Source organism: Euphorbia lathyris, chromosome 9, assembly GCF_963576675.1.
Source record: "Euphorbia lathyris chromosome 9, ddEupLath1.1, whole genome shotgun sequence".
Taxonomy (NCBI): Eukaryota; Viridiplantae; Streptophyta; class Magnoliopsida; order Malpighiales; family Euphorbiaceae; genus Euphorbia; species Euphorbia lathyris.
This window is the reverse complement of record NC_088918.1, coordinates 55,780,859-55,852,947: the sequence shown is the minus strand read 5'-3', so window position 1 is coordinate 55,852,947 and position 72,089 is coordinate 55,780,859. Positions and strand designations below refer to the sequence as shown.

Sequence of the window (72,089 nt, the reverse complement as noted above, 5' to 3'; positions counted from 1 at the left end):
AGATACGGCCGGCTACTACCAAAATGTAAACTAATATGAACAAATCTAAACGCTACTGTGTTTGTAATTATTTAATAAACAATGTGTGTACATCATATTACTTTTTACAGAATCGAACTTCTAACTCTGAATCGCTTGACTCAGAATTTCTGCATAAATTCTATGTTGGGGTTTGGTGTCCTATAGACAATTGTTCTAGGATACAAACTTAATGTAAATGAATTGTTCTTTATATCATTTGTTTTAATGAGATATATGTTTTATAACTATATAAAGGCAATCCCTTTTAAGCACTAAATAAAGTCTAATAAAAGGAAATCCGTAAGTTTGTTTAAAGTGATTATAAAGTGTTCATACAAGCATGAAGTGAGACAAAACTTTATAATAAACTAATAAACTTAAAACCACCCCAAGTCAAGTGATATGTTTAGGATTGATATATCACTGTTGAGACTTGTATGTAACAATGTCTTCTGTCCGACAGAAAGCTGATCTCACGAGCTTCATATATATAGATATCTGGACAGTTACACAGATCCGATGAAACGTTGTTCATTAGGATTGGGGATCCGATTTGAGATAACAGGATGGGTAGATTCATCCTTGTCACCTGTTCATCTCATTGGTATTAATAGGTATAACTAATCCTCAGACTCAAAGGAATGTTAATTGGTCATCCTGAATTACTGAATGTGAGACTTTGATCCTGCGGTCCCACGATCCTTAACAGAGATGACTCTGGGGTGTGAACTGCAAAGGTTGGGTGTCACAGGAGGTAATGTCAGGGTAGTTATACATTGGATTGAGCATTTATCACTCCCGATTAATGGGAGATACGTCCATGGATCACTTGTGGAAGACTCGACTCTAAATCCTTGCAAGGTGATAGCTTAAGACTTGAAATGCGGATTTCACTTAACCTATCTATTTGAGTTGACTCGGCCTGTACAAGAAAAACGAACGTCTCGCTATATGTGACTTGACATCATCCATAGTCATAAGATTCAGTTCAAGGATGTAGTTGATAAAGGATCGAATTATATTGTAACTAATACGGAAAGGTTAACGACGGAATCAACCTGTCTTCTTAACGGACTCTGGGGGAATGATTACAGACTTGCCAATAACATACTCAGTACATCATTCCGTTATGCAAAGATTAAATATAATTCTTGAAGAAATTAATTTAATAGTTGCATACGGCCAGAAGTAGTAAGAACCTAATGGATCACACATAAGACTTGGAACCAAAAGAGAGATGGATGTTGTTAATTGATGGAAGGCCAATTGAGCCCAGTAAGGCCCATTTATTTAAGGGGGGCCGAAATTTATATGTAATTGGTAAGGAATTATTTTAATTCCATTAATCCTAATTTGATTAGGAATATGAATTAAATTAATTAAGAGATAATTAAGTTAGGAGTTTTAATTAGATTAATATACTCCTATTATTATCCGATAAGGTTATTTATTATTATCCTAGATATATTAGATATATAGTGAGATAATAATTAGGAATTCTATTCCGAATTGAATTCCTATTAAGTAACCTATTCCTATCTAACTAGGTTTTAGATACAAGAGATTATATATACCCCCTTACTACATGAATTTCGACTAAGCTCTTACCCTCCCCTCTATGTGTTTTTCGAAACCTACATCTAGAGAGAGAAAGAGAATTTGACTCCCCTAGTTCGTGGACGAGAATTAATACGGCTTTCATCGTTTGATTAATTTCATTCATCTTCTTTTCTCTTTGATCTTGTGTTGATTAATTAGAGGCAATCTATTTTGGTTGCATCTCATACGGTTGATTCTAACTTAATCTCACTGTGTTTTACTTTGTGCTTGGGAACTCGGAGAAGAGTTGTGGGCACTTCATTAACAACGGTAGATTGTTCATCATAAGGTATTTCTTCTTATCCCTCTTTATATGAAATAACGATTAACGGATCCTATGGTTAAAAGGAAGTAGGCTAAAATTTTTATATTTCCGCTGCTATACCTTAGCCTAATTTCCAACAGTGGTATCAGAGCCATCGTTAAATCCGTTATTTCATATATGAAAATTTAGAAGTTTTTCAATAGGATTGAATAAATATTTATGGTTAGGTTAATTGATAAATAAGTTTTGATTAATTAATCCTAAGGATAAATAAGTTTTAATTAATTGTTAATTAAAATTGATTATGCATATGTTCCTAATTATTTCGGTTGATAATCATTATAACAGAATCTATTAGTTTTATAGTTAGGTTAATAAAATCAGTTTTATTAAATCTAAAGATAAAACAGAAACCTATTGTAGTTTTTCCTATTTCTGAAAATCGTTTTTAAAATCTGATATATATATATATATTTATAAAAAAACAAAAAAAAAAAATAACGCGACAGCGGGCCGAGTCGCGCCTCGCGGCACGACTGGCCGCTGTCGCGCGCGGCTGCTGCCTCGCGGCAGCAACTGCGTGTGGCGTTGGGGCGCCGCTGCCGCAAGGCAGCGGCGTCCCGCGCGCCCTAAGGGCCGCTGCCAATCGGCAGCGGCCCACTCTCGGGCCCGGCCCGATACCCACTTGATTTTAAATGGTTTAAAATCGTTTTATATTTGAATATATATATATATATCAGAAATTGATAGTTTTTCTGTTTTTTATTATCGAATGAAAATTTGTTTAAAAGTTTGTTTTACCAATTTGTAAATCAAAATGTTAAATGAATTAAAATCTAAATAATTGGAACATACATAATTAAAGTTTTGTATAGTTATATTAACCTAAAAGTTTAATATAAAATGATACGAAACTATTAGAAGTAAAATTGGATGAAAGTTAATTTGATAAGTTAATGTGATTAACATAAATATTACATAAGATAGTTATGTAATCAACCAATTAAATTTATTTAATTGAGTCTATGCATGTTTGGAGTTATGGACATATTTGGACTCTCTCTTTAGTCTTTTGGTATTTTTGAAATAGGGCCTGCGAGTCCTGCCTATCTACTATCTATTGTAATTTCTCCTCTCATCTAATTCCCTTCAATTCAGTTGAAGTTTTCTTTAGTAGTATAGAAATTAATATGTAATTTCAAGGCGCCATGGAGAAGACAGAGGACCTAAAGAGAAATATGTAATAGTTAGTATTTCCTTAGGTTTGCCCTTTTATTCCGTCTCTGTCTCGACGGAATAATTTAGATGATATGTCCATAACGCCAATGTATGTGAATGTATGTGTCTGATGTATGCTAAAGCAATAAAGATTCGATCTTTTATTTTTCAGGAATATCACAAAATGGATTTATGTGTTGGATGACAAAACTCATGTTTTTGCAATTGATACCAAAAGACATAAGATAGATAATTCAACTTACTTGTGGCATTGTCGTTTAGGCCATATAAACAAGAGACGCATGCTAAAGCTACATTCAAATGGGCTTATAGATCCAATCGATCATGAATCATTGGAAACATGCGAATCATGTTTAAAAGGTAAAATGACAAAGACACCCTTTAGCAATAAAGGTGAGCGTGTATCAGACACTCTAGGACTTATTCATTCAGATGTATGCGGTCCTATGTCAGTCCAAGCAAGAGGAGGATTTAGATACTTCATAAGCTTCATAGATGACCATACCCGATATGGTTACGTCTACTTGATGAAGCACAAATCAGAAGCTTTTGAGAAATTCAAATGCTTCAAGAATGAAGTGGAAAATCAACTAGAAAGGAAAATAAAGACGCTTCGATCTGATCGAGGTGGCGAATATCTTTCAGATGATTTTCTGAATTATCTAACTGAATGTGGGATATGCTCACAATGGACATCTCCCTATACACCACAACACAATGGTGTATCCGAGAGGAGAAACCGTACCCTACTAGATATGGTACGATCCATGATGAGCATGGCCTTACTTCCAAAGACGTTCTGGGGCTATGCCTTAGAAACTGCCCTCTTCACCCTAAATCGAGTACCAACTAAATCTGCTAGTTCCACACCATATGAATTGTTCGTTGGTAGGAAACCCGTGTTCTCATTCATGAGAGTATGGGGTTGTTCAGCGTTTGTCAAATGCATTGCGTCCGACAAACTAGATTCTAAATCTGATAAATGTTTCTTCATTGGATACCCTAAGGAAACTATGAGATATTACTTCTATCATCCAGATGATCAGAAAGTAATCGTATCCAAGCATGCAACCTTCTTAGAGAAAGAGTTTCTCGAAGAAACACAAAAGGGAAGCATGATTGAACTTGACGAAGTTCAAGAAGAAGAGACACCAACTGAAACGACAGAGGCGGTTGAGGTACCCGAAGGAGTCCCATTAGATGAGACTCCAGTGCCACCTATTCGTAGATCACAAAGAGTTCATGAACTCCCAGTTAGATATGGTTTTCTAGTGGGAGATGATAATGACTTTCCCGTGTTAGACGACGAACCCGAAAACTACGAAGAGGCTCTTACTAGTCCAGATTCTAAAGCATGGCTTGAGGCCATGGATTCTGAAATGGATTCCATGTATACTAACCAAGTGTGGACTTTGGTTGATCCACCCGAAGGGATAATACCCATTGGGTGCAGGTGGATCTTCAAAAAGAAGACAGACATGGATGAAAAGGTTAGCACCTACAAAGCTAGGTTAGTAGCGAAAGGATATCGTCAGAAGCAAGGAATTGATTATGACGAAACTTTCTCTCCTGTGGCTATGTCCAAATCAATCAGAATCATGCTTGCGATTGCCGCTCATTTTGATTATGAGATTTGGCAAATGGATGTGAAAACAGCTTTCCTGAACGGAAACCTGCTTGAGGATGTATATATATGATGCAGCCTGAAGGTTTCATATCGAAGGATGCAAATAAAGTTTGCAAACTTCAGAGATCCATTTATGGACTCAAGCAAGCGTCTAGAAGCTGGAATAAGCGTTTTGACGAAACCATTTCGTTTCTGAGCTGGGAAAGTGATATTACCTTATTTGATTGCTCCTCATCATCAGATGCAATGGAGGGGTCAGCATGCTCAGAGACGCACGGCTCAGCAAGTTCGTCAGCCATAAAGCATATCTTCGCTGACTCGGTGGCCTCAGCTTCTGTTGATGAAGACTCATCACTGTCGCTCCATGTTTCCACCATTGCCTTTTTGTCGTTCTTCTTTTCTTTCCTCAGCGTGGGGCAGCTTGACTTGATATGGCCAGTTTGATGACATTCAAAGCATGTAATGGGCTTTGAGTTGTCTTTCTTGTATTTGCTGTCGCTGGACTCAGCTTTATACTTATCAAACTTTCTGTAAGGCTTCTTAGAATATTTGTCATTCTTTCTGAACAGCCTTTTCATCTTCCTTGTGAACATAGCCATCTCCTCATCATCTGTTGAGCTCCCATTAGTGGAGTCAGCTTTCATGACAAAATATTTTTGCTTCTTGTCTTCAGACTTTTCCTTCACCTCGAAATTCTTCATTGAGATCTCATGGGCCAGCAGCGAGCCGATGAGCTCATCATATTTGTAGGTGGTTAAGTCCTGAGAGTCCTCAACAGCGGTCTTCTTTGCTTGCCAGTCTTTGGGAAGGCTCCTGAGTATCTTCTTGACTTGTTCTTCCTCAGTGAAGATCTTCCCAAGTCTCTTGAGCTCATTGATGATGTTGGTAAACCTTGCATTCATGTCAGATATTCCCTCATCATTGTTCATTTCGAACAGCTCATACAGTCTCATCTGCTGGTTCACCTTGGACTCCTTTACTTTATTGGTTCCTTCGTAGGTGACCTCCAGCTTCCTCCAGATCTCTTGCGCCGACTCACAACCTGAGATTTTATTATATTCTGCAGCATCGAGCGCATAATGAAGCATGTTTATAGCCGAAGCATGATTTTGTAGCTTTTTGAGATCATCCTCTGTCCATTTGGCCTCAGCTTTAACAACTGTTTGGCCAGCCACAACTTCGACAGGTACAAATGGACCTTGGACTATGGATAGCCAGGCACTCATATTTGTAGCCTGAATGAAATTTTTCATCCTATTATTCCAGAAGGTGTAGTTAGACCCGAAGAATAGGGGAGGCCGAGTAATGGACAGCCCCTCAGGTAAGATCTGAGTTGTTTGGTTTCCTGGGAGAAACCGAGTGCTGTTTTCGCCCATAGTGGGGATCAGCTCAAGGTGGTTAAACCTTTTACAGTGAGCTTTTAAGCTCTGATACCACTTGTTGGTCCCTTATAACATTACAAGTATAGTTCCTAGGGGGGTTAGGAACTATTTAAAAATTTTAAGTTAGGGCAGACGTCTTTTTCGTGGGAAAAAGGTTTTAACAGCGGCGCTGAGTGAATAGCAAGATACTGGCTTAGTCAACTGGTGACTAGGTCAGTTTCTTTACTTAAGTCAGGAGATAGCACTTAGAGTCTAGTCCTGAGCTCAGATATTCAATGCGCACAACTCAGCTTGACCTCTTTACTTGGTCAGTTTTTGTTTAAGCAAGCAATAAATATATAAAGGAGTTTAAGGTTAGAAATATGTTACTCAGCATATTTATCCAGGTTCGGCCTCCAAGCCTACGTCCTGTCCCCGGAACACGTTCCGAGATTTCGAATTCTCTACTGAGCTCTTTAACGGTAGAGCATCAAACCTTTTACAATCTTAGCAACTGAGTATAACAAGAGTACCTTCCTCTATACCTCTACTCAATCCTAATCTCTCGCTGAGTACTATAACCGAGTACTCAGCTTCTCCTTTCTAATTCTAGAAATGATAAGTGTTTGTCCTAAACAACGATTGCTAAGACACCTTAGATGATTGAATAATCACTCTAGACTTTTACACAAAAGATATGAAATTTAGTGTAAGATTGCTTTGCTTTTTCTTGCAGAACTTTGCGTAGAAATTTGGTCAGCGTAATGGCTTGATCAAGTTCTGTATTGAATGAAGCAACTGAAGGGCTCTATTTATAGAGATGTCTGAGGTGTCGGTCATTTCGAATTTCGAAATAACCGTTGGAGGGAAACGGCTTCCTGTCGTTGTCATCCTGTCTTGCTCAAAGCTCTCGGTCAATCAGATTTGAGTATCTTCTGTCCTCGATCAGCTTTTGGTCAGCTCGGCAGAATGTCTCTCCATTTATGGTAAGGTCAACTGGACAACATTCTGTGTCTTCTGAACTTTACCCAAAGTGGAAACACTTTGTCTAGAAGTTGTTCTTAGCCAGCTGCTGTCTTGTACTCTTTGTCGAATCAACTCAGCAGCTTCCTCCCGAAGTTGTTCCACGAAGGTCTTCTAGATCCTTCTTCCGCTGAGTTGCGTTTTGTACATAACGACAGCGTTTTGACATACGCGGGCCGAGTTGCCTTAAACTGTTTGACTTGGGCTTTGACTTCCATATTGGGCTTTGGGCCTTTTAAACTTTGTGTTTTATAAACAATTTAGCTCAACATTGAACAAACACATTAGTAGAATAAATCAAAGCATTTAAACTTAGTGTGTTTAGAATATGTTTTTAATTATACTTAAACAATTTTGTCAAATCAAAATTATGTGGAAAGGTGTTTCAACAAACTCCCCCATTTTGATGTTGGCAAAACTATTCAGCGAAGAACTCAGTATTGAGCTCCCCCATGATAGTTGACCTAATATAACTTAGCAAACTCTCCCGTCAGGGTTGAGCTACTGACTTAGTTTTACTCTAAACATTTGAAGGTTTAATCGAGTAAGTCTAAGGTCAGTTTTCAGATATAGATCAGCTCATGGAACATATTCTATTTTACTCAGTGTTTAAGCGGAAATTATAGCATTCAGAGGGCGCTGAGTAATTTGTTGTTCAATGAGTCTTATAAGACAATGTTATATAAACATACAAGTCAATGTCAAACATGTTATCAGCATTAGGTTCAATCAATAAGTGTTATAAGCATTAACCATAGTTGATGTAATTGAAGATACATAATAACTTAATACTCAGCATCGTATATAATAACTCATAACTCAGGTTTGGAGAAAAAGATGCAAGTATTGATATTGATAGAAGTAGTCAGCGTATACAACAAAAGAAAAGCATAAACATAGAGACTACAAACTTAGCATAACTGAGCTAGCCTAATTTCTATTTCTTTTTCTTTTGCTTGGACTGACTATGCTCATGCTGTGTTATAGCTTGTTCTTTCTCCCCCGTTTTGTCAGCATCGGGAGGAGGAATCCTAAAGGCGTCGGTTAAGACGGCTCTGGTCAGTTCCGTGGATAGCGCCTTAAGTCTATCGGCGCTTTCATTGACACCGTCAAAAATAGCAACTCCATCATCTGAGACCTCGGCGGGTATATTAAGTTCAGTAGCGCTGATCATGCTTACTATGAAAGCTTGAGATTTACCTATCCAGGTAAGTGCTTTGGACAGACCAGCAACGACTTGATGAAATGTCTTCAGTAAGGATGTGTCGTAGTATTGATGCTGAATATTGCTATGACGTACATGGTTGAAAGTTTGTCTGGTGACAGACAGTATTTCATTTTGCTTCATGGCGTCAGTGTCCATCTCTTGTTTGTTCAAGTTCAACAGTCGAACAGCCTCACCAATTTGCTCCACTGAGCATTGAGAATAGGAGACCATTTGCTCGTTGGTCTTGATTTGCTCGGTGTGAAGTTGAGCAAAGAGCATTTTAACTTTATCAGAAGTGGCATATCATGTGTTCGCAGCTGACAAGGTCTGAACTTGACCTTGAAGAGTGTTGAGGTGTTGAACAATTGTCAGCTGGAGCTCAGCCAGCTTTGTGATGGAATCCTGCTTAGGTTGCTGTGCTTGAATGGAGACTATGACACTCAGCAAATCCTTCAATCCCTTAACTTCATTGAGAAGCTGAGTTACGTGGGAGAGCTGAGTTGTCTCAATAGTAGAAGACCCAGCGGCAGATGGAGTGGTTTGATGAAGGTTTTTGATTAAAGTTTGCACCGAGTCGATGATTCTTTTACCAGACTCGGTGGCATGCAAGTAGCTGAGAGAGCCTTCATGAAATTGCCTGGTTTCCTCGGTTTGATCGGTTGGAAGAGGAGTCAGTGGAATAACATGGTCAGTGACTGGAAGTGTGTTTTCAATCTGCACTTGAGTCTCGGGTAGAGCTGATTGATCGGAAGAAGTGGTGATTGGAGAAGAAGTAATCCGAATGCTGTCTGTGCTGACTGGAGCAGGAATGTCCTGAGTCAGCACAATGCTTGTAGTAACAGCATTGACGGGAATTGGCTCCACTTGGCTTGTAGAGTTGGCAGAAGCATTCAAGTCGGCGTGTTCCTTTAGTGAAGAAACAGAGGCTTGCTTTTCAAGAGAAGCCGATGGAGTAGAAGATGGTTGTTTTCTGAAAAATTTCAGCTTGAGTTTAGAAGGGTCTTGGGTCAGCTTCTGGATAACAAAGTCAGGGACAGTTGGTTTCTGAACAGGAGGGTCAATGACAGACTTCTGACTTGCCTTGATTAATCTTCTTCTTGGAGGAGGAGTGTCAGCTTGTATCGATTCTCCTGAGTGAGAGGGAGAAGTTTCCTCTTGATCAGCATTAAGCTGGTCAGCTTGTTCTTGTTTTTGATTAACATTGGATTGGTCAGGTTCTTGTTCATTTCCAGCAGCCAACTCAGTATTGGTTGGCTCAGCTCCAATCTCACTAGCTGTCTCCTCAGTGTCCTCAGCGTCATCCTGACCGCTTGCTTCTTCTTGTTCTTCATCTTCTTCACTATCGCCATCTAACTCTTCCTCAACTTGTGCAATGAACTGATCGTCCAGATGTACATCATCTTCTTGATGCTCAGCTTCAGTTCCTAGACACCGAGTGTAGTGAGAATCACCAGGAACGATGATGTCAGTGGGGATAGCATCAATAGGGGTCAGTGTAGAAGACTTCTGCTTCTTTTGAGGTTGCTCATCAGCATCTGTTCTTTCCTCAATTTCAGGCTCATCTTGCCTGCTCCTTTTCTCAGCTGACTTAGGTCTCTCCTGACCTGGTTCAGCAGCTGACTTCGGCTTCTTGGCCTGAGGCTCAGCCTTCTTTGAAGGAGTCCCAAAAGCTTTCCTCTTTCGGGCAGCTGGAGCCTTTGTCCTTGTGCTTTGCTTTGGAGCTGTTTCCTCAGCTTGTTGTTCAGCAGCAGCTTTTCCTTTCTTTATTGGCTGATTGAACTTCAAAGCCCTCAGCGAAGCAGCGGTTATCTCAGATCCTCTAGCCTTAGTTTCCTCAGATAGATCAATTTGATGATCTAAGAGGATTCTGGTGATGAGCGAGCCCAGCCTGAGAGTTCCAGTGCTCCTTTGGAAGCCAGTAATCAAAAATACTGGCATGTTGATCGGCTTGTACGTCAGCATATGCCATATGAAGCATTGCTCAAAATTCGTTGCTGAGGTAGTGCAGTTGATCTTTGGATAAATGAAGAAAGTCAGTAGATAGTGAGCCATCTTTTGGTGCTGACCCATTGAGGTGCTTGAGACTTCTCCCGAGTGGCCAGCGGGCTTACAGAAGGTGGTATCGTACCCAGTTCCTTCGTGATCCCCAGATCTCCTCAGTTTTGTTCCCTCATTCTTTAACTTCAGCAAATTAGCAAGATAGGTAGGGTTTATAAAGATGGTCTTTTCTTTTACCACAGTTACCAGATAGTCCTGGTTATCGTTGGCAACTCGGAGGTTATGGTAGAATTCCCTTACTAGGTCAGGGTAGGTATGATCTCTGATGGAGAACAGCTCGGTCCAGCTATTCTTCGATATCCATTCGTAGAAGGGTTGCTCGGATTTTACGAAGTCTTCTGAGACCCATCTAGAGAAGTCTACTTTCCATTCCCTAACGTCTTCGAATACCTTGGTATAGGTTCTGACCTTGGTCAGCTTTCCCTTAGAGGAGGTGGCTTGGCCAGCTTTCCCTTTGCTTGGCATAGTGACCTTTGTGGTTTCAGGCAAGGTAGTTTGCCTGGAGGGTTCATCGGAACTGGTCTTAGGGTGACCGGCACCGGAGATGTTGACGGAAACTCTAGTCATTGTTTTCGGAAAAAGAAAATTGGGAAGCTTTGAGAGTCTTAGAGAGAGAGAGAATGCTTTGCCAGAAAAAATTCGGTAAGTGTAGAGAAAATAAAAATGGGGATTTACCCATTATTTATAGCAGTGAAGAGTGGATCTTATCGAATCCATGTGTCAGTTTTGCCTTGGGATTGTCAACCGACAAAGATCCTGGCTTTTATGACACATTCGGCGCATACGTCATCCTAAGTGGCTATTCGCGTGCTTTTGCATTAATTACAACGGATCTTATACTCAGCGTTTAGAATACTAAGCGTTTTAAATTCTGAGTAGTCAGTTTTATACATACGGATGATTTCTCAGTTTGAGATTACTACTTGGTGTGCACATTTACTCAGTATTGATATATATTGCGTTAGGTACTCAGCATAATAATCACTCAACATGCATTTGCATAAATCATTCAGCGTAGTAATTCACTCAGCATAAATTTACATTTAGAACAGGAATTTACTGAAGAGGATTAAACATACCAATGGCTTCTCTCAGTATGCTGAACTGTTCACGAGCCAGTGGCTTTGTGAAGATATCCGCAAGCTGCTCATCCGTTGGGACGTAGGTCAGCTTTATCTCACCTTTGAGTACATGGTCTCTAATGAAGTGATGTCTTATACTGACATGCTTCATTCTGCTGTGTTGAATTGGGTTCTTTGATAGATCAATTGCACTTTTGTTGTCGCATTTGACCTCAATTGTCTTTGTTTTAACACCATAGTCTTCAAGCATTCTCCCCTTTGATATTTCCCAATTCGGAGCTGTTGCTTAATCCATAGGACTTGAGCAACACAGTGACCAGTAGCAATGTACTCAGCTTCAGTGGTAGACAAGGCTACTGACACCTGCTTCTTGCTGAACCAGGATACAAGACAGCTTCCTAAGAAGTGACATCCTCCAGAGGTGCTTTTTCATTCTAGCTTATCTCGACCATAGTCAGCGTTAGTGTATCCAACGAGTGTAAAGCATGAGTGTTGGGATACCATAAACCTGCGTTCACTGAGCTTTGCAAATATCTAAGGATTCTTTTTACAGCTATGTAATGAGATTCCTTAGGGTTAGATTGATATCTAGCACAATAGCATACTGAGAACTGAATGTCCGGTCTACTTGCTGTTAAGTAAAGTAGAGAGCCTATCATACCTCGATACAATTTGCTGTCTACCGACTTACCATTCTCGTCAGCGCAGAGGACAGTGTGAGTGCCCATAGGAGTGGATATTGGCTTGCAATTTTCAAGATCATATTTCTTCAATATCTCCTTGGCATATTTAGCTTGACTGATGAAGATGCCATTTTTCCCTTGTTTGATTTGAAGTCCAAGGAAGAAGTTGAGTTCTCCCATCATCGACATTTCAAACTCAGTCTGCATTTGCTTGCTAAATTCCTTGCACATTGACTCATTAGTAGCACCGAAAATAATATCGTCAACGTATATTTGAGCCAGCAGGGTATCTTTACCCTTTCTCTTAATGAATAAGGTTGTATCAGCTTTGCCCCTGACATAGTTTCTAGTCAACAGGAAACTGGTCAGCCTCTCATACCAAGCACGTGGTGCTTGCTTGAGGCCGTACAGAGCCTTTTTGAGTTTATAAATGTGGTTTGGGAATTTAGGATCCTCAAACCCTGGAGGTTGATTAACATAAACTTCCTCGTTTATAACTCCATTAAGGAATGCACTCTTAACATCCATTTGAAACATTTTAAAATTCATGTAAGATGCATATGCACATAAAATTCTAATAGCCTCTAGCCTTGCCACTGGGGCAAAGGTCTCACCGTAGTCAATACCTTCTTGCTGACTGTAGCCCTGAGCTATAAGCCTTGCTTTGTTCCTGACTACATTTCCTTGCTCATCCAGCTTGTTGCGGAAGACCCATCTTGTTCCAATGGTCTTCTGACTCCTTGGATGTGGCACTAGTTCCCATACATCGTTTCTTCTAAATTGGTCAAGTTCCTCTTGCATTGCACTCATCCAGAATTCATCTTCCTCAGCATCAGCGAAGTTCTTAGGTTCCTGAACTGAGACGAAGGCCACGTTTCTGAGGTATCTCCTGAGTTGATTTCTTGTCATCAGGATATTCTCAGCGGCATCAAGGATTGCACTCTCTGAGTGCCCTCTTGGAATCCTTATCTCCTTGGGTAGATTGATGTCTTGTGCTGTCTGTGTTTCAACAATCTCTGCAGGTGAAGACTGGTCAGTGAAAACAATATTTGGTTCACTTTTACCTTTGGTCAGCCCTTGAGGGAATGACTCAGCGGCTGTATCTTGATCAGCGGGTGCTGAGTGTGGATCATCCTCGGTCAGCGGTAGATATCTTCCTGCAGGGTTAGTTTCGGCGAACTCAACATGTACTGACTCTTCTAAAACTTGAGTTCGTTTATTGAAAACTCTGTATGCTTTGCTATTTGTTGAGTAGCCTACAAAGATAGCTTCATCAGCTTTTGAGTCAAACTTAGCTAGGCTATCCTTAGTGTTTAAAATAAAACATTTACAGCCAAAGGCACGAAAGTATCCAATGTTGGGCTTTCGTCCTTTCCAAAGCTCATAGGGGGTTTTCTTTAGTATATGTCTAACAAGAGCCCTATTAAGAATGTAGCACGCTGTGTTAACAGCTTCTCCCCAAAAGTACTTTGGAAGCATATGCTCGCTCAGCATTGTCCTGGCTATTTCAACCAAGGTTCTGTTCTTCCTTTCAACAACCCCATTTTGTTGAGGCGTTCTAGGAGCAGAAAAGTTATGGTCAATGTCGCTGGCTTCACAGAATTCAACAAACTGTTGGTTTTTGAATTCTCCACCATTATCACTTCGGATGTGAGCCAGTTTTAGGTCTTTATCATTTTCAAGTTTTCTAACCAAATTTGAAAATGTCTCAAAGGTCTCATCCTTGCTACTCAGCAAGATGACCCAAGTGTACTGAGAGAAGTCATCTACAATGACCAAGGAAAATCTTCTTCCACCTAGACTCAGCGGCTGGACTGGACTGAAGAGATCCAAGTGTAGTAATTCTAACGGACGCTTAATTGAGACAATGTTTTTGCTATGAAAAGATTGTTTGGTTTGTTTTCCAGCTTGGCAAGCGTGGCATAATTGATCTTTTTCAAATCTAAGTTCAGGCAGTCCCTCAACCAATTGCTTTCTTGCTAATATGGCCAGGAGGTCCATGCTTACATGACCAAGTCTCCTGTGCCATAGCCAGGAATTTTCTTCCTTTGAAACTAAGCATACAGTTTTTGAAAACTTTTTCTCTAAGTCTAGCATAAAGACATTATCAATCCGAGGGGCAGTTAAAATTAACTCATTTGTTTTTCCCTCGTATATTTTACATCCAGTAGCATCAAATATAACTTTTCTCCCATTGTCACATAGCTGAGCTACGCTGAGTAAGTTATATTTGAGTCCGCTGACTAGGGAGACTGACTCAATAGTAGGATTACCTCCGATGGTTCCTGACCCTACTATCTTACCCTTTTTGTTGTCTCCAAAACTTACGCTTCCTCCTCGTTTACGCTCAAACGTGATGAACTGAGTTTCATCACCAGTCATGTGCCTCGAGCATGCGCTGTCAATATACCACATCTTTGACTTCTCAGCACACCTCAGGCTTACCTGCATTGTAACTAGTTACTTTTAGGTACCCAATTCTTTTTGGGTCCTTGCTTGTTAGGTTCAACAGGTAAAGCATCATATTTTATTTTATGACGGCATACTTGGATGGTATGGCCATTCTTTCCACAGAAGTCACAGCTGACCTTCCGTTTAGGATTTCTCATTGACTGGTCAGCACCCCAGTGCTGAGCGTGCCAGCACACCTTTGTGGTGTGTCCTTTCTTCCCACAGAAGTCACACTGGACATTCCGCTGGGGATTCCATCTCTGCTGACCAGTACTTCGGTACTGAGCATTCAGAGGAATATTTCTTTTGTTTTGAACCTTTAGTTGGTTCTGGATATTTGTGACGTCCTTTCTCAGTTTCTTTGAATCTGATTGGACTTCAGAGACAGACTTAAGTATGATCTCCATATTATCATGCAAAGTTGAGTTGTCCTGAAGAAGGAATCTGAGGTCACTTAGCTTGACCTCGTCAACCTCGTCACAGCGCCTGCTGAGTGCTCTAATTTTCTTATTACACTTTTTGACAAGTGTATAGAGGTCACTCAGGGCATTACCCATTTCGTTTCTGAGCTGGGAAAGTGATATTACCTCATTTGATTGCTCCTCATCATCAGATGCAATGGAGGGGTCAGCATGCTCAGAGACGCATGGCTCAGCAAGTTCGTCAGCCATGAAGCATATCTTCGCTGACTCGGTGGCCTCAGCTTCTGTTGATGAAGACTCATCACTGTCGCTCCATGTTTCCACCATTGCTTTTTTGCCGTTCTTCTTTTCTTTCCTCAGCGTGGGGTAGCTTGACTTGATATGGCCAGTTTGATGACATTCAAAGCATGTAATGGGCTTTGAGTTGTCCTTCTTGTATTTGCTGTCGCTGGACTCAGCTTTATACTTATCAAACTTTCTGTAAGGCTTCTTAGAATATTTGTCATTCTTTCTGAATAGCATTTTCATCTTCCTTGTGAACATAGCCATCTCCTCATCATCTGTTGAGCTCCCATCAGTGGAGTCAGCTTTCATGACAAAAGATTTTTGCTTCTTGTCTTCAGACTTTTCCTTCACCTCGAAATTCTTCATTGAGATCTCATGGGTCAGTAGCGAGCCGATGAGCTCATCATATTTGTAGGTGGTTAAGTCATGAGCTTCCTCAACATCGGTCTTCTTTTCTTGCTAGTCTTTGGGAAGGCTCCTGAGTATCTTCTTGACTTGTTCTTCCTCAGTGAAGATCTTTCCAACTCTCTTGAGCTCATTAATGATGTTGGTAAACCTTGCATTCATGTCAGATATTCCCTCATCATTGTTCATTTCGAACAGCTCGTACAGTCTCAGCTACTGGTTCACCTTGGACTCCTTTACTTTATTGGTTCCTTCGTAGGTGACCTCCAGCTTCTTCCAGATCTCTTGCACCGACTCACAACCTGAGATTTTATTATATTCTGCAGCATCGAGCGCATAGTGAAGCATGTTTATAGCCGAAGCATGATTTTGTAGCTTCTTGAGATCATCCTCTGTCCATTTGGCCTCAACTTTAACAACTGTTTGGCCAGCCACAACTTCGACAGGTACAAATGGACCTTGGACTATGGATAGCCAGGCACTCATATTTGTAGCCTGAATGAAATTTTTCATCCTATTCTTCCAGAAGGTGTAGTTAGACCCGAAGAATAGGGGAGGCCGAGTAATGGACAGCCCCTCAGGTAAGATCTGAGTTGTTTGGTTTCCTGGGAGAAACCGAGTGATGTTTTCGCCCATAGTGGGGATCAGCTCAAGGTGGTTAAACCTTTTACAGTGAGCTTTTAAGCTCTGATACCACTTGTTGGTCCCTTATAACATTACAAGTATAGTTCCTAGGGGGGGTTAGGAACTATTTAAAAATTTTAAGTTAGGGCAGACGTCTTTTTCGTGGGAAAAAGGTTTTAACAGCGGCGCTGAGTGAATAGCAAGATACTGGCTTAGTCAACTGGTGACTAGGTCAGTTTCTTTACTTAAGTCAGGAGATAGCACTTAGAGTCTATTCCTGAGCTCAGATATTCAATGCGCACAACTCAGCTTGACCTCTTTACTTGGTCAGTTTTTGTTTAAGCAAGCAATAAATATATAAAGGAGTTTAAGGTTAGAAATATGTTACTCAGCATATTTATCCAGGTTCGGCCTCCAAGCCTACGTCCTGTCCCCGGAACACGTTCCGAGATTTCGAATTCTCTACTGAGCTCTTTAACGGTAGAGCATCAAACCTTTTACAATCTTAGCAACTGAGTATAACAAGAGTACCTTCCTCTATACCTCTACTCAATCCTAATCTCTCGCTGAGTACTATAACCGAGTACTCAGCTTCTCCTTTCTAATTCTAGAAATGATAAGTGTTTGTCCTAAACAACGATTGCTAAGACACCTTAGATGATTGAATAATCACTCTAGACTTTTACACAAAAGATATGAAATTTAGTGTAAGATTGCTTTGCTTTTTCTTGCAGAACTTTGCGTAGAAATTTGGTCAGCGTAATGGCTTGATCAAGTTCTGTATTGAATGAAGCAACTGAAGGGCTCTATTTATAGAGATGTCTGAGGTGTCGGTCATTTCGAATTTTGAAATAACCGTTGGAGGGAAACGGCTTCCTGTCGTTGTCATCCTGTCTTGCTCAAAGCTCTCGGCCAATCAGATTTGAGTATCTTCTGTCCTCGGTCAGCTTTTGGTCAGCTCGGCAGAATGTCTCTCCATTTATGGTAAGGTCAACTGGACAACATTCTGTGTCTTCTGAACTTTACCCAAAGTGGAAACACTTTGTCTAGAAGTTGTTCTTAGCCAGCTGCTGTCTTGTACTCTTTGTCGAATCAACTCAGCAGCTTCCTCCCGAAGTTGTTCTACGAAGGTCTTCTAGATCCTTCTTCCGCTGAGTTGCGTTTTGTACATAACGACAGCGTTTTGACATACGCGGGCCGAGTTGCCTTAAACTGTTTGACTTGGGCTTTGACTTCCGTATTGGGCTTTGGGCCTTTTAAACTTTGTGTCTTATAAACAATTTAGCTCAACATTGAACAAACACATTAGTAGAATAAATCAAAGCATTTAAACTTAGTGTGTTTAGAATATGTTTTTAATTATACTTAAACAATTTTGTCAAATCAAAATTATGTGGAAAGGTGTTTCAACAAATTGGTCCTGACCACGATCGTATGCGCTTGGAAATATGATCGAAGGCGCTTGGAAGCCTGTGTGATGGCGAACAGAGCTTTCTCAACCTCGGAGTATCGGATCTTAGCACCTTTCAGGACCTTGCTCAAAAAGTAAATCGGGTAGAGCTCCGGTTCCTCTTCTTGAGCCAAAACGATAACTACCGTTTCATCGGTGATGGTGAAGTATAAAAGAATGTCCCGTCCCTGCTTTGGTACTGACAGTAGGGGAGGGGTAGCGAGGAAAGTTTTTATGGCACTGAATGCCGCCTGGCAATCCGTAGACCACCTGAAAGGATGCTCCTTCTTGATTGCCCTGTAAAAAGGTAAACATCGCTGCGCCGAGCAGGAAATGAACCGTCCCAAGGCGATTATCCTCCCGTTGAGCCTCAGAACTCTCTGTAAGTGGCACGGTGCTTCCATCGCTAAGATTGCCTCGATCTTTGCGGGGTTTGGCCCGATTCCTTTCTCGGACACCACGCAACCAAGGAACTTGCCGCTACGAATTCCGAAGAAACATTTCTCCGGGTTCAGCTTGAGGTTGTAATTTCTGAAAATTTTAAACACTTCCGCCAAGTCACACGGATGGTCGCTTTCAACAGTGCTTAGGACAACCATGTCATCGATGTATACTTGTACAATATTACCGATGAGGTGAGCGAACATCTTATTTATCAGTCGCTGGTAGGTGGCCCCCGCGTTCTTCAACCCAAAAGGTATGACGTTGTAGTAATAAGTGCCTTCATGCGTAACGAAGGAGGTTTTCTCTGCATCGGTCGGGTCCAGAGGGATCTGCTGAAAACCAGCGATGGCGTCAAACTGAGATAAGATTTTCTGACCAGCTGTCTGGTCGAGAAGCTGATCTATGTTAGGCAGCGGGTAAGAATCCTTGGGGCATGCTTTATTAACATTCGTAAAATCTACACACATGCGGTACTTTCCGCTGGCTTTATTTACAAGTACGACGTTAGAAAGCCAATCCGGATAGTGAACCTCGTGAATAAATTTTACAGCTAGTAGCTTCTCGATCTCTTCCTTGACTGCAGCTTGTTTGTCCTTTGCTTGCACTCTCATCTTCTGCTTCAGGGGCTCCACGGAGGGGTCGATGCTCAGTCTGTGCATTGCTTGCTGGGGTGAGACTCCCGTGATATCCTCGGTGCACCAAGCGAACACGTCTGCATGCTCTGATAGAACAGCCTTGATCTTGTTGGCCAAATGGGGCGTGAGTTTGGTCCCAATTTTCACTGTCTTGGTGTCCGCGATGGCACAGTCGCTGACCGGTTCAATAGGTATGGGATTGTATCCCCTCATGTCCATCAGATCATCTTCCAGGTAAAGCGCTGTCCGAGGTTGAGTAGCCTCCCACTGCAATCTTTTGGCCAAGATGCGATCTCCTTGGATGGTGATTCTGCCATGCTGGATCGGCAACATCAATCATAATTCGGAGATATCAACCGTGGCCTTCAGGTTAGCCAGCAGAGGTCTTCCGATAATGGCATTGTAGGCCAAGGGGATATCGACGACCACCCATTCTGCAGTGTCCTCTACTTCCTCATCGCTTTCGGCAAAGACTGTTGATAGGGAGATGACTCCCTTCACTGGGTCTTCGATTTCCGACAGGCCAACCAAGGGGAAAGTCCCGGCTCGGAGGGCTGTGTGAGCATTCCTCATTGCGCGGAGTGCCTTCCAGGTGAGCAAGTTCACCGAGCTTCCTGTATCCACTAGCACCCGATGCGTTTTAAAGTCGGCGATGTTGATGGTGACCATAAGTGCCTCCGAATGGCTGGTCCGGAAAGGTGGCTGCAACGTCAGGGTCTGATCAACTGATTTTCTCTTTCGGGAGCTCTCCGGAGGCGTGCAGAGTGCCAGAGCTCCCTCCCTTATGATGTGGATCTCCCCGTGGTACCTGGGTCGCTTTGGTTCATCTGCTCGGCCGGCATCCCGCTGCTTCGGGCTTTGCTCCCTCTGCCTAACTGCTTTTGGTGGCGCGCCTTGCTCAGTTATCCGCTCAATCTCTTTCTGGAGTTGGTAGCAGTTCTCCGTGGAGTGCCCGGAGGATTTGTGATACTTGCAGTACTCCTTTTCTACACGGGCTTTGCCTTTATCGACCGGCGGAGCCGGGTGTGCCAATTGGCGAGGCTGGCTCTGAGCAGCATAATGCACCTCTTTCCAGCGGGATCGGTCCCCTCTTCGCTCAATGTTAGCTCGCTCGACTCAAGCTGGGAAAGGCATCGGGGCCTCCTTGCGCGCCCGGCCTTCGTCACATGCCTTTGCGGTCGGCCTGTTCCTTTCTTGTTTGAGCGTGTCGCCTCTGGCCTTGTCTCTTTCTGACTCCTCGTACCCTGCGGGCCGGTCGCAGTCGTCATATCGGATGAAGGTTTGTGCCATGGTCATGATCTCTTCGAAGGATCGCGGCATTTTTCTGAAGCACTTCTGCTTCAGGGGTTCACACGAGGTCCCTTTTGCCAAGGCATCATGAGCCACTTCGAGGTTGAGGCCTTTGACTTGAGAGGCCATATGGTGAAACCTGGAAAGAAAGTTGCGCAGTGGCTCAGTTGCTCGCTGTTTGAGCCCGTTGAGGTCCGAGCTGATCTTCCTTACCTTTGCTGCCGCGGCGAAACAGGAGAGGAAAAGGTCCTTTAGGAGATCGAATGAGTCAATTGATTCCGGAGCGAGTCCTCGATACCACTCTTGCGCACTGAAAGAGAGTGTGGTCGGAAAAACTTCGCACATGATGTCCTCGTCTTTCGAGTACAAGTTGATGGTACTCCTGAAAGATGCCACGTGGTCGTTCGGGTCCTCGGTTCCCGAATACTGTGATAGCCGCAGAGCCTTCCAGTCTCGTCGGAACCTCGTCTCGATGATCCTTTGCACTAGAGGTGTTTTACTAGAGGTGATGCTTCCTCCCATTACACCCCCGAGGGCTCTCTTGTCTAGAAAACGCTGGATCTTCAGCTCCAACATGTCCTCACTACTCGCGGCCGCTGTCTCGTCACGCCGCGCACCGCTTTCTCCGATCGTGGCAGCTCCGGTGCCTCTCCTAGCGAGGACTCCGGGTCCTGAGGGCTCCCCCGGCAGCCCCCCCTCTCTTTGCATTTCCGCTGCTTCTTTAAGGTATTGCCAGATTTTGGCGTTCTCCTCCTGCAAGCTTCTCTGTTGATCTATGATCTTCATCTGAGCCGCCGTATGAATAGCCTGTGTGGTCTGAAAACCTTGTATCGCACTAAGGAGCTGTGTGGTATTGTAAGTTTCTTCTTCTTCGGGGCTCACCTCCTCCATCAGTGGTCCCAGGTTTCTAGGGGAGATTGGAATCGTCGGAGCGGAACGCTCGATGTTAGTCATGGAGCTAGTTGCTCCTACTTCCGGCGCTAGCGTCGGGACGGAATCGGTTGGGGTTTGCATCTTGTTTGAAGCTCCGAGGTCACTTGTAGTCCACGCTCACCGCACCAAATAATCAGGAAATGCGGAACAGTGATCTGGATCCTCGTCGGGAAGGTCTGGCTTCTTCGGGGATCGTCTCTGCGCGGGGAACGGTCCCTGCGGAAGCTCCGACGGTCAAGACAATTAGTAGTTCGAGAGGATATTCTAATCAAATGAGAGTGAGGTAGAAAATAGTTACCCGATCCCCTTTCCTTCCTTCATTGGTATATTTATAGTGAATTGCCTTGGACCTGCGGGCCTTCTGTTACCCTGGCCCTTTCGTTGGTCGGGGTCCGTTGGGCCTCTTGGGCCTAAGTCATATTCCGAATCAGTAATTTTTTTATGAAAATGTGTAATAGTAAAAAAAGAAAGCCACTTTTAAATGGAGTTAGAGTCTGCTTGTCATTTCTGTAAAAAGATAAAAATAATTTGCTGAGGGAAGGGATTAAACCTCTGTTTGGGACCAAAAGTAGAGATTATTACATGGTTGGTTATAGTTGAAATTTATTTTCACCAAATGGTCTATTTTTAACTATGGTTAAATATTGTATTTTTTTAAAAAATTTCGTAATGAACTAGTGGACATGAGTGGATTCCTGTCCATAAATGGGGTAGTGGCTTCACGCCACTGCCCCAATAAATATTAAAAATAAAATTAAAAATAAAATAAAATTTATAAAACAATTATAAAGAAAAAAAATTAATTTATCATTTTATAAAAATAAAATTATATATTATAATGATGTTATTGAATTTTTATGTTATAAAAGTTTAATTAAAATTAAAATTTTATTTTATTTGGAAACGTTAGAATTAAATTTGCACAATTTCATACGTTATGGTTAAATCTGTACTTCGCTTGAAACGTTACGGTTAAATATTTAATGCATTACTAATAAAAAAAAATATTTAGTATATTAATAACATAGTAAAATATTTTAGATATTTTCAAAGAAATTGTGATTAATTTATATGTAACAGGTTTAATTTTTAGAAACTGTTCTAAAATATTTTACTATATTATTAATATAGTTATGAAAAAAAATATATGAAACTGATTCAATTTATCGATAAACTGGTTTAGAAGGTCTGACGTGGCTAAATAATAGTCAAACAAATTTTGTTCAAAATTTCGGTAGCGTATGGTTAAAATTGATCTTCCTTGGAAATGTTAGTGCTAAATTTGCACAATTTCATACATTGGGGCTAAATCTGCACTTCGCTTGAAATGTTACGTTTAAATATTTAGAGCCTGTTTGGTTCAGCTGTTAGCTAATAGCTGTTGCGGTTGCTGTTAGTTGTTTGCAGTTACAGTAAGTTGTTAACTGTTTAATCACTAGTATTTGGCAAAATTATATTGAACTGTTGTTGTTTGGATTTAAAATGTCTAAAATGGACATGTTTTAAATTAATCAACGATGAAATTATAAAAGGAAAAATGTAAAAAAATGCTCATAACGTTTACAATTAGGAATAATTTTACTCTTAACGTCTAAAATGATGTAATTTTACCCATAATACTGGTAGCAAAAGAGTATCTTGAGGTTCATTCCGTTAGCAAACACAGACCAAATTGATTAACGATGTTAAAAAAACTAAAAAAAAATAGAATAAAAAAACTAACAGCCTAAAGCCTCTAAACTACAAGAGCTTCTAACTGTATTTTACAAAAAGGTTAAACCTCCGTCTTTTTTGTATTTTAATCTAACAATAATATAGTTGCTAACTGCTTCGTCTTCTCTGTAAATTATCCTAAAAGTTTGATTTTATTTGGTTTTTCTTGGTTTAGTCAAAAATTAATTTTAATTTATAAAAAAAAATTAAAACGGTCTAGAACTTCTAAAATACTGGAGCTGTCCCTTTATACGGATAACCATTATATTTTAGAATTTAAACGGAATGAATAATTCAAAAAATAAACGGATAATGTTAATTTCATAACTTTACTCACAGAAGACTGAATAAAACAAGTAATGGTCCTGTTTGGGAATTAGCTGTTAGCTGTTAGCTGATTACATTAGCTGTTAGCTGATTTGACTAGCTGTTTGTGTAGACCTGTTTGGTAAAAATTAGCTGATTAATAATAGCGGCTTATGCAAAAAGACGAATAAGGGCATTAATTTTGGCGCAGGAGAAACTATTAGGGTTAAAGAAGTCCATTAATTTTAATATTGCAAAACGCTAATTGAAAAAGCTCATTTTAAGAGCTTTTTCTAAATTAGCGTTTTCATCCCAAACCTCTCTCCACCAAACACTTTAATCAGCGGTTTCAGTGGTCAAACCGCTAAAATTGATCAAAACCGCTCTTTTTATCCCAAAACGCTTCTCACTAAACAGGGCCAATATGAATTATATATTATACTCTACAAATATAAAGTTCACCAAATATATATAATATAAAAATAATTTTTTAATATAAAATAAAAACTAAAAAAATTATATATTGGTAATGAGCGTTTTGAGATAAAAAGAGCGGTTTTGACCAACTTTAGAGGTTTGACCACTGAAACCGCTAATTGGAGTGTTTGGTGGAGAGAGATTTGGGAGAGAGTTTTGGGATGAAAACGCTAATTTAGAAAAAGCTCTGCAAAAGGAGCTTTTTCAATTAGCGTTTTGCAATATTAAAATTAATGGACTTCTTTAACCCTAATAGATAGACTCCTTCTTCTCCTCCGCCAAAATTAATGCCCTTATTCATCTTTTTGCACAAACCGCTATTATCAATCAGCTAATTTTTACCAAACAGGTATACACAAACAACTAATCAAATCAACTAGTCAAATCAGCTAATGTAATCAACTAACAGCTACCAGCTCAGCTAACAGCTAATTCTCAAACAGTGCTATTATAATTTTATTTTTATAATAATATATTTATGTCCTTCCTTTTTAAAGGAAGGAGAGTTGGCATGTGATGCGACTGCCAACTTTACCGCTTTTACTCTATTATGATGTAATGGATAAAATAAAATATCTTTTTATCCCTACTTTTTAATTAAAGTTTAAAAACAGTTCCTTCCAAAAAAAAATAATTTTTAACTATAGTTAAATAAATAAAGAATTATTTTTAAAATTAACAGAAGTTTAACCCGAAAATTTCTGGATATATATGATTGGGCATGACAGTGCTGACAGAAATTTATTTACGCATTCCAAGGAAGAACGGTTGATTTTGATAAGTTCATGACGTTATATATATATTATTCTAACAATTTTTGCATCCGCTCTCCTTTCCTTCAATCTCAGCTAAATCAAACTTCTTCTTCTCTTTTATTCTCTCCGTCGATGGCTGCTTCTTCTGATCTTATTAAGCCTCGAGGTATTTTCTTCTTCTAAGGGTTTGTTTCTCTAAAATTTCTGCAACTGAAATTAGTAGGTCCTTCTGCAGTGATCTTTCTTCTTTGTCATTCTGTAAACAGATGTTTGCATCGTGGGTGTTGCTCGTACGCCTCTTGGGTCCTTTCTTGGCTCCCTTTCTTCTCTCTCTGCCACAAAGCTTGGCTCCATAGCTATTCAATGTAAATAATTGCTTCTTCCTCTTCCGTTTCTTACTATGTATCAAATTCGCTGCTGGAGACTTTAATCTATGTCTTCCTCTAGGTGCTCTGAGAAGGGCAAACGTTGATCCATCGCTTGTGCAGGAGGTGTTCTTTGGCAATGTTCTTAGCGCAAATTTAGGACAGGCTCCTGCGAGGCAAGCTGCTTTAGGTGCGGGTATACCTAATTCAGTTATCTGCACCACTATCAATAAAGTCTGTGCATCAGGGATGAAAGGTACTCGATTTTCTTCTTGTAGGATGCATATGCAATTATGACCATTGGTTTCACCGTGTGTGTGAATTACTAGTAACGATATTTTTCCATTTTCCTATTTTGTCAGCAACAATGCTTGCTGCACAGACTATCCAATTGGATGTGCATGACATTGTTGTAGCTGGTGGGATGGAAAGCATGTCTAATGCACCCAAGTATCTCACAGAAGCAAGGTTTGAATTTTGCTTTGTTTATGGGATTTTTAAAATTTTGTTGTTTCTTGTCCATATTCATGGTTTTAGAACTAGTTAAACGATCACATATGGTTTTTAACAAGAGAAAAAAGAATGTTGCAATAAATGTTCTTTTAGTATTGTTCTTATTCTACAGAGTCTGCTAATGTGGTGGGGAGCTTGCTTAAATGAGTTGATCTACCTGAATGTATGAGTTTCTCTAGGATATGGAAGTATGTTGTAACTTCCAATTTTTTAAGGAACAGATGTTCTGGTTCATTAGTGGTGCCTGCATAAGATCGGGTCTTGTTTCTCATCCCCATGGTGGATAGATTTGGTTATATTGTTTCGTTGAGTAGGGGGAGACCAATTGCAAAGTCAAGGAAAAATCTAGACTGAAAACCTGTTTGAGAGGTTGAACTTACTGTGGACAGAGAAAGAAGATTAGTAGAGACAGTAATACAGGAAGAACTGCATTGCACAGATTATGAGAATCTAGAAATGGTAGAGAACTATCTCATGAAAATTTGTTAGGACTCTGGGGTTCAGGGAAGTTGGAAAACGAAAGAAAGTTAAAGAATTTATGTGGATTATTTCTTTTCCTATTGAAAATAATATATTTGCAGAAAATATTACCTTCTACTTTGGTAAGGACTTGCTAATGTCTAATTTACATGGGCATTATGGACTGTGTTTATATACCATAGGTAGATATATAGGATCATATACCTAATTCAGATCTGTGTGTCTTGATATTTACATTATTGTGTAACTATCTCCATGATACTTTTGTTACATGTTCTCCAAACAGAAATGGTTCAAGGCTAGGACATGATACTATCATTGATGGCATGCTGAAAGATGGCCTCTGGGATGTATATAATGACTTTGGAATGGGAGTTTGTGGGGAAATATGTGCTGATCAGCACAACATAACAAGAGAAGACCAGGTAAGATCGCTAACTTGGATATTGAAGACTTGAATTTCCATCATAAAATTTCTACATATTCCTTGTGCTTTGTGTTATATAATATTGCTCCAAAAGATATATGTTTCTTGACCCATTTGTTAACTGATAATTTCATGGTGCTATGCTGTGTAATTATTCATTGGATGTTTTTCTGTTAATGTTTACATTTCCTTATATAGTATTTCAACCTTGTAAAGGTTTTGTATTTTGATATATGTTGCTGCCGATATCTCTACGATACAGGATGCTTATGCTATCAAGAGCTTTGAGCGTGGAATTTCTGCACAAAATGCTGGTCTTTTTTCCTGGGAAATTGTTCCAGTATGATTCTTGACTTCAGCTGATTGCTTGGACATGTGTTTTTTTGGATAAATATCAGAATTGGTGAGCTTTTATTTATTTCTTTCTTTCTTTTTCCTTCTTTTCTCCAGGTTCAAATATCTGGGGGACGAGGGAAATCATCTACTATTGTTGACAAGGATGAGGGTTTGGGAAAGGTAAACAAAATGGTTGGACAATTGTTATGTCATTTTCTCTTCCATAGCACTAGAGTTTTGTGGTTTTGAGATTATAATGTGGTAAATCGAATATCTGATAATCTGAGTTGGATGTTCAAAGTTGTCCTAAAATGATATAATCAAGTGATGCAGAAATTTATTATTGAAGAGCATTGGTTTGTATGATTGTTTTTCTGAAGGCTATGGTTCCTTTGGACCAATATGGTTTCTTACTATGTCATTGCAAGATTTACAAGGCGATGCATGCATGCTATTTTTTTTTTCTTCATGTTCAATATTTTCTTTTATTTGTCTGATTATCATCCTTGCTTAGGCTTGATCAGGAAAACAAAACTTGTTTATTACTTTGAAGCTCTTTTTCAGCTGAAAAACAATCATCTTCTTTTATATTTCTTTTTCTAGTTTGATGCTGCAAAACTGAGGAAACTTAGACCGAGTTTCAAGAAGAATGGGGGTTCTGTTACTGCTGGAAATGCATCTAGCATAAGGTTCCTTTCCTCTCTCTCTCTCTCTCTCTGGCTTATTGGATGAGCTATACAACAGATGTGGTTCTTTCTCCTGTGAAGCTGTACAAACCATGCCCAATGGAATTCAAACTTGAGACTCTTAATTGATGTACAAACATGGGAAACTATGTGCATGTGTGTGTCCATATTACTGTGTGCATTATAATTATTCAAATTCTGTTTACGTCTGGGTTATGCGAGATTAGAACCCCAACCTAATGTGGACAAACTAATAATTTTGCTACCTAATCATATAGGCTTATATCCAGAATGAAGGTAGAACTTATGTCGATTTCCTTGAGGCAATGGTCAGGTTATGAGGTTATGTATTATGTTATTTAATGAGTTGGTATTACTATCGTTTGCAGTGATGGTGCAGCAGCACTAGTGCTGGTAAGTGGGGAAAAGGCAATGAAACTTGGATTGCATGTGATTGCTAGAATACGAGGATATGGTGATGCGGCTCAGGTAAGTTTCAAGGAATGCTAATTCTTTCTTGGACTTGGAAGTAAAGAACTTAAAATACATTTAGTGCTGCTTTTTGTGCGCAGGCTCCTGAGTTATTTACTACTGCACCAGCCCTTGCAATTCCTCTAGCAATTTCAAATGCTGGTTTGGAGGCTTCCAAGATTGATTACTATGAAATAAATGAAGCATTTTCTGTAAGACATTTTGTTTTTAAATTCGTGTCCAATTCTTATTCTACTATGCTACTATATGCTAATGTATCCAATCTATGCAGGTTGTGGCCCTTGCAAACCAAAAGCTTCTTAATATAAATCCAGTAAGTCATATGATAAGTTGAGACTATCTATGAACTGAATTTTTTTATGTTGTATTCACTTTCCATCTTAGTTTTCTTCTATTTAATCTGTTGACCTAATGTTGGCTTATTTATTGGTTGCTTAAAATGCAGGAAAGGTTAAATGCCCATGGTGGAGGTGTATCTTTGGGACATCCAATAGGATGCAGCGGAGCTCGTATATTGGTCACGCTATTAGGGGTAAGCTATAAAGGCTTTATCAATTTATATTAGAGTTGTTTTGACTTTCCAATAGGACTTCGTTTGCCATCTGATACAAGCTCTTTTGGGAGCACATAATCGATGAATGATTAATTGATTGTTATCCAGATACTTAGACATAAAAATGGCAAGTATGGGGTTGCCGGTATCTGCAATGGAGGAGGAGGGGCATCTGCACTTGTCGTGGAGCTCATGTTAGTTCTCTAACCTTTCTAAAGCTTATATATGATGCTGTTCAATGTCAAGTATATGTCCGTTCAACCTATTGGCAAATAATATGTCAAAATGAGCTTGAATCTTATTAAGATGTTTTTCATTTTCGGAAAATAGTGGTGGTACTATTTGGAATTTTCTTAATTTCTAAAAAATATGATGAGATATATATAGTTAGCATTTACTCTGCTTGCCTAATGCCTGCTAATTGTCAAGCGCGTGCTGAGAATAAGAAGAAAGGCGATTTTCATTTTACAGGTCTGTTCCACATGGACGTTCATTGTTATGAGCAGATTTGTTACTCCAGCATGATCTCGTGCGGTATGACCATCCTAATCTGTCTGTTACACGAATAAACGAAGGTGCATAATTCCGTGCTCGAGTAAACTCTGATCCATGTGGATGTTGATATTGTTTGGCTATTATATCAGCTGGCCTGGCATGTCTAAGAAGAGATCTAAATGCTGGCTGACTACTTGCTATGATACAGTTACATGCCTTGCTGCTTTACCAGAAGAGAGTATTTATTGCAAGAACTATATAAATTTGTAAGAATAATTCAGTTGTATATTATGTATCTGAAATCATATAATATAGAGCTTTTGCCTCAAGCACTTGATGTAAAATGAACATCTCAATTGCTTAAAAGGTGACAAATTCACATTAGTGTTTTGGAATGAATAGATGAACTACCTTTCTTATTATTAATTTAGCATTGATTTACATAACTGAATCTATTAAACTTCCAAATACAAATAAATGACTTCATATATGTATATATATATATATATATATATATTTCAAGCCTCTCTAGACATAACTTGGATTCAACTCAAGGGGCGACTGCACAAAATCTCCTTTGGGAAAATATTTTTCTTTAGATACTCTTGAGCATACAATACAGATTGCTGGTTGTAATTGGGGAACAGACTCTAAGCATTTTAAACTTTTGAATACATGTTTCTTAATGTTCTGTTATGTTATGTTTTCAATTAGTTTGGATATTTCTTTTGGTGTAGGTAATTCAGATACAATAGATTTCTTCCACTTTCAATTAATTATAGAACAGGTGAATTTGTGTAATATTGTGATATTACCTTTTATTTTATTTTATTTTTTGAAACAATATTAGACATTGATATTTATGTTTTATTAATTAGGATAAAGTTTAAAAAACTCACGTGTTTTCACTTGTTGTCAAACAAGTACCTGTAATTTTTTTTTTATCCAAAAGGGAGCTGTTGTTTTCGTTTTGCTAAAAACAATGACTGTTTAGCTTGACACTATAACAATGACTTTTAGCGACCTCAGAATGGAAAATTCCAAAAATTAAAGTTGTTTAGTACCATATTTATTATAGAACCAAATTTTTTATTTTCTGAAATCATAATTTTTGAATTTTTTTTTTCTCTAAACATTCACTTTCTCTTTCCTCACCAAATGATATCAAAATTAAAAAGTTGAAGATTTAAAATTGTTTATTATATCATCAAGTCTTTGAATTTTTTAATTTTGAAGTCATCAACGCTCATTTTAATTTTGAGATCTAGGTTTTTACGCAAACAAAAACGCCTGTCCCTATTACGGTAAAAGAAAATACAGGTACAAGTTTGACAAAGAATGAAAGTAAGGTTTAATTTTTGGAGTTTACCCTATTAATTATTTAATGACTTGATATTGAGTTATATCTGGTTTCATTCCATTTCATAGACTTTTATTGAAGTTAAAAATGTCGAAATTGAATTAAAGTGGAAGAAATTTGATATTATAGTTGTTTTTATTTGTTTGATTGTTGAAGTTATTTCTTGGTTGAGTATTTTAAAATATTTTATTTGGTATTTAGAAGATTTTTATTTATTTATTTATTAGGTGAAGTCTTCTAAAATGTAGTTTTTTTGTTTTGTTTTGTTATTAATGGAATGTTTTCATTGATGTGAAGTCCCCCTTTTTTTCGAGAAGAAGGAAATGAAGAAGGGGAACGAAACGAAATAAGGCCTTTCTAGCTCTAGTTTCGGGTGAGCTTCTCCCAATTATGTCTGGTAATAGAATAGGGCAGCTTTGCTATCGATTTATACTGTGTTTTCCTGTTTATGAGAATTTTTGGATTTCCAGTTGTTTTGAATGAGAATTTTGATGATGTGGTAGTAGATACCATGAAAATGTGAATGAGGTAATAGACTAATGTCTAATTACTCGTTTAATTCTCATTGCATTAAAATAAAAGATGCTTACATATTTATATTATGCCTAGGTTTGCTCAACAAGAAAACCAATACACTAAGGAATAAAAGGACATAAGGACAAGTGACATGTGGTGCTAATCCTGCCATTAATCTTAGGGTTTCGGTTTGATGGTGATGATTTAAGGAGTAAGGGATTGAGTGAGGTGAGGCATAGGTTAAGTGTGATGAGCAATCTTCTGGATTGTGCTATTTAGAGATAAAGACTAAATTGCCTCTGATGTCTGTGCAAAGACCAAAAGGTCCCTGGAAACTCAAGGGACTAAGTTAATCGGATAAGAGGGGATGGAGAGTCAAAGACTCTTTGGTTCAAACACTTTGGATTTGAGAAGGACTGTTCGTTTTCTTCTTCTTCTTTCCGTGTTTCTTTCATCTGTAACTTTTCTTCTGGGAATTATTTTCATCTTCTTCCATCTGCTTTTATTCTTTAATCTTGTTAGATATTCTATTGTTTCTGTCTTTCTACTTGTGAGCCTTTTAAAATAGAATTTTTGTTTTAAAATAGTGTTGAATCTGTGTATTCAAAATCAAATTAGGTTGAAGAAGTTCTATGTGACCACGTGGACCCTGATGACCACGTAAATTTGGTCATTCACCGTTCGATCTAGACGAATTAAAATCTTAAGGTAGAGATTCAAAACATCCTAAGGCTTATATTTAATCCGCCTAGATCTAACGGTGAATGACCAAATTTATATGGTCATCAGGGTCCATGTGAACGCAACTGTACTACTATAATACAAAGATCCATGGTGTTCGAATGTTGCTTTTTCATGTTTTATCAAAAATTTGTAGGGACTAATAATTTTGTCGAAATTGATTTGCTTAGTAAGCATTTATATATAGTTTGATATTCTAGAAAATGTTAGAAAACATTATTTTAGGAATATTTTTTTTGGTAGGAAAAAAAAGGAAAAAACAAAACACCACAACAAGTTAGTCCGGGATTAGCCTAGGAAAGTTAACTCCCACATTATCTTTCGAAAGCAAAGACAAAAGGAAATAAGGGGGAGACGAGAAAATCGAGACGTCTAAAGCCCTCTCATGGCCTTCTGTAGCAAGCCGATCTGCCATCCGATTCTGCTCTCTGTAAATATGGCAGAAGTTGATACTATCGAAAGAGGAGCAAATCCTTCTAATTAGCCAGAGCCCTTTTATCAGAAATTAAATTGACTGGTTTGAGATTGTCTGACTCCACAAGTAGCTTCCTAATCCCCAGACCCTCTGCCATTCTAAGCACAGAAAAGATACCCCATAGCTCAGCAATAAACGAAGAGCCCAAGCCCAGATTCTGAGCAAAACCAGACAACCAAGCACCTCCAGCATCTCTTAAAACACCATCGGCAGCAATTCTTCCAATCTCTTTACACGACCCATCGGTATTCAACTTCACCACCCCCTCACCAAGTCTATCCCAGCCTAACAGATGAACAGCTGTCATTTGGATAGAACCTGCTAAGCTATCAACTGTAAAACTCTCATTGATTTAACTTTCCTGAAGAAATTAGGAACATTAGTTTTTAATTTATGGTATTTAAAATATAATCTACCTATTTTTTGGAATTAAAAGGCAGTTATTTTATGTTCATGTGAATTCGTAATTTGGCACATGGAAGAATTTATAAAGGCTTAATATATCATTTGCCCCTGAGTTTGTTCAAAAATTTTGATTGACCCCTTGAACTTTTAAAGTTTCTCAATAGCCCCCTGAACTTGCATAAAATGTTCAGTTAACCCTCTGAAATTGCGTAAAATATAATCAATTGATCACTCGATTGTAAAAAAAGTAAGTTAAAATTAGAAAATCGCTGAAGCGCTACAAGAAAATCAGAAAGGCCCATGGGGCATGGTCGTTTGTTCAGTTCAAATATGAACGGTTAGGTATGTTTTGTTAGCTATGTGGAATATTGGGTCACGCAGACCATTTTTGTGAGAAGTTGTTTGAAGAAAGACCAGGGGAGCTGATGAATGATTGGGGAAATTGGCCGAAGGCACCTATGAGATGGGGAGGGGGATCAAAGTGGCTGGAGAATGATGATAAGGAAGATTGGAAGGCTCCAGGAGCAGGTGGTTTCACAGAAAGGGTGACAGGAGGCTGATTGGTACGAGGAATTTCTCTAGGATCGGGATTGGGATCGCAACCTAAATCATCATTGTAGCCCATACAACTCACCCAAGTTATCAAGGGTGTGCACAAAAATATCCCAACACAAGGAAATCCGCTTGGAAGTTCAGGGAAAGAAAATTCACAAGCATAGGTGACTATAAGAAACTAGCAACACCATCAGAAATTGGTGAGGGTTCCATCTCACCAAAGATGGGGATGTCAAAGGAGGAATGGATTGAGCTGCAGGATGATAGAAAACGCCGAAAGGACGGCATCTCTACTGCGGATACAGATCAAACTGGGGCTCTATAGATCAATCCAGCAACCACTCAATCATTGGGAAATAGTTTAATTTTTTACCAGAAAATTCTATTTCTCACCATGATACGAGATTTTCTAATACTTCTGATTCGACGAGGCTTGATATTGTCGGGTGTAGGGGGGAGTTTGGCCATAGGCAAACTCAACTCCAAATATTGGTAAAGCTACGAGGAGAATTAGACATGAAGTGGCATATGGGACATATCAACGTACGCTGATGGAAGAGACGGAGTTGGTATAAGGAACACTATAGGGGACATGGACTACCTTGGTATAACTAATCCAATATTCCATCAGAAGATGAAACATGTGGACATAGATTACTACATTGTGAGAGAGCAATTGGTTCAAGGGTTTATATATAAACCTTATATTGCTTCAACTCAACAACTAGCAAATTTTCCTACAAAACTTCTTTCCTCAACAAATATGTCTTATACATTGAGCAAGATAAAGTTGTTTACTTCTCAACTATGTTACTCCTAAGGGGAGGGTGTTAAAGGAATAACTATTAACTACAATAAGTTAGATTACTAACTTTTGTATAACGGATATTTCTCCTACATGCATTTTGCATGAGGTAGTTATCCGAGTCTATAAATATAAATTCATCACATGTAAACATTATCAATCAATCAATAACGAACAGATTTTCTCACCTGTTCTCATACACCAACCTAAAAATAGCATAAAAATTCAAGAAAATTGAATTAATTTTTTTAATTTTGTTTCTTTTAGAGATGGTAAGCATAAAACAAATGTTCTAATAAGAAAGTAATATCTAAGTTGTAATTCAATTAGGAATATTGTTTGCTCTTATCGAAAACAAAAAATTCCCATTTTTTAGGATCAATAATCACACAAATTCTAAAATAGTAAAGTGTGAGTTGGGAAACGTTTTTATCTAATTTTATCTACAAGTTGTTGGTTAGTAAGAAATCTGAAAATTCAGAATAAAAGAAACAAGAACACATCCTTAAACAAATTTTTTACCCTAAGTAATTTCTTCTACACCTTCTTTAAAATTAATTAAAAATGCCCTGATATATTTATTTAAATCATTCATTTTCATTTCGCACATTTGTTGGAGATTTGTTTAAGGTATACTAATTACTTTTCCTTTTTCTTTCTTTGCCTACAGCATGCATTTCTCTTTGTAGTTTCATTTTCTTTTTCCAGGTTTGCTTTTTCTGCTAAATAATGTAATTTATATATTCTTGGACATCTTAACGCTGGAAAATATATGATTTAATATGTAATTATTGTTATTTATTTATAACTACATTAATCTGGAATTGTGGATAAGAATTTAAATTTGCTAGTATATACATAAACCAATGTTTGTTAATTTCAGAAGAAGAAGAAGATGGTAAATATTCGAGGTGCAGTAGAGAGAGCAAGAGTATTGATAAATCCAAAAGGAGAAGTGGGAGAGATAGACACAAGAGCACCCATTAAATCTGTTAGAGCTGCTGTTACTTTATATGTCGAAGCTGTCTCCAAGGACAAAGAGAAAGAAGCTGCTGCTGCTCTTAATAATAAGAAGTCCAAACTTGACATTGAGGTTCTTTTTTTCCATCATTTTATTCCTTATCCTTCCTCATTATTATCATTTCTTTTTCACAATTGAAGTTGTGAAAATCATCTAATTAATTAATGATTGAATCAAATGGCTAATATTTAACAGAAAATTTATTAAAAATAGTTAAAAATAATAATAGAAGTTGTTATTCGGCTTTAACTATAAGATTAATCTTTTAGTTCATTTAATTTCTTGATATGATTTTGGAGCTTTTTAGACCAAGTGATTCATGGTTCAAATCCTATTAATTGGTGAAATGTTAACATACGGTAAGATGAGCCATTCTTAGACCTTAACTACATGATTAAATTTTTGGTTCACCTATAATTCACCCATTCTTTATCTCCATTTTTCAATGTGACATTCAATTCATTCATGCTCATCGTAATCTTTAAGGGTCGCACATTGCCTAGGGCTTCCACCCAGCGCCACTACCTCAAATCGTTATAGACCCATAGCTTTCACTTGGTGCGTCCCTGAACTAACATCCAAGTCTATTCTATTACAATACATCTTTACACGTTTAGCATAACATGGTCTAATACCAACTATAATAGAATATTCCACCATGTAGATATTGTTCGTTTTGGCCTAAGTTCTATTCTTTAGGTCTTACGCCTTTAAAATGTATCTACATGTATTGAAAATACACTTTTACATTACACCCTAGTCATTCTCTCTTAATTTCCAATATGGGATTAGTTTATTCTTGTCTCATTGTCATCCTTGAAAATTGCCTTTTGCTCATACCTTCTACTTAGATGCCACCTTAAGTATCGAGTCGTTATAATTCATGGCTTTTATATAGGTAACAACTAGGGAAAAAATGAACAAATGAAGTTTAACTGGCCTAATGACAACTCAAAAACAAACTAATCATACGAATTTAGGACACACCACCAGCATATATTGATTTAGAGCTACACCAAGCAAGAGAAAAACAAGCATATTTGGCCTAATAGGATATTAAGAGCTCAAAAGCAAACTAAGAATATAAATTTAAACTGCACCATATGTTGATTTAACACTTAAATTTTGCATTTTGTGTTATGTTTGTCAGAATGTGATCAATAAGGAGGCAAAACTTGTGTTATTTCGTAAAGCAGTTGAAAGCTACACACAGCTCTCTCAAACTGATGAGAAAACATTAGCTCGAGCACAATCAGAACTTATCAAGGCAAAGAAAACACTCAATGAATTACTTTCCAAGCTTAAAGCTGCAAGAGATTCCAAGTTTATGGCAATAGAAACAGCCCACTTCATCGAAAAACAAGCTAAAGAACTTGAAGTTTCTCAATCTCAACTTCACTTATTACAAACAAATGCTCACAGAGAGCATGAATTAGATCAAGAAAAAGAACAGTACACACTTATTGTCAATTTACTTGATGTCTCAAAGCAAGAACTCACACGGATTCGACAGGATTTCGTTGCTGCAGAAGAATCAAAAGCAGCTTCAATCCAACAAACACAAGAAGCAGAATCTCTACTGAGCATGAACAAAGAAAAGATTGATGAGATGTCAAAGGAAATCAAAGATATGAGTAAATCAAGCCATGAACTCACAACTTCCTTAGCTCAAATTCAAGCACAAATTTCAGAGATTTCAAGCCAGAAAGATGCAAATGCAAAAGCAAGTAAAAAAACCAAAAAAGAACTTGAGAAGAAGTTAGATTCATTGAGGCAAGAATGTGCTAAGTTGAACATACATGATCTTGAGGACAAACTTGAAGAGACAAACATAGAGATTGAATCTTTAGAAGAAAATATGAGAAAAGCTCATGTTATTGAAATGGATGATTCTGTGACAATCATAACAGTTGAACTACATGAAGCAACAAAAACATTACAAGAACTTGTTGAAGAAAAGGAGTCGCTTCGTGACGAAGTGGCCTCTCTTAGATTAGAGCTAGAGAATTTGATTAAAGAAAGAGATGAATTCGAAACAAAACAAGAGGAAGAACACGAAGGACAAGAACAAGATGAAATTGTGTTATGTAAAGAGCATAGAATAATGCATAAACAATTATCAGACAGGGCTGAGAGAAAAAAGAATGAGATAGCAGAGATAAAGAAGACAGTTGATAAATTAAAGAATGAAGCTAAAAGTGCAAAAGTAATGGTGGAAGATATAAAATCAAAGCTTGAAGTTGCACTTAGAAATGCAGAAGAAGCTAAATCAGCAAAGTGTAAAGTGTATGATGAACTGACTGAGAAGCAAAGTGATTCTCCAAATAATAAAACTATAAAAATATCAATAAAAGAGTATGAAGAACTGAAGATGAGATTAGAGGAAAATGAAAATTTAGCACAAGAAAAGGAGGAGGATGCAAGAGTTCAAGTGGAAGTAATAAATGGTAGTAAAAATGAAACAGAAGAAAAGTTAAATGAACATTTGCAATCAGTAGATGAAATAAAGCAAGCAATTGAAATTGCTGTGAAATCAGCTCAGGCTGCAGAATCTGCACAAAATGCAATTCAAGTTGAACTTACAAGGTTGCAACAAGCAGAACTAACGGTATGTATTTTTTAATGCACTTTTCTACACTTATATATTTATCTTATCAACAAATTTTAGTATACGTTATGGCACTCAGATGAGATGGTGCGTTGGGTTAATGATTTGATGACACAACATAAGTTTGTAGCTTATAATTTTTTTTTTTTTTGTCTAACTATCCAGTAGCCTAGGCCGACAGTCCAGACTAATACACATAGTAATACTTTATTAGTTAGCAATAATATATGTCATTAAATTATTGATCCGGCGCACGAATAACGTCGTACACCCCGCACACATTTGAATACTTATCTTGATATATCAAATAGTATTTGGTGAAATTTAAATATTCATTGTGCCTTTCTAGACAAAGTGGATTCATTGATTCTTAGGTAAAATAATACCCATACTTCTTCAACTTTTCAGTTACTAATATGGTGGTCTTTCAACTTTATATATCCTAGCATATAAGTCGAATGACCATTGATTAGTACAAATGTTGTTGACCATATGAATTCCAAATTAATCACTCTTTACCATCATGTTAATAATATCAAAATTGAGAGATAATAAATGCATTTTAATCATATAATTTATCGGCAATTAATTCATATTATACTAAATTCATTTGGATTTTTTATATTAGTATATTTCATTAATTAGGAGTTTTTGCGTCCATTTTTAAAATCTAGGAACCATCATATTAGTAAGTTGAGGAGCTATGGGTATATTTTATCCATTATTTTTTTTAAGGGGCTAAAATATAAATGTAGCCGTATTATTATTGAGAAAAACATATTTAACCTTTACGTACACGACAATACAATTTTAAACTCAACGTTTATCTAATGGTGTAATTTCAAAAAAGTTGAAGAATGTGGCATTTCGTGTTTTGTAGAATCCAAAAGAACAACGCAAGCGACATTTAGCATTATCATTTCCAAAATATGAGACATGGAAGAGTCATTTTAATTTATCACGATTATGGCAATTAAAAGGATTTAGATCGCGGTGAATTCATTCAATCAAAGGTTTGTCCTTTTCATATCTTAATTTTTATTATTATTTTGGATATTTCTTTTGATTGCTAACCTACTCCTTCAACCATGATTTGTATTTCGTTTTTTGTTTTGTTCATCAAACTTATTAATTTTCATATAATTTGAAATAGCCATTCAAAATGTGTTTTTTAACGAATCTTGAACTGGAAAATCAGATAAACTATAAAAAAACATACTAATAAGTTTTTTACCAAAAAAAATAATAAGGACCTACTAGGGTAATTAAACTGCATCTATGCTCACTAAAATTTAGGGTTAATTTAAAAAAATTCACTAAATTTTATTTTGTTTTCTTATTTATCTGACAGGAGAAATGCGATGCATATAGAAAAAAGATTTCCAATCTTTGATGAAAGAGATGCGTTGTAGGCCAATTAATGTACAAATAATCTCTACTCTCTAATTAATTTATTAGGGCAGATTTGTATATATATTATCAATCACTTTCTTTTATTAGTATAGGGTTTATCAGTGTTGTATTATAGCAGTTTAGTGTATTAACTTGATACCTATATTTTTACTATTCTCATTATTTATAATGTTCATTGTCTACTTTTTTCAATACTCAGAATTTTAACTTCTCATAAAACTGATATACCTTTTGATGTAGTTGAATCATATAACTCTATTTATAAATATGTGATAAGATAAAAACAAGGTCAAAAGAGATGTCGGAGTCCGATTAACGCGCTTTGATGCCTAAATCATCTTTGTAGAAGTACTTGAGGATGATCACAAGACTAAATCAAAGATATAATGAAAACTTAATGAATGAATGAACTAATGTACCTTGAGAAATGCCTTATTTTATTTATACTATGATCGAGCTGTGAGAGGTGGTTATAAGCTTTAGAGCGGCGTGCTACGTCCCACTTGTTGATAGGTGAATGTGTGCCCGTAGATCGAGGTTTAGTATCCTTTAAGCCCACTTGGTCTATGATTCATGGGATTGGGCATGGTTGCTATAGGAGGTTGATCCTTGATGAGATGTTCTCTTTCCCAGGTGGCAGTTCAGACTTTGTAAATGTCACATGAGTGTGTTTATATTTATCTGATATCAGATGTTCCTCTTGAGCCACTTTCACCATTCTTTAAGCCGAGAAAGCTTTGGCCTCAGGGGGCATTGGATTTTGTTTATTATTCCTCGATTAAAGATAGGTCCGGACCTTGATAATGAGGGATCTCGATCTTGATATTTTGGGGATCTTTGAGAACTGAGGGACTGATAAGGAGAATGAATGTGCTCTTAATGATTGATTTGCTCATCATTTGCTCTACTCTTAACTACAACTATGTCACATCGTGTTTATCAATGTTTGAGCGTCTTTCGAGTTGACAGCAATAGGTCTCCACTTGCCACGTGTTGCGTTTCACGTTGTTTTAGGAGGCGTTCCAGGAGTAGTTAATTTTCTTTGATCATTACCGTTAGTAATGATGATGGTCTTCACTTCATTTTCTTCTTGAGCAGTATAAAAGGGAGAAGGTGTTTGGTGAGTTTCCTTTTACGCTTTGCTCATTGCCTTCTTGTTTCTTATTTCGATTCTTTTTCTTGTGATTTTCTTCTTTGAACGAAAGTGTTTTTTTTTATCTTTCCTTTATCTTTTCCGGTTTTTCCTTTTTCGATTATGATTCCCAAGAAACAAAACCACAAGAAGCCTTCAGAGGATGATAAATCTTTTAGGAAGAAGGCGACAGACAAGGTGTCTGGGAAGAAAGTTTACCCACGGGCTAAGGAGCATCCCCTTTTGTTGACTCTAGAAAATTCCAGTCTTTTGTTTTTGGTTGTCCTGATTTGCAAAGGATGGATGTTCGTATTCCCTCCCCCTCCTGCACGGTCAACACTGGTCATGATGGTTATTTGGATATTATCCAACATGTGGAGTTGGGGTTGCAATTTCCTCTGCTCAACAACATTGTGGATATTTTGAGGGAAATTTCTCTTTGCCCTTCTCAGATTTCTCCCAATTATTGGGTGGAACTTCTGGCCTTTGCGAAGATTGTCCAAGATTTGGGGGATTGAACTGAATGAGGCTAACTTTTTCCACATCTAGAATCCTAGGTTGAGGTCTACATGTGACCTTATTATTTGGAAGATGCACAAGGAATGGACAACTTTTCTGGCAAAGAAGAAAGACATGTTTAAAGGCTTCAAGATGATGAGGTGGTTCTTGTTGGCCCAATATGACTATATAAATACTAGAGGGGGGGGGGGGGGGGGTTAATAGTATTTATTACCCTTTTAAAAATTATATTTTTTATTTAATAAAGTTATGTTCAATAATATTAATTTACACTTTTAAAAATATTTGATGCATGTGTAAATGAAATACTTTTTAGTAAAATATAGGAAAAAGTATAAAAATAAACCTTGTGGTTACACCTGTTTTCGATCGACACCCTTCTGGTTTAAAAATTTACAAACTGGTAACTTGAAGTTCATTCTATTAGCAAATATATGTCAAATTGACTAACAGTGTTTAAAAAAGTCAAAAGTCAAAGGGAAAAGAGTTAATTTTATCTTTATATTTATTTATTTTACAAATTAACCCCCTTATTATCTAATTATCACAAACAACCCTTAAAATAAAAATCAAATACACCATCTTCTTCCTCTCTCATTAATTTCTTATTTTTCTTCTTCTTTCTCTCTCCTCTTTGTTAATTTTTCTCTCTCTAAAATCAATTGAACAAACAATAAAATAAGGTTGTTAATTTTTAAGTTACTTTTTAAAAAAACTGGTTTGGGTAGGATAAAAGATAATAAGATTTTAATCTGCCAAAGCTAGATGGGATTTCCATTCAGTATCTTTCATACCATCGAGCTTCTTCTCTAACGCGATGTCAATACCATGCTGCACCAAATAGTCTTGAATCGTACTTTGCCACAACGTGAAATTACTCTTTCCATCAAAGAGCGGAATCTCATACTTGAACGTTGTAGACGACATCTTCTCTACAGCTTGGCTTTTTCTCTTCCTCTATTATTATCTTTTATCCTACCCAAACCAGTTTTTTTAAAAAGTAACTTAAAAATTAACAACCTTATTTTATTGTTTGTTCAATTGATTTTAGAGAGAGAAAAATTAACAAAGAGGAGAGAGAAAGAAGAAGAAAAAATAACAAATTAATGAGAGAGGAAGAAGATGGTGTATTTGATTTTTTTTTGGGGGTTTCTTTGTGATAATTAGATAATAAGGGGGTTAATTTATAAAATAAATAAATATAAGATAAAATAAACTCTTTTTCCTTTGACTTTTGATTTTTTTTAACATCGTTAGTCAATTTGGCATGTGTTTGCTAACGGAATGAACCCCAATATACCAGTTTGTAAATTTTTAAACCACAAAGGTGCCGATCGAAAAAAAAAATGTAACCACAAGGTTTATTTTTGTACTTTTCCCTAAAATATATTAAGTATTGTCTTTGAAAATGTTTTTAAGCAAATATAACAAAAATGATCATAATGAAATATTTGCATAAGAATATAAAGACAATAATTAAAAGAGTAGCAATAGAAATCTTAGTCACACAATTTATACATGCTCAGCAACTATGGCCTACGTCTTGTCCCCGAGAGAACCTTTTGATTCTAATGTGATTATTTTAACAGGCAATAATCAAGCCTGCAGAGCTCTTACAACTTAAAAGCTACGATATTTACTTCTCAATAATTAAAAGAGTAGCAATAGAAATCTTAGTCACACAATTTATACATGCTCAGCAACTATGGCCTACGTCTTGTCCCCGAGAGAACCTTTTGATTCTAATGCGATTATTTTAACAGGCAATAATCAAGCCTGCAGAGCTCTTACAACTTAAAAGCTACGATATTTACTTCTCTCAAATTTTCTGAGTGTTTGAGAAACAAAATTTATAAGTTTTTATACACCAATATAATCAAAATTTTAAACATAAGCTCCCCTGAGTTTGAGATTATTTTTAAAATGATTTAAAACAATATTTTGAACTCATTTGGAAAAACATTTTGTTAAGCTCTCCCTGAGCTACAAAACAGTTTTAAAATAATAATTTAACATGTGGTATATATCCCGACTGAGCTGCATTTGTGAAAAGCTTTCCACATGTAGTTGAACCTAAGAAGGTGACCTTCAAACAAAAACGCGAGAGTGCACAGAAGGATGTCGAATGGGCATTCGAGGTACTCCAAACCTGTTTTGCAATAGTTCATGGTCCAACTAGGCTTCGACACCAAACTAAACTCCATAATATTATGGATGCTTGTATCATACTGCATAACATGATTGTCGAAGATGAGCGACACCTGTACTCTAGAACCTATAATCCAGAAGTATTTAAATCATCCAGTATTGAAAACCTACAAGAAGGAGCTGCTCCAGATTTTGCGAATTTTCTCGCACGAGATTTACAGCTCTATAGTAGAGCAAGTCATATCAATCTCAAACACGATCTGGTGGAGCATATATGGCAACGTTTTGGAGTCACCGATCTAAACGGTTGACCATCTTAATATGTTATGCTATTTTTTCATAGCTAATCTTGTACGATTATGCTTTTTTTTTTGTAACGATGTACTATTTTCAATCGGTATTAATTATTACAAGCGTGTTTTTCAATTAATAATTATTAATTAATTAATTAATCATTACTTTTTAAAATTTATAACATTTATTTAATTAATTACTTTTAAAAAATAATATTAAGTATTGAATTAATTATTTTATTGTATAAGTATTTTTATATGAAATTTATAACAAGTATTAAATAAATTATTATGCTATCCTGCCAAAAAAAAATTATTATGTTGGGTAAAAATTATTAATTATATTTTAATTGAATAAATATATGATTTATTACAAGTGGGTTTTATAAAAATTGGAAGTAAGAAAGGATATAATAGTATGTTACTATGTTGTTTATTTTTGTATGACAAGTAACAAAAATATGTTGGCTTAATACATCAGTTGTCTCTTAACTTGTCTAAAAAGGTTGATTGATCTTCTGAATTTACATGGTGTCTCGGTAGCTCTCAACTTGTTTAAAATAGCAATTGGCCACCTGGATTTATTTAAAGTCACTTATTATTCTCCTGAACTTGCTTATAGTGTTCCGTTTGCCACCTAAACTTGTTTAAAGTGATATATTGTAATTTGTCTAAAACTATAATAAAAATTTGAAATTTTAAAAAATAAAGGCCTAATAAGTTAATTCTAATTCTTTAAAATAAATTAACTTTCTGTTTTTGTAATTGTATTTTTATAGATTTAATGACTTAATCATGATGTTTTAAAGGGTAAAGTTCAAATAAAACCCCCGTGGTTTCACTAATTTTCAGATAAAGAATTGTGGTTTACTTTTTGTCAAAACGAGGACTGAGGTTTTCAACTTTAGCAAAATAAGGACTTTTTCGATTGATACTATTAAAATCACCCTGAACAACTTCAAAAATGACATATTTTAAGAACTACTAATATTCTAAGCAACTTTAATTCTTCAACTTTTTTATTTCGAGATTATTTAGATGGTGTTTGGTAAAGAGAGAGAAAGTTAATGTTTAGAGAGAGAAAGTTCCAAAAAAGATTATTTTCTAAAATCGAAAATGTAGTTCCATAGAAAATATGACATTGAACAACTTTAATTCTTGAAAATTTTAATTTTCAGGTCGTTAAAGATAGTTTTAATAGCATTATTAAAAGTGCGAAACCTCAGTCATCGTTTTGACAAAAAGTAAACCACAGTCCTTTATCTAAAAATTAGTGAAACCACAAGGGTTTTATTTGAACTTTCCCCTATTTTAAATAAGTTTAAGTGGCTCATGAAAACCGTATAAATCAGAGGAACAATCAAATTTTTTAGGCAAGTGATGTATTAAGCAAAATAGCAAATTACAAATCTAGCCTAATTAAAGGGGTCCATTAACATATTTGATCCATTTTACTTCCATCTCAAAAAATTAGACACTTTCATCATTTTTAGATAAATATACCCCTAGTTGCATTCTTTTTCTTTTTTCTTCAATTTTTTATACCAATCGTAAACGATTTTTGAGATTATTTAAGTATTCTAAATTTTAGAAAGGAAACGCGACAAATGAAGCTTTTCCGTAGAGATTGTATGTTTTTAGCTTATATGAAGTTTTTCCGTAGAAATTGTATGTTTTTAGCTTATACGCCTGTTTTTCTCGCTGGTGAGATGAAAATAAAGTGAGTCAAATATATTAATGAATCCTTCAAATAGGCTAGATTAGTAATTAGCTCCGAGCAAAATATGTTAATTCCACTTAACAGCATGGTTGCATATTAGCATCGTCTTCCGTGGTATCTTCTCTGCGGCAATAAAACAAACACGTAGTCGACAGACTTGAACCCTAAATTTCATCTTGTGAGTTCCTTCCTTCCATTCAATGATTTTCTTCTTCTGCTACTCTTTTCTGATGCAATTAGTTCTTATGCGTTTTCCAATTTGGAGCTTCTATTTTTCTGTTCTACTCCTAATAATATGGTACAAATGGCGTCAAGATCACATATTATATTGCTGATGAGTTTCTTTGCCATTATGAGTTTGAGATTTTTGGCATGATTCTTAATATATTAAATATTAGTCCTGATTGTATCTTTAATTATTATGTTTATTCTTTCTGCCTCTGATTTAGCATACAACTTCCATTGACCCATCTACTTGAACTCATATTCTCAATTGCTGATGTGCAATCCATATGTCATTTAATTTAACCCGTACTCTGCCCACACGCCCCTAATGGTGAAAGCGGTCTCACCGGATCAGTTGTCGTTGTTGGAGTCCTCATAAGTCCTCATATGAAATTTTAACTTCAATGCCTGCTTTTCCACCATACAAAATGATGTATCAGACTCTATTCTGTGTCCTTGGGCTAATTCACATGGTTTATTAAGTTTTCAGTTTTGGTTACTGATAATTTCACTTTTGTTTAGATGAAAGTTAGTTTGATCCTCAATAATGTTATTGTTTGAAGTTTGATATGCACTGTACAGGTTAATAGAACTCATTTCCAAACGTAGAATTCTCCTTTTGGTTAAAATTAAAATTCGTTTTTCAATTTGTTGTCACTTACATGACCATGTATACTTATTTGATAGAACTTTTTGTGACCTCATTTGCACATGTATATTTCATTTTGTTTTAAAGCTTAGATGTGATCTGCAGGTTCTATTAATATGCAAAACATAAGAAACTCTATCTTGAGCCACTTGAGGCTGAGAGTTGTCTATGAACAACTGCCACACACTCAGAGAACGAATGTGTTCAAGCAATTGTACCGGCAAATGTGTGCATCAAGTGATAGCTGTCCTGATGAACTCATGGATCGAGTGATAGGATTAGTTAAGAAATTCGATAAAATGGATGCTAGTAAGGTAATCAATGCACCTGTTATTTAGTTTTTAATTCGACTCTTTTCTTTCTTTATGGTGGCTTGAATTGGTACATTCAATAGGAAAGTTCATGGCTAACAAAGTATGCCTTTTATAATATTTTGGTCTCTCACTTTACTTTTACTCAGGTTACTAAAACAGCTGATTTCCAAAAGGATTTGGGCCTGGACAGCTTAGATAGGGTGGAATTGGTTATGGCTTTTGAAGAAGAATTTTCAATCGAAATTTCCGACGAGAAAGCAGATAAGCTTACTTGCTGTGCTGATGTTGCCAAATATATAGCTTCAGGAGGTGAGCAGAAAATCTCACACTCCTCTTGAGTCTAATATTGATTTTAGGATCTATTATTAAGGCCTTTGGTATGTTTCTATTGTTGCTGCAAGACTAAATTTTGAAATAAAGCGTTTTTTGTTTTGATAGTATGCTTTGCATATAGAAAAACTGGAAATTTTTCTTCATAGATTGTTGTTATATAGTATTTATTGGTATCATTATGTACAAGCAGGACCGTTTGATCTCTCACATAGTGTCTTACACAGACTCTATATCTCTCACTTTCACTCATATATATAGATGTATATATTAAAACTGACAAAATGGACTGAACCCTTGCAACTCATTGTTGTTGACTGAGGCGCCATCCGAATTAATGAGCTTTAGTCCGAATCCCGTTCATTTGCTTTAGAACTGCGTGTCATGCCAGATTTTGTAGCTGCTTCCTCTGTTAGTGCAAAGATGTAACGGTAGAGAATTCGAATGCAGAAACTTGATCCCGGTAGCAGTATAAACTCGATTGCCATTTCTAGCTGATGTTAAAGTCAGCATCTTTTGTTTTGCTGCAAATTCCGGATGGCAAGCCAACGATTTTGGTATTCTGTGAGCATTAACTGAACATTTTTTGGCCAAGTTAGGAATTCCGTGGAGATGGGAAGGAAGGTCAATTTGAAAATCTCCAAATTCATCAGTGACAGCTTTTACTAAATTTCTTTTGGTCCTCTTCCCTATTCTGTTGCAGTTGATGGTCACCAAAGCACCTGCATGAAAAAATGAAATAAAAAAATATTTATACTGTTGGTAGTCATTTTGAATATTACATATTAAAAGAAAAATGTAAACTTGATTTTACAACATAATGAAATCTGTCAGGGAAGAAAATGATAAGCAATATTCCATAAGTTAGTTTATGGTGAGTAGTTGCTTTTGATGTGAGTTTGCAAGTATATTGTCAATTTGAGCAATCTCTTTGAAAAATAAAGATGAACAGCCAAGCTTCAGCCTAGGGTGACAGCAACTTTGTATGTTTTGATTTTGAGTCAGAATACAGTTTGTTGGGTCTTTACTTTAGGCCCCCAAAAATAATAATAATAACAATAATAATATTAGAAAGGTATCTAGCAATCAGTAAGGGCACCCTAATATTAATTTTAAATTAAGTTTCACTTTTCTTTCTCCAGAAATAAGAGAAGATGTAAAATATTTACTAAGAATATTTAACTACTGAATTAAATTTATTACCAAGCCAGAAGAGCTCTAATATTATATTATATCCTTAAAAATGCTAAATATATTTTTTTTGGGTGGATAAGAAGGCAAAGCCCCAAAAAAAACAAAAACAAAACTAACACAAATATTTTTTCTAGTAATTATATATGATCATATATTTTTTGAACAATAACCATAACACTAATATTAACTAAACAGCAGATCATTAACTAATCACTAAAACTCTTCTTTTGAAGTGAAAAGACAAATAGAAGCAACCAAACACCTCCTAAAAGTAATATAAATTAAGGTTGTTGATTTGAGTAATTAAAGATTTCACGTCACTTAAATTAGAGATTTTGAGTTCGAACCTTAATGTATTTAATAAAATTTTAATGAGAAAAGAGTACGGTAAAAGACAGTTTATAAATTTCAAAGTGCAGGTCTTCGATAAAAAAAGAAATGTGAGTGGGGAGTTGTTTTATTTTATGTTGTTATATGTAGCAAATGCTTGGAAATAGTTGTAGTGACATTTCAGCTGTATATACATAATGACTTGCTCCCTAATTCCGTCAATTTAATCTTGGATCAAAAGTTAGGCTGAAAACTACTACATATCCTACCTCAGAAAATTCCATTCCCTCTTGCTTCAAATTAAGCTACTCAAGTACCCCTAAACTTCAAACATACAAGAAACTAAAACATCAAAAATTATTCCCACTACATTATATTTACATTTATTTTAATGTTTTGCTCCCATCATGGTATTAAGGGATAAAGTACAAATCTAGGGGCAATGAATTAAATCTTTACGTATAAAAACAATAAATTTTAAATTTAATGTTTCAGACTGTACAATTACAAATTTTATTAACTATAGATCAGTTTTTTCCGATTAACAAAAGATGTTTTTCCGATTAACAAAAGATGTATAATTTCAAATCTTATTTAGTGGCCATAAAATTGAGAGTTAGAATATGTCGAAAGGACATGAAATTGCGTTGGCTAGAACATGAAATTGGAGTGGAAAAAAAACTCATCTTTCATTAATGAGACTTGAAATTGTACTATTTGGCTACTTTGCTCTTTCTTGTTCTTGTTTACTGGTTGTCTTTCGAAAAGGTTGCTTTTACAAAAGCAGAGATTCTCTGCTTTTGTAAAAAACTATTTTCAACTGTAAAAGACAAACCGACAGTGTCTAACTAAACACCTAAAACTCCGCTTTTTAAAATAAAAATACAAACAAGAGATAAAAAGTAGGTAAACAAACACCCAGAAGTCTACTTTAATTTAAAAAACAGTAATGAAACTAATAGAGGAAACAAAAAGTAAAGACACGTTTCGAGGGAAAAACCGACACTATAACCTGGAGAGGGTCTTAGCTCTCCAGCCAATTCAAAAATACATTTTAGGACGGTGAGTGAAGAAATTTAGCCAAATCAAAATCCCTAACCAACCAATAATCTCCTTTAAAATTTTGCTCCCTAACTTTATCCTACATCCGCGTCCACCCTGAACATGTCAAAATGGGTTGTCTTATTATAGTAATTATGTATGGTCTATATAGTCTACATGATTATATATAATATAAATCACACAAAAAATTATACAAGTAACACATAAATAATAATCGAGTCAAAGAGATTGTTTTTGTAAATCTTACTGTGGTGTGTATAAGAGCAATCCTAGTTATAGTTGCCACCTCTCAAAACCTAAAATGATAATCTACATTTGTTCATTTTTCTTTTGAATCAAAGCTCTATCAGATAATCATGTTCTTTTTTTACGGATTTATATAGAAATAAATATGCAATGAAATGAAATAATAAAATAAATTACCAGAAAGTGGCCAAGTTCGAATATGATGGTGACCATGGAAACAAGATTGACAGAGAAGAGAGCCAGTTATGATGACATTAGAAAGCTTTTCCTCTCCATAACCAGCCAATTTCGCCATTTCTTCTCTGCTCGACAGCTGATATATATGACTGCTCTCTCCTTCTTCTTCTTCTTCTACTCCGGCAGCCATTGATATTTCAGAGAAGCTCATCATCAAGAAGTAAATCATTGAAATTAGCTTTAAGAAACTGGTGAAGCAGCTCATCTTCTTTTTCTAAAATGTTTTATGTATCTCGGATGAAGCTTGTCTAATTATTATATATATAGGAGAAGACGAACAAACATGCAATTTTTCTCACCGGTTATGGTTTAGCTTTTATAAAAGACCTATATTCTATATATTATTACTACTATACCCCCGATCCTTCCTTGCTTTACACTTTACAAGGACATTTTAGTAAATTAATTATCCCCTCATCACATTTCGGATTATATAATATTTTTTTATTGTATGTTGGATTTGGACTCCCAATCCATATAAGTTAATATTAAATGGTGGTGCAAGTTAATAGATTTGGTTCATCTCCAATATTTAAACTAAAGTATATAATAAAATCTAGAATTAAGGTGCAAAAATACCCCTAACGTTTTGGGTCAAGAGCAATTTTACCTCTAACGTCTAAAATGATGCAATTTTACTCCTAACTTTAGAAGTCAAGAGCAATTTTACCCATAACGTTAATAAATTGGGTCAACTTGAGAAATAATTCATCAAACTGTCTTCTCGGTCATGAATCTTGTTATCTACACTTCATACATGTGTCATTTTATCAGTAACAAATCACAAACATTCATTGGGATGTGAAAAAAAATAAAAAAATATACTGTCTTTTTGTACGGATAGACAAAAAAATTCAAACAATCCACCGAATTTATAAATATTAATCTCAAATTTTATTATTAAATTATAAAAAATATGAAATCCTTTTTTTTAGAACGAATTATTATGCAATTGGTGCAGAATAATGAACAAAAATATCTGTGTTTTATAATAGTGTCTGAAATCAACCCAATTTATCAACGTTAGGGGTAAAATTGCTCTTAGCTTCCAATGTTAGGGGTAAAATTGCACCATTTTATACGTTAAGGGTAAAATTGCTCCTGACCCATAACGTTAGGGGTATTTTTACACCTTAACCCTAAAATCTAACATGGATACATAGTACAAAAATGAATTTTATTTCGCGTTGAGAATGACTCAACAGTCTAATTAAATTAAAAGTTATTGAAGCCAAGGATTTCGTTTCAAGTTAAATTATTCCGTTAGAAATACAAAAAATAAACAAATCTTAAGGTTAGATATTAAAAGATATAGTATGTTTCTTTAAAAAAAAAAAAATATCGATACTCGTTTGGAATTGAATTGATTTGGGGTTTTAGAGAAAGTTTTCCAATAAAAAAGCCAAAGAATTGTGCAAATCATGAGCGTGAAATATAACTTGGTGAGTTCTTAGGTAGTGAAAGAAGTTGCATCGTTGATTCGTTATGATTCCATTATTATTATTTTTTTTTTTGGTAAGACGTTATGATTCCATTATTAGTTATTGAACTTTTGTTTATATTTACTAATTACGATCTGGATTAGATTTTTAAGATTGTTAAAGTTGTTAGGATTTCTTGAAACCTATATAAAGGCATAAATGTGTATTTTAAGAGTGAGAAAAAATGTATGAATATTAACTCAGTCATCAGATTTGCCAATTGCAAACTCACTCATCGGATTCGCAAATATGGTGAAGAGCACTTAATGAACTTTTCACTACAACTTCATACATACTCATCTTCATCTCAGGGGTGGGAGCATGGCAAAGAGTTCTTTGAAAACTATGCAACTAGCACACTATTGTCTCTAATATCATTTGTAACAAGTTCAGAGTTTTAGTGTACATGTAATGTCCATGCGGCACACCAAGTCTCTCCAGGGTCGGTCCTGACATCTTAGGGGCCCCAGGCGAAATAAGAGATATTGGGCCCTTAATAAAAAAAAAAAATTGTACTTAAAAGTCTAAAAATAGAAATTCGGGCCCATTTTGGACCTAAAATATCATATTATTTGGTCAATTTTTAGACCTAATGGGTATTATAACTAAATTTATAACTAAAAAAATAGTATATATTCAATAAAATTAAAATTTTTGGGCCCCTTTTAGCCTTGGACCCTGGGCGGCCGCACCCCGGGCCTATGCCCAGGGCCGGCCCTGAGTCTCTCATATGTCCCAAGGTTAAGCCCATTTTATTACAATGCTCTTATTGTTGCTCTTTGATGGGCTCGTTAGAGGAGAGGGAAAGCTCCCGACTGGTGCAATGCATAGATAGCATGCTCATCTATCATAGTAAAGTCCTAAACTTGCAACAAGCTCCCTAAGCTCAATTGGATCGGCATGCTTAGCTCAAGATAGGCAAGCATCCACGACTTGTACTCACAATTAACACTGTCTCGCATGTGAAATTTAAGCTCACCAACAAGCATCTCATTTTATCCCCTCGTCATATATTTGCTAATGTGGTGAACAGCACTAAGTGAAATTTTCAGTGCAACTTCCTATACACTCATCCTCGTATTAATATGTTTTTTTAGAGGACCTACTTGTGAACATCCTTGCCCATGGGCTGCGAGCATGGTAAATAGTGCTTGGAAAACAATATAGCTAGCACACTATTGTATCTAATACCATTTTTACAAGGTCGGTTTTTCATGTGGAGGAAACACTTGGCGGTACATCGTCTCTCACATCTCCCGAGGTTAAGCATTTTCTATCTTTGATGCTCAATGGTTTTTTATGGGCTCGTCATAAGAGTAAGGAAAGCTTCCGACTATTGTGGTGTCTAGATAGCATGCATATCTGTCATAGTCAAATCCTATACCTGTGAAAAGCTCCCCAAACTGAATTGGATCAGTATGCCTAACTCAATATAGCAAGCATCCATAACACACTCACAATTATCATTTTCTCACATCCCATATTTAAGTTCAATAACATGCATTTTTCTCTATCTTAGTGATATAGATTAAAGTCGACTGAGAGTTTTAATCTTAAACTCACAAAGATTTCACTCTTCTCAAGCTAAACTTGAAGGTTGGGTTAACCCAAAACAATGATGAACCTTGAGCTCCAATGTAGGCTTTGATATTGATTTCATAAAAGTTAAAAAACATTACAAAAAGAAAAGCTTATATACTCTATCCAAACATATGGGAAAAGACTAAGAACCCTTGAGTAGGGTTTTTAGCAAAACACATGAAAGAGGGAAAATAGGGAGGAAAGGAAACAATGGCAAATTCAGTAATTTAGTGGGAATGGCAAAACAGTAATTAAAGAAGAGCAGAAATGGTCCCCCTAGTAGTAAGAACTTAGTGGAGAAGTATTCTCCTGGGGGGCACTCTCCGCGTGGATCTATTCATGCCCTGCGTGATTGAGCTTCTGAGTTTGGGGGCTCTTGTTGGCGAAGTTCACGCGTGGCGTCCATGGTGGTACGCCCCGCGTGATTGACCTCCTGGACACTCTTTACTTCGGAAGATGGCTCCACGTACAAGGTGGGATGCCCCGCATGGATGGGCTACTGGACTTTCCTCTGGAAACAGAGCTCCCCACGCTCCGCGCATGAGGAGGCACGCCCCGCGTGCTCTGTTGGCTGCCCTTACTCTCGCCTTCTTCGGATGGTCTCCCTCGCGTCTCGTCTCTTGGTTCTGGATTCATATATGACAAATAGATGCCGTCATCATTCTCCCCTTCTTTGAAAGAGTCGGACTCCGCCTCGGTTGTCTTGGTCGGGAACGCCCCATCCGGTTTCCACAAGCTTAGATCCTGCACATTAAAAGAAGAAGACATCTTCCCAAGCCAATTAGGAAGGGTTAGTTGGTAGGCATTGGCACTAATCTTCTTGGTGACTCGGAAGGGTTATACTTCCTCAGCCTCAACTTGCTACTCGGAGCATGCATGAGCCGCTCTTTCCCCAAGTACACCATCACTTCATCCCCAACTTCAAACTGCACATCTCTCCGGTGCTCAACAACTTTGGCCTTGACCTTGCTATTTTTCTCCTCAATGCTATGCCGAACTTCTTGGTGCCTTCTATGATAGTCGTTGGCCAAATTATGGGCGGCTATACTCTTCTTCTCCCCCTTTGGAACCTCCCCCAGATCAAGTGAATGGCTGGGTGCCTTGGTGTACATGACCTCGAAAGGGGTCTTTACGGTGGTAGAACTCACGGCGGAGTTATAAGCAAACTCGGCTTGGGCGATCATCCCACATCTTGGGCTTGTCCCGGTATTTGATTCTTAAGAGATTTCCCAAGGTCGGATTTACCGCTTCAGTTTGCCCATCCGTTTGGGGGTGAGCCATGGTACTAAACTTTAACGTGGTTCCCAGAATAGTCCACAAATTTCGCCAAAAGTGGCTAACGAATTTCGTGTCTCGATCTGACACTATGCTCTTTGGCACCCCGTGTAACCTCACCACCTTACGGAAGAAAAGCTTAGCAATGGTAGTGACAACATTAGTCTTCTGACACGGGATGAAGTGGGCCATTTTCGAGAATCTATCCACCACTACGAAAATAGAATCCATACCACGTTGGGTCCTTGGTATCCCCAACACAAAGTCCATTGAGAGATCCTCCCAAATGGTTTCTGGAATCGGTAGGTGCATACATAACCCGGTATTAGTAGCATGCCCCTTGGATGTTTGGCAAGTCTCACATCGCTCCACGATGTACGCCACGTCTCTCCTCATCCTATGCCAAAAGTATCGGGAGCTAACCGCTTCAAAAGTCTTATCTCGACCAAAATGGCCTCCTAAAACCCCTCCGTGTAGCTCTCGGATTACTCTCTCTCATATGGACGTACTTGGGAGGCATAATTGTCTACCCCTCATGAGAAATCCACCAACCAATTGATACTCCCCTCCTTCGGTGCCATGTCTACACTTTTCCCACTCACCTCTGAAGTCCGGATCATCATAGTACTCCCCCTTGATGTGCTCAAAATCCACTAACTCTAATGGCACTGTTTTGAGGAGTGCTACCCTTCGGCTCAAGGCATCCGCCACTTTGTTTTGTTGACCCGCTTTGTGGAGAAGATTATAAGGAACTTATCCACAAAAGCGAACCATCTAGCATGCATGGAACTCTGGAGTTGCTTTTGGCTTCCCAAGTATTTGAGGGCTTGATGGTCGGTGTACAACATGAACTCCTTCCCAATTAGATAGTGCTCCCATGTCTTGAGAGCCCGCACTACCGCATAAAACTCCTTGTCATAGGTAGCCCACTTTTGCCGTGAATCACATACCTTCTCACTAAAATAAGCAATGGGCCGCCTCTCTTGCATCAACACTCCCCCAACTCCTACTCCACTTGCATCACACTGAACTTCGAAAAGCTTATCAAAGTCGGGAAATGCTAAAACCGGAGCAGTGCTTAGTTTCTCTTTGATCAATACAAAATTTCTCTCTTGCTCATCTTCCCACTTGAAGCCCCTCCCCTTCTTCAAACACTCGATCATTGGTGCCACGATAGCGCTGAAATTCTGGATGAATCGCTGGTAGAAAGTGGCTAACCCATGAAAGCTTCTAATGTCCCCAACAGTCTTCAGAGTCGGCCACTCCCGAATAGCTCTAACTTTCTCTCCATCAACCCGGATTCCGTTTCCACTTACCACATACCCGAGAAACACAAAACTCTCCATCACAAAATCACACTTCTTAGTGTTGTCAAAGAGTTGATTCTCCCGGAGCAATACTAAGACGGACCACAAGTGCTCTACATGCTCTTCCAAAGTCTTGCTATGGATGAGAATATCATCGAAGTAGACCACTACAAACTTCCCAATCACCGGACGTAAGACTTGGTTCATCAACCTCATAAAAGTACTCGGTGCATTGGTCATCCCAAACAGCATCACTAGCCACTCATACAACCCGTCATGCGTCTTAAACGCTGTTGTTAGACGAGGTGCCGCGGCCTAATCTCCCGGGCGGACCGGGGGGTGGACAACCTCATGGCGACGTAAGCGGTGATTGGCGCCGAAAGCAACCAATCGTGGAATCAAGCTGCTCGGCAGGGCCGGAGCTCGGAGATATGGAAGAGTCGCCACCCACGAATGGGAAAATGAACACCGATCCCTTGCGGGAGACTGGTGTGGGTTCGGAAAACTTAGGTACGAGCCGAGAAGGCTAGCTCCTTTCCGGAGAAAGGCTACTAGGCACCCCGACATCGCCCGGTTATGAACCACCGGCCTCCTACTCAGCATGTTAGGCGATAACGGACTAATCGTATACTTCTTTAAGTTTAAAATTCATTTGAAACCCTTTTCTTTCTCTTTTTGGAAACCATTTTGAGCATATGATATTGAAAAGCCACATCAGTAAAGAATCACCCATTTATGTTTATACATACACAGAGAGGGGGAAGAAAGAAGTGATTTATTTACAACCGTATTTAAATGTTATGTTGTGTGTCTATCCTACATTAACTTATTTCCCCAAAACGATGTTTATTACATGGTTCGCACCTTAATCGCCGTTGGGACGATTTAGGTGCGTTTTAAAACCCCGTTTGATGAAGCTTACCCGAGTCGCCGTTGGAACGACTCGAGTAATTGAAAACGTTAAAGTAAAAGCCTTTTAATAAGAAAACGTGGTTAAACATACAAGTCAATTTTATTTTGTACAAATTCATTAAGAAAGTGATTCAAAATCTCCATTATTAACAAAGAAAACGATTTTGATTACAATGTTCGCTTAATCCGTCGTTGGAACGGACTAAGGTTTTAAAACGTGGTGTTTTGAAGACGATTTGAAATATCAACCAAAATGACTCTATTTATCTACATTAGAGATTTAAGAAAGCTCATTAGCTTAAATAATTTAATTGAAAACTCTCTTTTTGTGACTTATTTTCCCCACTTATTTAATGGACTCTCTAACTATTATAATTACATCAATAAACACATTTAGGCCCAAAATTTAATTTTTCCAAGTGAAGCCCATTTGAAACATGGACTTATAAATGACCAAAAGAAATAAAGAAAATAATATAGATATATATTTACACATTTTAGCCCAAAAGACATAAAATAAGAGTAAAAGAAAATATATTATCTAATACATATATAAGAAAGAATAATGAAAATAATATATTTATACTTTAAACATAAGAAAATAGTGAATGAAATTCATAAATAGGAAAATAGCCTTTATCACTCAAAATAATTTTATTTAACAATAATTAAGATAACCCAAATATACCCCAAAACTATATATATATACATAACTAATATAATCTTAATGTAAAAAAGACTATATGTTCATCCCCCAATATCTACTAATTATCTCCCAAAATGCCCAAGTAAATAACATTTAAAATAGAATTTAATGTAATTTAAATGAATAATAATAAAAAAGAAAGTAATATGTACATGTACAAAAAATTAGAATAAAAAATGGAATACCAATCTCCTAAAATAATTATATATGTTGAAGTTTTAAAACAATTTGAAAAGAATATATTACATTATTATATATTTATATACTAAGGATTAAAAGTCTAAAAGTTAAGAAAAAGGGACCGAAATGGCATTTTTTACATTTTGGCAGATTTACCGACGGAAAATCCGTCGGTAAACAACATTTAGTGACAGAATTGGCAAATTACAGCAGCACTCCAATATTTTCCAGATTTATTCAAAAGCTTTAAATTAAATCTAATTCAATCGTTTTGGACTTCCGAACTACCAAAGATGGATCATAGTCGAAAACGGAAGTTCCTAAAACGATGTTTTTATTTTAAAACGTTATTTGAAAACCTCTTTTAAATTAAAAACTTATAATTACAACATTTTCGATACCCGAACTACCTTTTTATCGGATCACGGTTCGTATTGGGATATCCAAAACGAGGTTTTTATTTTAAAACAAAACCCGAGTTTTATTTAACACGAAACGAAAATTAAATAAATACGTTAATTAAATAAAACGTGACAAAATAAATAAATAACTAAAGGAATGAAAACTATAGCATAAAAAAATAAATAGAAGGAGAGAATAAATTAAATAAAATAAAGAGTCTAGTCCTCGGATAATACCTTTGATTCGGTATCTGACAGTCGAAGCCGATTGATTCCACGAACCGCGAGCTCCCGATATTAATAAAAATTTAGTAAAAATTGAACTTAGGAAATTTGGAATTTTTGAGAAAAAAAAAATATTTTTCTCAAAAAAAATTCACTCTCTCTCTCTCTAAAAATGTTTAGAGTGAGAAAGTTTTCCTCAAAAAAGCCTCCTCTCTTCACCTTGGGATCCGTGACCTTATATAGGGAAACGGATCCCGGAACAATGGGCGACGCCCAAAAAAAATTGGGCGTCGCCCATTGTGGTTGGGCGGCCGCCCAACCTAGTGTTGGGCTACCGCCCAACCTAGTGTTGGGCTACCGCCCAACCTTGTTGGGCGGCCGCCCAACATGAGTTGGGCGGCCGCCCAACAATAGTTGGGCGGCCGCCCAACGGCGTTGGGCGAGCGCCCAACGCTTCGTCGGGCGCCCACCCGATGCGTTGGGCGTTCGCCCGACGTGGTTGGGCGCCCGCCCGGCGACCCCCGGGGCGTGTCCCGCGCCGTCGGACGCGTGCACTCCGTGGCCGCCGAGCGCGCGTTCCGCGCAGCTAGACGCTCGCGCGTTGCGGCCGCCGAACGCGCGCCTCGCGCCGCCAGGCACGTGTGCTCAACGGCCCACGAGGGCGGGCACCGCCAGCGGTCCCAGGCATTGCCCCGGGCGTCGAGAGCGTGCCACTCGCGGTGCGTCCGACGGACGCCGCGCGCACGTCTCGAGCCGTCAAGCGGGCGTTCGACCATCGTCGTCCGCGTGCGGGATGCCGTTGCGTGTCCGCGTCGTGCCGTTAATTTTCCTCAGCTTATTATTCTTTATATATTTTTCAAAACTTCCGGAATCAATCGCTTCGACCGTCTTGTTTCAGGTTTTCGTCACAGGTCCTCCGACTCGGTGTCTACAGCTGTCTTCCACTCATCTCCTGCCTTAATCCGAATTTGGTGGTATCCACTTCTCAAGTCATTCTTCGAAAAGACCTTAGACCCCCCCCAATTGGTCAAGCATATCATCAAGTCGGGGAATCGGAAACTTATACCTCTCATATGTCGAGTTCTCCCCCAAATGATGGTAAGTCCACTTTCAATTTGAAGGCATCATCCCTCTCAAAGTTTCCTCTATACGCCATTCTCACACTCGGCTCGCCTCTATATCCGCCTCTTTTATTGCCCCGACCCCCATACGGATCATTCAAACCAAAATTCTTCCTCTCATAACCACCTACAACATCATTATGCACAATATCCACATTTCCGGCACGCACATGCACGTGACCAACAACATCATTTGCATTCATATCATGCCTAGGTCTATCATTCATAGCATTGTCATCAATCCTAATCCCCATATTCCTAGGAATCCTAGGCATACCATAATCATCAAATAAAATCAATACCACTATGAAAATAGAATCCATACCACGTTGGGTCCTTGGTATCCCCAACACAAAGTCCATTGAGAGATCCTCCCAAATGGTTTCTGGAATCGGTAGGTGCATACGTAACCCGGCATTAGTAGCATGCCCCTTGGATGTTTGGCAAGTCTCACATCGCTCCACGATGTACGCCATATCTCTCCTCATCCTAGGCTAAAAGTATCGGGAGCTAACCGCTTCAAAAGTCTTATCTCGACCAAAATGGCCTCCTAAAACCCCTCTGTGTAGCTCTCGGATTACTCTCTCTCGTATGGATGTACTTGGGAGGCATAATTGACTACCCCTCATAAGAAATCCGCCAACCAATAGATACTCCCATCCTTCGGTGCCATGTCTACACTTTTCCCACTCACCTCCGAAGTCCGGATCATCATAGTACTCCTTGATGTGCTCGAAATCCACTAACTCTAACGCCACTGTTTTGAGGAGTGCTACCCTTCGGCTCAAGGCATCCGCCACTTTGTTTTGTTGACCCGCTTTTTGGCTTCCCAAGTACTAAAGGGCTTAATGGTCGGTGTACAACATGAACTCCTTCCCAATTAGATAGTGCTCCTACGTCTTGAGAGCCCGCACTACCGCATAAAACTCCTTGTCATAGGTAGCCCACTTTTGCCTTGAATCACATAGCTTCTCACTAAAATAAGCAATGGGCCGCCTCTCTTGCATCAACACTCCCCCAACTCCTACTCCACTTGCATCACACTGAACTTCGAAAAGCTTGTCAAAGTCGGGAAATGCTAAAACTGGAGCGGTGCTTAGTTTCTCTTTGATTAATGCAAAACTTCTCTCTTGCTCATCTTCCCACTTGAAGCCCTTCCCCTTCTTCAAACACTCGGTCATTGGTGCCACGATAGCGCTGAAATTTCGGATGAATCGCTGGTAGAAAGTGGCTAACCCATGAAAGCTTCTAATGTCCCCAACGGTCTTCGGAGCCGGCCACTCCCGAATAGCTCTAACTTTCTCTCCATCAACCCGGATTCCGTTTCCACTTACCACATACCCGAGAAACACAAAACTCTCCATCACAAAATCACACTTCTTAGTGTTGTCAAAGAGTTGATTCTCCCAAAGCAATACTAAGACGGGCCACAAGTGCTCTACATGCTCTTCCAAAGTCTTGCTATGGATGAGAATATCATCGAAGTAGACCACTACAAACTTCCCAATCACCGAACGCAAGACTTGGTTCATCAACCTCATAAAAGTACTCGGTGCATTGGTCATCCCAAATAGCATCACTAGCCACTCATACAACCCGTCACGCGTCTTAAACGCTGTCTTCCACTCATCTCCCGCCTTAATCCGAATTTGGTGGTATCCACTTCTCAAGTCAATCTTTGAAAAGACCTTAGACCCACCCAATTGGTCAAGCATATCATCAAGTTGGGGAATCGGAAACTTGTACCATATGGTGATCTTGTTGATGGCTCGGCTATCTACACACATCCTCCATGAGCCATCTTTTTTTGGTGTCAACAATGTCGGCACCGCACATGGACTCATACTTTCTCTAACATAGCCCATTTTTATTAACTCTTCCACCTTCTCCTTTATCACTTCACTCTCCTTGGGACTCATCCGGTAGTGAGGGAAATTATGCAAGCTAGCTCCCGGTACGAGATCAATATGGTGTTGGATGTCCCGTAGAGGTGGTAACCCATATGGTAACTCTTTCGGAAATACCTCACGAAACTCATTAAGCAACCATCCCACATCTTCCGGAACTTCTCCATCCTCGCTTCCTACCCCATTCGATGGTGTGCTAGATTCCACCATAACTATATAGACCGTTTGACTTTCCTCACACTCGTTAATAAACGCCTTATGAGTTGGGCAAACATTCAAGGTAGACTTCCCTTTGGTTTTAGCCTCTCCTACAAGAGGAATGAGCACATACCGAACCCCATCTTTTACAAACCGATATGTGTTCTTCTTTCCGGCATGGGTAGCATCTCTATCAAATTTCCACGGACGTCCCAAGAGTAGGTGGCAAGTGTCCATCTCCACAATATCACAATAGACCTTATCTCGGTACTCCCCAATCTCAAGGGGTACCCTACATCTTTGGGTGACCTTCATCTCCCCCACGTTCTTGATCCACCCCATGCTATACGGACTAGGGTGCGCCTCAATAACCAATCCAAACCTCTTGGCCATGGTGTCACTAATAATGTTCTCTTGACTTCCGCTATCAATGATCACATTGCATTTCACCCCTTGCACTAGACATCGGGTTCGGAATAATTGGTGTCGTTGATTCGACTCTACCTTACTGGAGACCAAAAGTCTCCTCAGTACATGTATCGCTCGACCACCATCATACTCATCATCATCCTCATCATCTATCAGATCACAACATACATCCCCTTCATCATCATACTCATCCTCGTCTTTAGACCGCTCAACCATGTTGGCGCTCCTCCTCTTGGGGCACTCATTGGAACGATGACTCGACTCATTGCATCGAAAGCATTTGAATGGAGCCGGCCTTGCATAGGGGTTGTTGCCCTAGAGGGTTGTGCCGCCTTGAAAGGCCTTACATCCGCGCTAGGCGCATTGGGATCGCTTGAACTAGTGATACCTTTGCCTTTGTCAATTCCTTTGGGAGCTCCTCTCCCGCCATACACATTCTAAACCCCGGTTCTCCTATAACCCTCTCGTCCCCTCAAACTCAATTGGGATTCAGCTTTCAATGCTAAGTTATGGGCGTCTTGGACCCGAATCACCATTTGCGTTCCAATCCGGTCTTGAAAGCTGTATCTCAATCCTTCAAGATACCTTGAAGTCTTTTATCTTTCAGTTTCTGATAAGTTAGCCCTTGCCGAAAGCCGTAAAAACTCTGAGGTGTACTCATGAACACTCCTCGACCCTTGAGAGCAATTCCAATAAGAACTATAGATGTATTGCTCGTAGTCGGGTGGTAGAAACCTCTCTCTCAACATCGACTTCATTCTAAGCCAAGATCTAATCGGCTCCCTTCCTCCTCTTCTTCTCCCCTCTTTGACGTTATCCCACCAAACCGAGGCTCCTCCTTTGATCCGATAAGCCACTAAGCGGACTTTTCGATCCTCTGGTATACCCGCATAGTCAAAGAACTATTCCACCTCTAGCAACCAATCCAGAAAACCCTCTATGTCGAGTTCTCCCCCAAACGACGGTAAGTCCACTTTCAATTTGAAGGCATCATCCCTCTCAAAGTTTCCTCTATACGCCATTCTCACATTCGGCTCGCCTTTATATCCGCCTCTTTCATTGCCCCGACCCCCATACGGATCATTCAAACCGAAATTCTCCCTCTCATAACCACCTACAACATCATTATGCACAATATCCACATTCCCGGCATGCACATGCACGGGACCAAAACATCATTTGCATTCATATCATGCCTAGGTCTATCATTCATAGCATTGTCATCAATCCTAATCCCCATATTCCTAGCAATCCTAGGCATATCATAATCATCAAATAAATCCCCATCACTATCACTATCCACATTTCTAATGATCACGAGATTAGTTCGCCTTACCCCTTGAACCTGAGGGCCCATTGGTTGGGATGCATAATTTCGCCTTGGGGGTGGTGTCGATTGTCGTTCATGTTGGGGGTGGACTTGCTCTTCGTGTCGCCAGTGAGGTTCTCCGGTTAGAAGAGCTTGGGCGTTTCGGCCATCGAGTTTTAACCCTTCAATGGAAAGAAAGATATCTCGTTTACTAGAGTCGTGCTTCTCGTCTAACACTCGTAAGGAGTCCGTTAGTTGCCTCACAGCGCCTTCTAGCACATCAACTTGTTGCTCCATGGATCCGGTGGCTTCGTTTGTGATACATGGCTGAACCATCTCCGAGAAGAAGTCTTCGGGAAGGAAAATGACTCGGCTCTGATACCAACTAATATGGATTAAAGTCGACTGGGAGTTTTAATCTTAAACTCACAAAGATTTCACTCTTCTCAAGCTAAACTTGAAGGTTGGGTTAACCCAAAACAAGGATGAACCTTGAGCTCCAATGGAGGCTTTGATATTGATTTCATAAAAGTTGAAGAACATTACAAAAAGAAGAGCTTATATACTCTATCCAAACATATGGGAAAAGACTAAGAACCCTTGAGTAGGGTTTTCAGCAAAACACGTGAAAGGGGGCAAAATAGGGAGGAAAGGAAACAATGGCAAATTCAATAATTTAGTGGGAATGGCAAAACAGTAATTAAGGAAGAGCAGAAATGGTCCCCCCAGTAGTAAGAACTTGGTGGAGAAGTATTCTCCACGTGGGCACACTTCGCGTGGATCTATTCATGCCCCGCGTGATTGAGCTTCTGAGTTTGGGGGCTCTTGTTGGTGAAGTTCACGCGTGGCATCCATGGTGGTACGCCCCGCGTGATTGACCTCCTAGACACTCTTTACTTCGGAAGCTGGCTCCACGCTCCGCGTACAAGGTGGGACGCCCTGCGTGGATGGGCTACTGGACTTTCCTCCGGAAACAGAGCTCCTCATGCTCCGCGCATGAGGAGGTACGCCCTGCATGCTCTGCTGGCTGCCCTTGCTCTCGCCTTCTTCAGATGGTCTCCCCCGCGTCTCGTCTCTTGGTTCCGGATTGATATATGACGAAGAGATGCCCTCATCACTTAGTGTCACGACTAATAGCTCGTACATTCTTCCATATTCAACCATTGTAACATCCTCGTGCATAAGGGGTACTAATTTCCCTTTTTTTGTTGGCCCAAATCAATGCCTAATTCCATATGTACATGTACATGTCCTTGTCTCAATCTCATTAAGAGGACCCACTTACGAACTCCCTCCCCGGATTCTCCAATGTCGTGAAGAGCTCTCAATCTCTACTTCCTACTTGTCCTTGTCTCAATCTCTTTTTAGAGGAATCAATGGCAAACACCTTTGCGTATGGGTTATGAGTATGGTAACGACGCTTGTAAAACAACACACCTAACACACTTTCATCTCTGATGCCATTTCTTTTCTCCCTATATGGACGTGTGTGTTCTGTCTCTCTTTATGTTTTCTTTCATGGACATATAGAAGCGTTTTGTCTATTATCGCATAGATTCGAGTCATTGAAAGATCATGAACTCGTTCTCATAAATAAAGACTCTGAAGTCGATTCTGGGCAGAATGTGTTTCCCACCGTTGTGCCAAAAACAATTCAAGCAATTTCTACTATTGTTCTATCACGATTTATGGATTTGAAGATGCTGATGAAGTTTTTCTTATGTAGTTTTTTAATTACTTTTGTCAAAATGTACTATTTTTCCACTAATGAAACTATTGATTTTTTTTTTCCTAAAAAGAAAAATATTGAAAAATATGATATATCAATATTTATTTTGGTTAGATGACAACTCATGATATCTTAATATTGTGTATTGAATTATTCTAAAATTCATAGATATTACTCAAGTAGCTAGCTAGAAAATTAAGTAAATGGATATACTTTTGGTATATATTCAATAAATACTATTCATGGGTTAAATTACTTTGAGGGAGCCAACAATGAAGCTAGTAAGTTACTACAACATTAAAGTGTGAGTTCGTAGGGACTTCAAGGACGAGCAGGATAATTAATTTTTCAATTTTTACCCTTGATTGAATTGAAGATGCTAATTTAACCTGCAAATATCAAACCACGGCAAATTTATTCTCATTGTCAATGTAACAATATAATTTCCATTGTTGTTCATGTGTATATATTATTTTGAGGAATCTCCAATTCCTAATTTGGCTTTTGATTAAAGGAGCATCGTTAAATTCTCAACTCCCATCCCGTGTTTGTTCCAATTAGGAATGACAACAAATATGATTTTACAAGTATTGACACCACTCAATTTTAATGGAACGAGACTATCTCTAACTCTCATGGGATATACATGAGTATGAGATGAAGATTCAAAAAATTATTATCCTACTAGAACTTCTAAAAACTAATCGGAAATTAATCCAATTTGTATTTGATACTTTTATTTTATTTTTAATGAATAAATTATTCTTTAAATATAATTAAAATTTGAATAATAATATATAAAAATAGTAATAATAATAATAATAATAAAGATCTATTATAGAAAAATATATATTCTAGCATCTAATATCTTAAAAAAAATAAAAAATGTAGTAACAAAATAACATTAATTATAAAATGTCTAATAAATTATATTGATATTCTTAAAAATAATAATGGATTGTTTTAGATATTTTCTTTTAATTTTAGTTTATTTAAAATTTAAAAAATATACAGTAATTACTAGTATACTATTTAATTTAAATATTATAGTTATTTATTTATTTATTTTAAAACTATAGTTATTATTTAATTTGATTTAAATAGATAAATATATAATCAGTATTCGTAAATTGTGTAAGACGAAAATAAAAATTACAATATGTAAATGTCAAGGTAATAATGGAATAAAATGAATAGTTCGAAAAGTAAGGATATAAGTGTAATTACCAACGGATACTCTATATGTCGCCATTTATGTGGAAAACTCGAATTCATATCGGATTGATGATGAATATTAAAAGGATAAAAAGTATCATGAGGATTAAATTCAGTTAAAAATATGTTATTAATTTCGGATGGTGGTTAAAAAAAGGATGGCAAAGTTGAAATTTAAAAAAAGAAGAGTGGTATACTATAAGATATGACTTTGAAGTTACAAGAAAGTAAATGAAAAGAAAAGGAAATAGAAATGGGAAGTTAACCGTAGAAGAGTGGGTTGGTTGCCTACCCTTACCCTTGTCTTTGTCTTGTCATCCAACTATTCTATTCTAAAAAGAAAGCCGTTTACCGAGCTTCAAAGTATTCGTCTAATTAAACATTAAAAACCTTTGGAATGGAAATAAGAAGAAGTACATTTTTCTCAATCCCACTTCTAATTTTTCAAGTCTACCCTAACAATCCTTATCCATATTAGTTTGTTCATTCTCCATTGTTTCTCTCCTAAATCATCAATATGTTATATTAAATAATCAAATACATCCATGTTTACAAGTTTTAAACATGCAAAATTCTGTTTATTAATTTAACAAATTTTTAAAAGTTTCTTACTTTACACTTATTATTAAAGAAGTTGTGAAATGTATTTTCGTTGTATGTTAAGAGACTGTGATTAGAAAAAATATATTGTGTAATTTCGATTCAGTTTTAGCAGAGTACATTCTTTTATATATATATATAATTGCTATTAATTTCACATACGGAATAATAATTATTTATAGGAATATTTTTAGCAATTGAGATTTTAATAATTATTATATTATAATTAAAATAAGTCTCAAATTATAGACCTTTTTAAATAGGAGGCCATAGGGAGACTGTCACGTTCCAAACTTTGGTTTATATGCTATTTGCTATTATGGTTTGATCAGTGGCGAATACAGGATTACTCAGTTGGGGGGCCGATTTTACATGTGTGTTCGGAAAAAAAAATTGCTAAATCGAACTTGCTTAATTTTATTTATATATATATATATATATATATATATATATATATATGTTATAATTTGAATGGTCAAGAACCAATTTTAAGTATTAATGCACAATTTCTCAAAATTAAGCTAGATTTCGTTTAATAGTCCTAATAGTAAAAAAAAATTGGATTTAAGGAGGGTTGAACATGTAAAAAAATTAAAAAATTTGATTTCAGATGCCAAAATTTTTTAATAATTTGGATTTAAGGAAGCATAAGAGGCCAAAAAAATTAAAAATTTGGATTTATGGAGGCCTAACAGGCCAAAAAAAAATTAGAAATTTGGATTTATGGAATACCTAATAGATCCAAAATATTAAAATTTTGAATTTTGAACAAACTTAACACGTAATGGGATATATTTAAATTTTTTATTAGTTCAATGCTAGTTTCTAAAAAAATTATAATATTTTTACATTTTTTTTATTTTTAGTTTTAAAATTTAAAAATTTAATTTAGAAATTTAGTTGTTTGAGTCTCAAAAATAAAAAATTATTTTTTTTAATTGAAAAGACATAATAAAAATGAGTTCAAAAGTGTTATGAAAATAAATAAATTAATTAATAATGGTAACATAGTTTTATAATTATTGAAAAATAAAATTTAAATAAATAATCACTTTCTAAAATAAATTGAGGTTGGGGGAATTGAACCTAGACCTTTAAAAAAAGCAAATGTTTTAACTATCTCATCTACCTTTAAACAATGAAATATTACTACATTGAGTCTATATAGACTATTGCTAATATTAGGGAGGGGCCGAAACTACTAGTAACCATGGAAGTTTCGGCGGCCGGAGGGGCCCGCACCCCCCTTTTCAAAAAAAAAAAAAACTAGTTTTCATGTATAAAATGTAAACAGGAGATTTCTAACCAAACACATAAAACTCTCATTTTTAAAATGAAAACGTAAACATGAGAAGAAAGATAGGTAAACAAACACTATCTTAATGTAGAATACGAAACGACTATAAGGTTGAGTACATACTATCTAGATTCCCACTCTTGGGTAGCTCAAGATATTTTGGGGTTGAAATTTGTATAGGATGGGTAATGATGGATGGCATTTGACATAGAGGTTATAAATTAATGTTATTTGACGTTTATTACTAGAGATAGAGAGCTTCTTCCTTCCATTTGATTTGATGTCGTTTTCCTCCACTTCCAGTTGGACATTCAATTCTATTCTATTATTATTTGCTTCTTGTGCAGTGCAGGAGCACCTCCTGCCTTGGGTTTCTCCCTTTTAGTGGCTCGGCTGATTGATGTCCAAATGGAAAATTATGTAGTTGTTCAGCTCATCATGCAGGCACCTACTCAGCTTTTGTTATACTTGTTCCTCAAAAAAAACACTACTGTAATGGCTACACGACAGATATAAACTACATCTGACCATGGACTGGGTCGGACATAATGGGCTTTTAGATAAAAAAAAACATTCAGTCCAAGCCTAGCTCAGCCTAGCACGCTATTAATTTAGACGGTTCAGGCTGAGTTGGGTTCAGGTTTAAACATCAAATTTCAAGCACAGTCTATATAAACTCACCTAAAAATATATACATAATTTTTAATTAAAAAAATAAAATTTATCTATTACATATACTAAAGCAGGAACTTCCTACGCTGATTTGTCATCTCCTTACCCATCCTATGCTGATGTGTAATTTTTCTATTATTTCATGGTGTTTTATTTTATCATCATATTATTCCATTGTTAGTACCTTTCTTTTAATTGACAGTGCTATGATATATAACTAACTTGCTAATGCCATTGTCTCCCATTAATTGGGTTTTCTTTGCTGCAGATTTGGCGCTATAAGTTCAATTAGGTGTATTTTGGATATGACTCACTGAACCTAAGAGTATAGCTTTGTTAATCTTAAAAGTTTCAATTTTTTTGAACAAAATCTAAAATCTGGTCATGATGTTTACAAACTTATTTTACGCTTCTGGTGTAGAATATCAAGGATCTATATTTCGGTGGTCTCCCTTTGGATTGTGTTTTCCTTCATTTGATCAAATTTCAAAATGCAAATTCTAATATTGTTTGAGGTAGCTTCAGTTCCTTACTAATGTTTATTCTAGGTATCTCTAATTGCTAATTTACATATTTCTTTTGCTTTATATGAAAATATAATAAACCAGACATGTCAGGAAGTTAAATAATCTCCCAAAACAGGTGCATCTACACAATGCGAGTTTGCATCCAATCTCTCCTTATTACTGAAGCTAGCACCAATTCTTCCCCTCACATCCCTTATTGGCAAAATAAATCCCGTCAGTGCTCCCTTCTCTACTGCATTGTCTGAGAATGAATACTGTGTTTTAGCCTTGCAGATTGGTAGTTCTGTGAACCCTTATGTGCTGTACATCTCAATCTGCTTCTTTGCCTGCTTACTTATAAAATTCACATACATAAAACTCCTATATAAAAAAAACAATATGTGAAAGTTGTTGAAACACCTTTCCACAAGATTTTGATTTGACAAAATCATCCATGATTAAGAGGCAATTAAATTTAAATGCTTTGATTTAATTATACTAATGTGTTTGTTCAATATTGAGTGCAAAAATATATATATAAAGTTAGACAGGACAAAAGTCAGCATAAGCCAAGCTGAGTGGAACGAAACTCAGCATGAAAGAATAGAAGCTGAGTGGAGTAGAACTCAGTATCAGAAGTCTCCTTCAAAGTTGCCAGAACGAAGCTGACTAAATTAGAAGATTCCTTCAGAATTGTATAAACAGAACGGAGCTGACTAAGAAGGAACTCAGCATGGAAGTTGAACATTCGAAGATAACGAATGAAGCTGAGTGACAGTCACGATAGCATGAAGGATCCGTTCACTAAAGGACAAAGTCTGTCAATCTTCTGCACCAATAATTGAAGTCTCGAAAATACACAGAAGACTAATTCCAAGAAACATGGGTCAATGGATTATTGGTAAAAGACAACTGCCACAAAAAGACAAGTCTGTAGGAAGAAGACAAGGCTGACACCTGAAGAAAACAGATGACAGGATTGGCCTACAAAACTGAAGCTGACCAGAAGCTGTCTACTAAAAGAGCCGTTTTGGAATCAACGGACACACCAAATTCAAACGGTCTAATCTCCAGAATTCATCTATAAAATGGACAAGGATTTCACTTGGACATTTGCCGAATTACAAAAAGACAAATCCAAGAGAGAAATCTTCAAAGCACTCAAATACAAAGATCTTACACCAAATCTTCTATTCTTTGTGTAAATGCTAGAGTGATTCTGTGTAATCTTCTAAAGTGTTCTTTACTGAAAAGAGAACAAATGTTTATCAATTGTAATATTGAGAGTGTATGCTGAGTGCTTGGTTGTAAGCATTCAGTGGTAGAAAAATCTAAGTGCTGGGTTGTAGTACTTAGTAGGAGCTGAGTAGACGAATAGAGGACGTACTCTTGCATACTCACTGCCTTGTAAAGGGTTTGTGCTCTACCTTGAAAGAGCTCAGTATTGGATTGAAAATCCCAGGAGGAACTGGGGACTGGACGTAGGCAGAGAGGCCGAACCAGGATAAGTCGTGCTGAGTAACTTCTAAACTCTATCTCTCAATATATATATATATATATATATATATATATATATATATATATATATATGTGTGTGTGTGTGTGTGTGTGTGTGTGTGTGTGTGTGTGTGTGTGCATGTGTTGCTTGTGATATTTACTCAGCATATAAATTGTTAAAACTGAAACTGAGTAAATCTGAGTGCTGAGTTGGAAGCTGACCTCTCAAGAGTCAATTCCCAACTCTCAGGTTAAGCAGTCTTAGTCAGCATAGAACTAAAACTGTCTGACTAATCAATCGGTCATGCTGACCAACACGCTGAGTTAACAAACTCTTAAAATAACATTAAGTCAGCATAATTAAAAGCGAAAAAGTTACATTAGTTCCTATCCCCCCCCTTGGAACTAATTACTAGGGACCAACAAGTGGTATCAGAGCCTAAGCTCACTACTCAAAGATCTAACAATCTTGAGCTGATCTCGAAAAATGGGTGAGAATAGCACTCGTTTCCTTCCCGGGAACCAAACAACACAGATACTCCCTGAGGGATTATCAATCACTAGACCTCCCCTATTCTTTAGGTCAAATTATACATTCTCGAAGAATAGGATGAAGAACTTTATTCAAGCCATAAACATGAGTGCATGGCTTGCAATTGTTCAAGGTCCACATGTGCCATACAAAACTGTTAACAATGAGAAAATTGTTAAAAGTGAAGCCGAGTGGACAGAGGATGACCTCAGAAAATTACAAAATAATGCTTCGGCTATTAATATGCTTCACTGTGCTCTAGATGCTACAGAATACAATAAGATTTCAGGTTGTGAGTCAGCACAGGAGATCTGGAAAAAGCTGGAAGTGACTTATGAAGGCACCAGCAAGGTCAAGGAATCCAAAGTGAACCAACATATGCGATTGTATGAGCTGTTCAAGATGACTGACAATGAGGACATCTCAGCAATGAATGCCAGGTTCACCAACATAATAAATGAGCTTAAAAGACTCGGTAAGAATTTCACTGAAGAAGAACAAGTGAAGAAGATCTTATGAAGTCTTTCCAAAAGCTGGCAAGCTAAGAAGACAGCTGTAGAGGAAGCTCAGGACCTGACCACATACAAATATGATGAGCTGATCGGTTCCTTGCTGACCCATGAAATCTCCATGAAAATTTTTGAAGCTAAGGAGAAAACTAAAGATAAGAAGTAGAAATCATTAGTGATGAAAGCTGACTCCACTGAAGCTGAGTCAACTGATGATGAAGAAATGGCCATGTTTACTAGAAAAATGAAGAAGCTGTTCAGAAAAAATGACAGAAACAGCAAACGACCATACAAGAGAGGAGACAGACACAAAGCTGAGTCTAGTGACACCAGATACAAAAAGGACAGCTCCAAGCCTGTCACATGCTATGAATGTCATCAAACTGGGCACATTAAGTCAAGCTGTCCTAATCTTAAGAAAGATAGGAATGGAAGCAAAAAGGCAATGGTGGCCACGTGGAGTGACAGTGATGAGTCAACATCGTCTGAAACTGAACAGAATGAAACAGCCAACATATGTTTCATGGCAGATGATGGAGCTGATCAATCTCAATCTGAACAAGCTGATCTCTCTGGAGATTCTGAGCAGGAGGAAAACAACAATGAGGTAACACCCTTACTTTTGTTTAGAAATGAGATGGTAAATGCCCTGAGTGACTTACATAAGCTAACTAAAAAATGCAATAACAAAATAAAATCACTCAGCAGGTGATGTGACGAGATTGAAGAGGTCAAGCTGAGTGACCTCCGATATCTCCTCCAGGACAACTCAGATTTACATACCAACATGCAAATCATGCATAAGTTTGTCACGGAGGTCCAATCTGAGTCAAAGAAACTTAGAAAGGATGTCACAACCTTACAGAGTCAAGTGAATGGCTCAAGTAGAAATAAACCCCATGCTGAGTACGCAAGTACTAGTCAGCATAAGCAATTCACTCAATGTGAGTGTTGTGGAAAAAGGGGGCACACAAAAGATGTGTGTTGGCATAACAAGCGGATTGTCCAATGTGACTTCTGCGGAAGAAAAGGGCATTCCACAAAAGTATGCTGGCATGCTCAACACAATAATGCTGACTATACTCAGTACAACCCTCAAAGGGTACCTTTTTGTGACTTCTGTGGTAAGCCTGGCCACACTATAAAAGTATGTCGTCACAAGTTGAAATATGACTTTGCACCTGTTTACACTAACAAGAAAGGACCCAAAAAGAATTGGGTATCTAAAAACGAATAGTTTAAAATGCAGGTCAGCTTGACATGCGTGGAGAAATCAAAACTTTGGTACATAGACAGCGCATGCTCAAGACACATGACAGGTGATGAAACTCAGTTCATCACACTAGAGCTTAAACGAGGAGGTAGTGTAAGCTTTGGAGACAACAAGAAGGGTAAGATAGTTGGCTCATGAACTATCGGAGGTAACCCTAAAATTGAGGCAGTCTCCTTAGTTAAAGGTCTCAAATATAATCTTCTAAGCGTAGCTCAGCTTTGCAAGAG

At 37.5% G+C, this 72,089-nt stretch overlaps 3 protein-coding genes and 1 pseudogene across 4 annotated transcripts; 2 read left to right on the top strand and 2 right to left on the bottom strand.

Moving 5' to 3' along the window:
• The first annotated feature begins 24,337 nt into the window (after nucleotides 1-24,337).
• LOC136206344 (acetyl-CoA acetyltransferase 2) lies at nucleotides 24,338-29,124 on the top strand. Its single transcript, XM_065997366.1, has 14 exons — nucleotides 24,338-24,521; nucleotides 24,622-24,720; nucleotides 24,803-24,976; nucleotides 25,083-25,188; nucleotides 26,000-26,138; nucleotides 26,403-26,480; nucleotides 26,591-26,656; nucleotides 27,080-27,165; nucleotides 27,552-27,651; nucleotides 27,735-27,845; nucleotides 27,926-27,967; nucleotides 28,100-28,186; nucleotides 28,316-28,401; nucleotides 28,679-29,124. Exons 1-14 carry the CDS (start codon nucleotides 24,386-24,388, stop codon nucleotides 28,707-28,709), a joined length of 1,341 nt encoding a protein of 446 aa, XP_065853438.1. The 5' UTR covers nucleotides 24,338-24,385; the 3' UTR covers nucleotides 28,710-29,124.
• Nucleotides 29,125-44,479: 15,355 nt separating this feature from the next.
• LOC136205237 (acyl carrier protein 3, mitochondrial) lies at nucleotides 44,480-46,041 on the top strand. 2 transcript variants are annotated; one of them, XM_065995745.1, is made up of 3 exons: nucleotides 44,480-44,591; nucleotides 45,393-45,601; nucleotides 45,748-46,041. In XM_065995745.1, the coding sequence occupies exons 2-3, from the start codon at nucleotides 45,404-45,406 to the stop codon at nucleotides 45,937-45,939; spliced, it is 390 nt and encodes a 129-aa protein (XP_065851817.1). In that variant the 5' UTR covers nucleotides 44,480-44,591; nucleotides 45,393-45,403; the 3' UTR covers nucleotides 45,940-46,041. The 2 variants fall into 2 exon arrangements, with proteins under 2 accessions (XP_065851817.1, XP_065851818.1); XM_065995746.1 differs by having other exon boundaries at nucleotides 44,578-44,711.
• A 43-nt stretch (nucleotides 46,042-46,084) lies between these two features.
• LOC136205236 (uncharacterized) lies at nucleotides 46,085-49,268 on the bottom strand. The gene is made up of 2 exons (XM_065995744.1): nucleotides 48,941-49,268; nucleotides 46,085-46,653 (listed from the first exon to the last, which is right to left on the bottom strand). The coding sequence occupies exons 1-2, from the start codon at nucleotides 49,203-49,205 to the stop codon at nucleotides 46,301-46,303; spliced, it is 618 nt and encodes a 205-aa protein (XP_065851816.1). The 5' UTR covers nucleotides 49,206-49,268; the 3' UTR covers nucleotides 46,085-46,300.
• Nucleotides 49,269-68,158: 18,890 nt separating this feature from the next.
• LOC136207378 (formate--tetrahydrofolate ligase-like) lies at nucleotides 68,159-68,380 on the bottom strand (annotated as a pseudogene).
• Nucleotides 68,381-72,089: the final 3,709 nt, after the last annotated feature.

Coding starts and splice junctions, on each gene's coding strand:
- LOC136206344 (XM_065997366.1), top strand. CDS start 24,386: ATGACGTTATATATATATTATTCTAACAATTTTTGCATCCGCTCTCCT. Junction 26,139..26,402: donor ACATAACAAGAGAAGACCAG/GTAAGATCGCTA, acceptor TCTACGATACAG/GATGCTTATGCTATCAAGAG. Junction 27,166..27,551: donor GGAAATGCATCTAGCATAAG/GTTCCTTTCCTC, acceptor TATCGTTTGCAG/TGATGGTGCAGCAGCACTAG.
- LOC136205236 (XM_065995744.1), bottom strand. CDS start 49,205: ATGAGCTGCTTCACCAGTTTCTTAAAGCTAATTTCAATGATTTACTTC. Junction 46,654..48,940: donor TCGAACTTGGCCACTTTCTG/GTAATTTATTTT, acceptor TTTTTCATGCAG/GTGCTTTGGTGACCATCAAC.
- LOC136205237 (XM_065995745.1), top strand. CDS start 45,404: ATGCAAAACATAAGAAACTCTATCTTGAGCCACTTGAGGCTGAGAGTT. Junction 45,602..45,747: donor ATAAAATGGATGCTAGTAAG/GTAATCAATGCA, acceptor ACTTTTACTCAG/GTTACTAAAACAGCTGATTT.